The sequence below is a fragment of the Colletotrichum phormii genome (genome assembly GCF_030913505.1).
Source record: "Colletotrichum phormii strain CBS 102054 chromosome Unknown BDP81scaffold_5, whole genome shotgun sequence".
NCBI lineage: Eukaryota > Fungi > Ascomycota > Sordariomycetes > Glomerellales > Glomerellaceae > Colletotrichum > Colletotrichum phormii.
The window spans coordinates 1-67,778 of NW_026851447.1; the positions used below are offsets into that span (position 1 = coordinate 1).

At 51.1% G+C, this 67,778-nt stretch overlaps 16 protein-coding genes and 1 non-coding gene across 17 annotated transcripts; 8 read left to right on the plus strand and 9 right to left on the minus strand.

Moving 5' to 3' along the window:
* Positions 1–4,322: 4,322 nt before the first annotated feature.
* On the plus strand, positions 4,323–5,830 carry BDP81DRAFT_313093 (uncharacterized protein; the record flags this gene model as incomplete). The annotated part of the gene is made up of 3 exons (XM_060583864.1): positions 4,323–4,414; positions 4,496–4,550; positions 4,619–5,830. 3 exons carry the CDS (start codon positions 4,323–4,325, stop codon positions 5,828–5,830), a joined length of 1,359 nt encoding a protein of 452 aa, XP_060447903.1.
* Positions 5,831–6,352: 522 nt separating this feature from the next.
* Positions 6,353–7,150, minus strand: BDP81DRAFT_313837 (RlpA-like double-psi beta-barrel-protein domain-containing protein-containing protein; the record flags this gene model as incomplete). The annotated part of the gene is made up of 1 exon (XM_060583934.1): positions 6,353–7,150. The coding sequence occupies one exon, from the start codon at positions 7,148–7,150 to the stop codon at positions 6,353–6,355; it is 798 nt and encodes a 265-aa protein (XP_060447904.1).
* A 1,043-nt stretch (positions 7,151–8,193) lies between these two features.
* On the plus strand, positions 8,194–10,749 carry BDP81DRAFT_512133 (uncharacterized protein). Its single transcript, XM_060595788.1, has 6 exons — positions 8,194–8,777; positions 8,832–8,909; positions 8,978–9,058; positions 9,143–9,415; positions 9,490–9,636; positions 9,725–10,749. Exons 1-6 carry the CDS (start codon positions 8,636–8,638, stop codon positions 10,525–10,527), a joined length of 1,524 nt encoding a protein of 507 aa, XP_060447905.1. The 5' UTR covers positions 8,194–8,635; the 3' UTR covers positions 10,528–10,749.
* Positions 10,750–11,192: 443 nt separating this feature from the next.
* On the minus strand, positions 11,193–13,108 carry BDP81DRAFT_313038 (ZIP zinc transporter; the record flags this gene model as incomplete). The annotated part of the gene is made up of 3 exons (XM_060583860.1): positions 11,193–12,268; positions 12,453–12,653; positions 12,859–13,108. 3 exons carry the CDS (start codon positions 13,106–13,108, stop codon positions 11,193–11,195), a joined length of 1,527 nt encoding a protein of 508 aa, XP_060447906.1.
* Positions 13,109–18,338: 5,230 nt separating this feature from the next.
* Positions 18,339–19,484, minus strand: BDP81DRAFT_458814 (uncharacterized protein; the record flags this gene model as incomplete). The annotated part of the gene is made up of 3 exons (XM_060593462.1): positions 18,339–18,377; positions 18,436–18,528; positions 18,585–19,484. 3 exons carry the CDS (start codon positions 19,482–19,484, stop codon positions 18,339–18,341), a joined length of 1,032 nt encoding a protein of 343 aa, XP_060447907.1.
* Positions 19,485–20,517: 1,033 nt separating this feature from the next.
* On the minus strand, positions 20,518–21,289 carry BDP81DRAFT_302691 (necrosis inducing protein; the record flags this gene model as incomplete). Its single annotated transcript, XM_060583136.1, has 2 exons — positions 20,518–21,076; positions 21,141–21,289. Coding segments are annotated over 2 exons (708 nt in total), but the record flags the coding sequence as incomplete, so codon positions are not given.
* A 2,757-nt stretch (positions 21,290–24,046) lies between these two features.
* On the minus strand, positions 24,047–24,595 carry BDP81DRAFT_447022 (uncharacterized protein; the record flags this gene model as incomplete). The annotated part of the gene is made up of 1 exon (XM_060592135.1): positions 24,047–24,595. The coding sequence occupies one exon, from the start codon at positions 24,593–24,595 to the stop codon at positions 24,047–24,049; it is 549 nt and encodes a 182-aa protein (XP_060447909.1).
* Positions 24,596–25,316: 721 nt separating this feature from the next.
* On the plus strand, positions 25,317–26,194 carry BDP81DRAFT_287041 (necrosis inducing protein-domain-containing protein; the record flags this gene model as incomplete). Its single annotated transcript, XM_060583037.1, has 2 exons — positions 25,317–25,552; positions 25,630–26,194. Coding segments are annotated over 2 exons (801 nt in total), but the record flags the coding sequence as incomplete, so codon positions are not given.
* A 1,554-nt stretch (positions 26,195–27,748) lies between these two features.
* BDP81DRAFT_343252 (necrosis inducing protein-domain-containing protein) lies at positions 27,749–29,004 on the minus strand. The gene is made up of 2 exons (XM_060586057.1): positions 28,656–29,004; positions 27,749–28,563 (listed from the first exon to the last, which is right to left on the minus strand). Exons 1-2 carry the CDS (start codon positions 28,901–28,903, stop codon positions 27,903–27,905), a joined length of 909 nt encoding a protein of 302 aa, XP_060447911.1. The 5' UTR covers positions 28,904–29,004; the 3' UTR covers positions 27,749–27,902.
* Positions 29,005–29,159: 155 nt separating this feature from the next.
* On the plus strand, positions 29,160–29,829 carry BDP81DRAFT_420715 (uncharacterized protein). The gene has a single exon (XM_060589867.1). It carries the CDS (start codon positions 29,343–29,345, stop codon positions 29,574–29,576), a length of 234 nt encoding a protein of 77 aa, XP_060447912.1. The 5' UTR covers positions 29,160–29,342; the 3' UTR covers positions 29,577–29,829.
* A 15,986-nt stretch (positions 29,830–45,815) lies between these two features.
* BDP81DRAFT_420734 (glycosyl hydrolase catalytic core-domain-containing protein) lies at positions 45,816–47,266 on the minus strand. Its single transcript, XM_060589868.1, has one exon. The coding sequence runs from the start codon at positions 47,033–47,035 to the stop codon at positions 46,073–46,075; it is 963 nt and encodes a 320-aa protein (XP_060447913.1). The 5' UTR covers positions 47,036–47,266; the 3' UTR covers positions 45,816–46,072.
* A 1,801-nt stretch (positions 47,267–49,067) lies between these two features.
* On the plus strand, positions 49,068–49,448 carry BDP81DRAFT_391428 (uncharacterized protein; the record flags this gene model as incomplete). The annotated part of the gene is made up of 3 exons (XM_060587545.1): positions 49,068–49,172; positions 49,247–49,291; positions 49,380–49,448. 3 exons carry the CDS (start codon positions 49,068–49,070, stop codon positions 49,446–49,448), a joined length of 219 nt encoding a protein of 72 aa, XP_060447914.1.
* Positions 49,449–58,207: 8,759 nt separating this feature from the next.
* BDP81DRAFT_t112 lies at positions 58,208–58,291 on the minus strand. The gene has a single exon. It is a non-coding gene; the product is annotated as a tRNA-Thr (tRNA).
* Positions 58,292–58,656: 365 nt separating this feature from the next.
* On the plus strand, positions 58,657–59,673 carry BDP81DRAFT_420743 (flavoprotein-like protein). Its single transcript, XM_060589869.1, has one exon. It carries the CDS (start codon positions 59,070–59,072, stop codon positions 59,496–59,498), a length of 429 nt encoding a protein of 142 aa, XP_060447915.1. The 5' UTR covers positions 58,657–59,069; the 3' UTR covers positions 59,499–59,673.
* A 321-nt stretch (positions 59,674–59,994) lies between these two features.
* Positions 59,995–61,904, plus strand: BDP81DRAFT_368862 (aspartic peptidase domain-containing protein; the record flags this gene model as incomplete). The annotated part of the gene is made up of 2 exons (XM_060586572.1): positions 59,995–61,267; positions 61,316–61,904. Exons 1-2 carry the CDS (start codon positions 60,078–60,080, stop codon positions 61,902–61,904), a joined length of 1,779 nt encoding a protein of 592 aa, XP_060447916.1. The 5' UTR covers positions 59,995–60,077.
* Positions 61,905–63,619: 1,715 nt separating this feature from the next.
* BDP81DRAFT_391431 (family 18 glycosyl hydrolase) lies at positions 63,620–65,057 on the plus strand (the record flags this gene model as incomplete). Its single annotated transcript, XM_060587546.1, has 4 exons — positions 63,620–63,726; positions 63,777–63,875; positions 63,949–63,998; positions 64,060–65,057. 4 exons carry the CDS (start codon positions 63,620–63,622, stop codon positions 65,055–65,057), a joined length of 1,254 nt encoding a protein of 417 aa, XP_060447917.1.
* Positions 65,058–65,344: 287 nt separating this feature from the next.
* Positions 65,345–66,885, minus strand: BDP81DRAFT_314068 (TAM domain methyltransferase; the record flags this gene model as incomplete). Its single annotated transcript, XM_060583960.1, has 9 exons — positions 65,345–65,402; positions 65,453–65,872; positions 65,983–66,120; positions 66,170–66,207; positions 66,271–66,308; positions 66,373–66,502; positions 66,567–66,589; positions 66,662–66,747; positions 66,830–66,885. Coding segments are annotated over 9 exons (987 nt in total), but the record flags the coding sequence as incomplete, so codon positions are not given.
* Between the last annotated feature and the right edge of the window lie 893 nt (positions 66,886–67,778).

A 67,778-nucleotide genomic window follows, 5' to 3' on the forward strand; every position in this document is an offset into this window, starting at 1 on the left:
CATATATACAGGCTAGAACGGAACATTAGAGAAACTCTAGGAACGGAAGAACTATAGTATAAATCAACGTAATAATAAGAGATAAGAATATATTAGGTATAAGTGTTACGAGCTGGACAAGGCAACCAACTTGTTACGACCCAACATGAAGACCAGGGCGTGCCCCGCTGACGCCTAGCGGCTACGGCGCATCATATATGCAGGACGGGACGGAACATTGGGGAAACCCCAGGAACGGAAGAACTATGGTACAAGTCACGTGATGATAAGAGATATGATAAGGGATAAGGATATGTTGGATATGCGACATATCCAACCGAGTCAAGGATATGTTGGATATTCGGCATATCCAACATATCCAGACAAAGTGGACTGTACAGCACTGTTCAGTTAGGATCGGACTTGTATATAAGGATGGACTCGAGCTGGGCTCTAGGACAGACTTTCCATAGCTCTTCAGCAATTAACTTCGTATCAGGATTAACATCCGCTTTCAGCTACTACCTTGACAAGACTACGATTGATCACCGAAGCCTTACCTACCCTTACGATTGACAGACATAGCTTCCCTGAAGCTATCCCCGACTACGATTACTGTTACCAGTTCCGCAGCCTCAACTTCTGCAAACTACCCCTACGACTAGCTGGCCGTAACACAACTGTGGCACAAAGCAAAAGCTTCGATAATGATGACTCCGCATCATTTTCCCTTGTTCTGCATTATATAGCTACGCGCCCACAGTGACAAGTTGCGGCGGGCGTAACAATAAGCTATCTAAGCGATCCTTAGATAACTAGGATATAAGCAATGTAATATATCTAAATAAAGATACTATCAAGTAAGTTATAAAGAATATATTTAGAATTAGGACTTATATATAGGATAAACTCGAGCCGGGCTCTAAGATAGACTTCCTATAGCTTCTTTAGTAATTAACTTCGTATTAGATCTTACGATCGCTTTTAGCTATCTTCCCTAAGAACCTCTTTGACAAGACTACGATTGATCACCGAAGCCTCCCCTATCTTATAACCTATAGACATAGCTTCCTTGAAGCTATCCCTGACTACGAATACTGTTATCAGTTCCGCAGCCTCAACTTCTGCAAACATACCTCACTACGACTAGCTGGCCATAACATCGCTATGCAAGTACGTTAGCTTATATTAACCTAAATAAGATCGAGTAAGAAAAGGTACTATATAGGAATAAATAAGAAAATCACGTGATAACGCACGTGATGGGCTGATTACAGAGTGCTGATGCTATTCCTATTTCGTGACACATATTCCGTGAGAGTTTGCCAGAAAATGGCTGTCCCAATGCCCTCGGCAATATGCCGACCTCGAGATAATTCTTCACCCCAAGCCGCCCGAACTCCGCCTCCCTCGGCACTTACTAGGAAGGCTATACGCAGCAAGATCCCATCATGGAGACTTTGCAGCATACCACGAGAGATTCGCTCATCAAGATGCGTTGCTCAACTGCAGCTGTGGGAAACCCAAGACACCAGTCCATTTCTACTTCTGCAAGCGTGGACGCAAGGCTACACCGCGCTACCTCCGCCAACGTATGGCCAAAGCAAGTATTGATTTCTTGTTAGGTTCTGCTAAGGGAGCCTCTCTTCTATGCGAATGGATAGAGACCAATTTCTTTTCCGAAATTTGCCCGAGTCATTGAACAGGAACGTTAGGTGAAGACGGTAGCCTGTAATATAGTTTAGATTAGTATAGACCATTTTGGCATAGCGCCCGGCACGTCCTTTTGTTACCAGACGTTAAATACATCATCATCATCATCATCATATTCCGTGAGAGCGCCCGAACCCCGTATCAACTTGTTGGGGAAGCGGGTCAAGATTCAACCGCGAAGACCGTTACTATGGTATGTATAACTGAATCAACGTGCCGTGAGAATAGGTTCATTACGAGCTGGCGGCAAAATTATGTATCAAACTAGCCAAGTCTGTTCAGTGGACCAATATGTTTAGACATCTGGAAGATGTCAAACCAAAGGCCCGAAGTTGATAAAACACCCAGAACAGCAAACTCAAGTGAGGTGAATAAATCTCCATGGTGCAACAGCACCTGAATGCCTTGGCATCAAAATGCCCACGGGATCAACTCCAATGCCGTTGCTGATACGGCAGCACCTAGTATCCGGCGTCGGTCCAAACCATTCGGGTCGGAGAAGCATTAGAAGAACTCGATGCCATCCGTCCACGTCTGGCAGGTATACGACATAATATCAGACGTTGCTTGGCGGTATAACTTAAGCTCGTGCCCTTTCCTCTTTCACGATTGCGAGCTCTTCGTTGCGATAACGAACTGAACCTTCACCTGTGTACAGGAACTTTGATTCTTTTCAACTGGATGGGAAAGGATCATCGAAAGATGAACGGGTTCTAGAATCTTCCGTGTAGACGTGATTGGCTGGAATGGGCCGATCGAGAAGATAGCCGGCGGCCGACTGAGGTGACACGGGGAGTCGGGCTCTTCACCGACGACATATCGGACCAAGACGTAAAGGTCTCAAGAGGTGGGGTCCCATTGTCTAGATATCTGAGGCGTCAAACGTAAAAACCAGAGTGCTTACATTTGCCCACCTCTCCATCGACGGACTGCAAATCGGACCATGTCCCTGGGCCGAGATCCGAGAGGAGGGCACCGGAGTAAGTCATAGTCGCAGTAACCAAAAAAGCGACTCGACTCCGCGCCGTACGTCCCATGGTGGACGGATTCGCTGTCTCGGGGGCTAATTAGGAACCGGTAGTCATGGTATCGTCGTCCAAAGAAACATGATAATTTGTGTTCATGATGGCCCCAAGAGACGTTCGTCCCAGTGCCACAGCACTAGACACAATTCGTTGCTATCAGATCCTCTAGTCAAGCAAGATATACCATTTGAGGTAACTCGGGCATCTCTAACGATTGAAGTCGTCAATTCCATTGTTTTATCAGATTCCATCGTCAATCCCACCGGCTCGGCGTCGACTGCAGCGAGCGACGACCTACATGAGAATAATTCCAAGGGAGGGCGAATACTTCGCCGGCAGTGAACCGAACTAGTCTCTGTGCTACCCCAACATCTGGATCGATTCTTGACCCTTTGGGTGCCGTTAGCGCAGTAGAGTGCCGGTTTGACAATCAGGCCTGCGTTCCAAAGGTCTGGAGGCGGACAGGGGGTAACCACAATCTGGGTTTCTCGACAGTTGATGATTACTGATTACAGAATTCCTCCCTCAACGATACCACTCAGTGACTCGTTCCAGTCATGCCAGTGTACGCGGCGGCCGGCGTGACCTCCGATGCGGACCACATCGCGCCTCCAAGTCCAGATCGCCCATTCCATCGGGGAGGACGCTCCCCTCGAGTTCACCACAAAGAAGAGGGCAATCACTCGCTCGTCAAGCTGTAGTAGCAAGAAAGACTAGTCCAATTAGCGTAACTTGGAAGCCAGCTTTATCTAGTCTACAGGATGAAAACCAAAAATGGTTCACGCTTGTTAAGCCCGCCGTGCCTGTCTTTCCCTCCTGATTGGCGAGGAACCTGTCATCTACGCGAACATGGCCGCATCCGGCGATCCTCACGCCACCACTGCGTCCACCCTCTCCAAGCTAGATGCGGCTGGGCAATGGCTTCGTATATCGTGCGCTCTTTATCGTCATTTCTGCCAAAACTTTACAAGCACCGGCACCAGCACCAGCACCAGCATCAGCAAGCCCCCTCCGAGTCGGCGAACCCAATCGGCCTGGGGGCGCCAGGGAACTTAGACTAGAGTCTAGCTCTCGAGTGCTCGCGACAACTTCGCTCTTCAAAGTCGAGTGAATGGAATTGTCCGGCCCTGCTTATTTCTCGAAAGGCCAGCCACGCGGGGGGGCTTGTCAATTCTCAAACCGCGCCATTGTAGCCCTCGAACTGTCAGATATCAGCCCATCGGCTTTGTTGAAGCCACTTGGAGCCAGTCTCGAGCGGGCGGGCGCTGGAATACCTTCAATGTCCGCGTCACGGTGTCCTGTCGGACTTTGTCTAGAACTGAAGAGTCGTTGGGAAGCCCATATCGTTGTGGCATATCCCATTATCCATATCACCCTTCCCGTTGTGAAGTATATCCATCTTTTCGCCACCATCCATATTCTTGGCATGACAACTTTCTGATTCACTTTTACGGCATCGAAAATATTGTGGAGGACAATGCCATAGACATTGAAGGAGCATCGCCAAACAATTTTTACCGAGGGATCGTCGGTGCAAAACAATCTCTCCTGTGGCGAAGCCTGCCAGGGCAACAATCGAAGGCTGCAAGGCAGTCAAACATCGCGATGGTCAACGGCAGCGACAGCTTCGGCGCCAGCCTCGAGCGTCAGAGTTGGATACACTACTCAATAGGGATGGTCTTCATCTTTCTCAGAATGTTCGTTCAATAGGTCCCTCTCAATAATCGGAAAGGACTCAGGCTAACATCACCCTGTGGTAGGTATGGAAGAGCAAAGAGGTTAGGAGGCGTCTCCAACTATGAAGCGGATGACTATCTCCAGATTCTGGCCGCGGTATGTTTTAAAAGCAGATGATTATCAATGGCAACAACCACGGAACGCTGACAGCGATCTCGTGCCAGATCCTCTTCACCGTCCTTGTAGCTCTCCTCAACATCATCACCGACGGCGGCGGCTCGAATCTCTATCCCCCCGAATTAGAAGGCACCTTCACCGAAGCCGAGATCGAAGACCGCATCCACGACTCAAAGATCGTCCTCGTCTCGGAGCAGGCCATGCTGAACCTCATCTACGTCCTCAAGGCCTGCGTGCTGATCCTCTACACCCGCCTTACCCTCAACCTCGCCGCGCAGCGCCTGGTCCGCTGGCTGGCAATGTACGTCGCCATCGGCTGGACAGCAACACAAATCACAATGTTCTCCGCCTGCCGTCCCTTCAGCGGCTACTGGGCCATGCCGCCCCCCGACCCGCAGTGCACGACGTACGAGAACTACGCCATCCTACAGGGCTGGTTCAACATCTCCTCCGACACGCTGATGCTGATGATCCCCCTCCCGCTCGTCTTCCGTATGAAAGTGCCCTGGAAGCAAAAGCTTGTTCTCCTATTCGTCTTCAGCCTCGGTATCTGTGTCATCGTCGCGGCACTGTTGACAAAGGTATACAACCTCGCCGACCCGTACAGCCCTACATACATGTTGTGGTACATCCGCGAGGCCAGTGTCGCCGTCTACGTATCGAACCTACCGCTCTTGTGGCCTCTGCTGAGGGAGTGGTTCCCCTGGCTGCGGAACCTCAAGACGGCGGGCGTGCTTCCGACGCCGTCTAATCAGGCAACGGGGCACCGGACGAAGCAGGACGCGAACCTGTCGTCGGGCGTCACCGTCCACAGCACACATCGGGGGCCCGCGCCTGCGGGGGTGCCGAACTCGAGGAGACATACCTTTGAGGAGTTTGGGACCTGGCTCAGTGCCAGCGACCTCGAGCTGCAGAAGCCGGCGCGCGTGTTGAGATCGACCGCGAGCAGGCGGCACATTCTGGAGACTGAAGAGTACGACGCCGAGAGTTCGGCGCTTGGGGAGGAGAAGAGTGGAAAGAGAGTGTCGATAGTCGCGGAGTATAGTGTAGGGGACGGGGAGAGCAGCATGGGATCAAGTCCTGCACCACAACTATCGCCGTTGGACGTCGACCATGGGCTGCTTGACTGGGAGTATAAACGTCGAAGTCGCTTTAGGTCAGGGGCGACGGGCTCTACCGTCGGGCAGAGCCTGCTTGCCTGGGACGAGCGAGACAGGAGTCAGGGCAAGACGAGTCGAGTAAGTATAAACTCACGATAAGTGGTTCCTTAGGGGGATGGGGTATAGGTTCGGACTGGCTTACCGGCGTCTTGTGTTGGGTTAATCGTTTGGGGATACCCTGGGATTGTTTTGACGGCGTTACACTGTAGATATCGACATTTTAGCAGGGCCGGCACTCATTATGGCCGAGCATCTGTGCTCAGTGATACTCATGATTCGCGATGACATACCATGGTCCAGATCGTTGTGCAGTTTCCGAGCGTCGCAGTTGGATATCAATGGACGGAGGGATGTCCGCCGATTCGTTGCGCCGTGCCAGGAAATCATGACGCTTGTGAGAAGTATTGGTATTCGCGTGCCTCATTGGCAATGGTATCTATGACAGGCATAAATAAGAAAATAACAGGGGTATCGAAGCAATTCCAAACACCGCGCAACATCTTTCCGTCTTCGGCTCGTAGTCGTACTATTCGCATGTCTCGTCAAGTTCCCGGTCGGCGGGATGTTCCCTATGCAGTACTCCCATCCAGCTCGTGGGTCAACCGTCCGCCTAGGGGTTGCTCAGTCCAACCAGCTCCATGTGCCCGTAACTCTGCCCTCGTCCTTATTGGCCAATTTGTCGAACACCGCGGGACTCAAATCGAGATCGGTCGGCGCGCATCCAGTGCATCGGTCCACAACGGTGACATCCACCGAACCCTCGCCGTCGCGCCGGACCCGTATCTTCTTGCCGCATAGTGGGTTATTGTTCGGATTGCCGCCGCTCTGCACGTCGTCCCACAAGTAGTGCGAAACCGAAACAATCATGTCGCTATCGCTGCTCGTCTTTCCACATGCGCCCAGCCCGGGAGCGTAGTATGTGAGATCACCGGTGTGAACATCTTGATTGTTCGGAAGGGGCAGATCTTGCTTTCCTCCGCCGCGCTTGGAGAGACCGAGGCCGAGGGCCAGAGGTAGGATGAGCAGGAGAAGGACTGCGAGCGGCAGTACGACGAAGAGAAGGAATCGCTTTCGTGACAGGCCAAAGTAGGTCTTTTGCGGCGGTAGCAGAGAATCGAAGCGGGCCGCTAGGGAGGGATAGGCCTTGTGTGCTGCCGTTGCGCCTGCAGCGGCCGCGGCGCCGGTGGCAGGAGCGGTCAGATGGGCGTGATCATCTGAGCGTTGAGTATCCTCTTTTGCGAATCCGCCCTCGTTCGTTGCCGCGGGGGTAGTATGCGTGCGATCATCGTGCTGTTGACCAGTCGTCGCAGGAGCGAAGCGATCGAAGAAAGAGCGACGCTTGTTGGCCGTAGGAGTCTCCCAGTCGGGTGTCTGGTATGTTTGCGCTGGGCGCTGGATGCCTTGTTCCTCGTCGGTCATTGTGAGAGCAAGTGCTTGTCGCGAAATTTTTCAATGCCGCAGTGATTTTTGCGTGGTGCCGTTTGAGTCGTCAAAGCCGGTTCGAGTGCATTGTTCGCGATCAAAGACGTTGTAAATGCGGTGTTTTGGTAGTGGTTGCAGGAGGACCTGAAGCTGTCTCGCATGCGCCGGAGAGATGTGTAAGCGGTATGTACATGTAATAATGGCAGGCAGGAACAAGAAATAAAGAATGACGCTGGTGGTGGCAGTGAGTCTTTCCAGCCTGGCAGGTCCCCGGGAAACCCTGATGACGAGGGAAGCCGGCGAGCGGCAAATGGTTGGCGATGGCAACAAATCTCCGTCCCTGCCGCCAGTCAGCCAGGATGGGAAACTTGATTTCGCGATGATGTGGCTGGTGGGAACGAGGGGCACGTTGCAATGCAGGGGCCGTCAAGGTGCACCTTAACGCGCTTTAGGTCGAGGTGGCTGGAGCAATCTAGCTTTATTGGGTATAGCGGGAGATACATACCGGAATGGACCTGCAGAAGCGTGGCTGGTGGGGCAAACGCCCTTTCCCTGATTTTGGAAGCCGCCACCTTCGCTCTCACCACAGGTTCAACTGAAGCTCATCAACCATTGAGTGGTTCATGAGACTCATGAGACCATCAGCAACCGATGGCTTGACTTCATTATCTAAGTTGTTTGAGCGACATCAGGTCAATGAGTTCCACTATGGGCCTAAGCAACCCTCCAATGGCGACTCCCATGACCTCTGGCCCGGCTGCTTGCATGAGGCGCCTAGGTACACCACAATCATTTCCTTGTCCGCGAACAGTCCTTCTTCGCTGAGCCATGAGGATATTTCAAGTCTGAAGTATCATATCGCGCTCTTTGAACGGGGCATGTTGACAAACGGTCACTGAAAGCTTTTCAGCCAAGCGGTCTCGGTCTTGAGACACATCCGCTAAGCGTTCAAGGTCATCTCGAAAACTATTCAGATATCTCACAAACACACACTGAAGAGAAACATCTCAATCTCTTTCAATATTTTAGAGAGTGGCTGATACATCTATCTCATTGCAGCTCGATGCTTTCACTTTCGTCGGTCTCCCCTGGCAGATGGGCCCCTGGACTTTGAGAAGTGATGCCTTGTGCTTAGTTTCACATGAGCCATCGTCGTCTGGGAGACTATCTAGACCTGTACCATGGCAGTAGCCCTCATCTCCATTTGGGATGAATCAAGTTGTATGCAAAAAGCTATTTGCCCCAAGTGTTCAGCAGTTAGCGGTCCATTCGAAGGTAATGATGGCAGCCTGGCGTTCATCTCTCTCATCCTCTGTCTAAACCTTCGTATATCAAGTCATCAAAAGGTCCACACAAGACGTCCATCATCTTGCCAACCCGCTCTGGAAGACCAGCAAGCTTCTCAAGAAGAGATTGAACCTAATCTACAGCCCTCCACTCAACTCTCGTTACAATTACACAGTCGCAACTCAGTAAATCATCATGTTCTTCAGCTGCCGTGCCAAACAGCCCGCCCCTTCGCCGCCCCGGCCTCATTGCGTCTACTCCGGCTGCGTCCACAAGGTCTTGAAATGCGAGGCACCCGCCAAATCCAGGCGCATCCTTTCTATCTTCTGCAAAGATCGTAGGTTTAATCTCCACACTTTGATGAAGAACCCCGTCTAACGTCGTCTCCAAGACGCCTGCCGGTCACGTACTGGCGAGAAGATGTGCACAAACCCCAAACAGTGTGGTCTATCCAAATACTGCGAAGACCGTACGTCAACTTACTTTAAACTTTATTCGTAGCTACGTTTGTTACTGACCATGTTCATCTGACTTCAGACGGCCGTTGTCACTGCCAGGGCTGCTCCAACCAGCGCATCTTCGCCGACGCAAACCAAGACTGGCCATATTGCCAAAGCCGTGAGACTAACCTTTTCCCCCGCTTGGTAGGCACTTTGCCATAAGATGTGATACTGACTTTCTTCATGTCTCGGGGATGAATAGACACTTGCTCAACCTACGGGTGCCATAACAAGCGCGCCATCAACTCCCAAATGTGCAGCTTCCACACGCCCATCTGCCTTATCCCCGCCTGCGGTCATCCGCGCGTCGGTGACGGCCTCTATTGTCCGAGCCACAGCTGCTCCGACAAGGACTGCAACAGCGTCATTGATGGCGGCAACTGGTGCAGAGACCACCGGCTCTGCAAGACCGCGGGATGCGCTTCGCCGAGGGTAGTCTCGCCTGGTGGAACACATGAGGATGTCTGCTGGTTCCGTGAGTCTGACTTCGCTCATCTGAGCCGGTTCATCACATTCTAGGATGGGATACTGACATGGCGAACGCCTCAGATCTACCGACAGCTTGTAAGACGACAGGCTGCGGAGTCGTAGTCAACGGCGGCGTACACTTCTGCCCACAGCACGAGTGTACATACCCGCCATGTCGCGAGCCCAAAGACAACGCAACCGATGCATCACGCCTCTACTGTGCCAGCCGTAAGATACATACCTCAGATTCACATATCTCTCAAGACTTTCGGCCTTATCTTACCACAGAAATCCGCTGACGAAAACTTCTTTCCAGACACCTGCCACACCCAAAACTGCCCCCAGCCAGCAGCAGACCTCGCGAACCCCTCGAAACCACCACACCAACCAAGCTTCTGCGTAGCGCACAAGTGCACAAGCCCAGAGTGCGTCCACTCCTCGAAGCCCGCCAGCCGCCGCTGCGCTCTCCACGCGTGCCTGCACCCCTCATGCCCGTCCCCGCGCGCCGACGACCCGCTCCTCGTTTCCGCGAGCCAGTTCTGCACAGGACACGAGTGCCGAACCCCAGGCTGCCACGGCGCCGCGCGGGCGAACGGGAGCTTCTGCGACGCGATCCACGCCTGCGTCGTCCCCGGATGCCCCTCCCCTCGCGGTGTCGGAACCGGTGCGGAACCCGGAGTAGGCGGCCCGGGATCGGTATGCTGCGCCTCGCATACCGCCATGATCGCCCGCGACACTGCAGGCTGGAGTACGACCACCGAGCGCAAGACTGTGCCCACGCCGCCTTCCTCGCCGCTGCCGCAGAGGCAGAGGTTTCCGTATCTCAGTCAGACTGAAGAGGCGCTGGGAATGCGGTTCAGAGAGGAGAGAGAGAGGCATGACCAGGAAGCTAGGCTTGCGGAGGAGACGAGGGCTTGGCATGCTGTTACTACGGGTGCTGTTGCTCGTGGTGGGAATGGTGAGGTGGAGGTTGTCGGGGGCGTCCCGTTGCCCGTTGGGTTTGAGACGAGAGGGAAGAGGCACGGGGCTAGGAGAAGGGGGAGTTATGATAGTGGGGTTGCACCGAGTCCGACTGTGAGTGAGGGGACTTCCCCGAGCAACTTTACGTTTGTGAGCTGAAGGATGGATTATGAGGGTGTTGTGGAGGGAGGTTAGATGATAGAAGCGTGGGCATCGAAGTAAGATTGATGGAAGACAATCATAGAGGCTCGACATAGACGGTGCTGGACGGTCATCTGCTTCAATGGGCGCCAAGAAAACAACTCTTATCCACAACTCTTTTTCTAAATTCTCTTCGATCTAAGTGACTAAAATCTTGCCCTAATTCTGTTTTCAATGAGCGGACGGCTTCATGCTTGAAGCCAACGTAAACCAAATAACGACGCACTCTGACCGACGACCTTTTCAAGCCAGGTCTTCCAAAGAACGAAATACCACATATCAATATCCATTCCAACAGGCGACAGATGTTGGGAAACAAATGCAGAACCCCTGCCGCTGTAGACGAAACCGAAAACTATCGCGACGATATAGGGGATCGGCTCACGCGACCTCAACATATAGCATCGCCATCCAAAATCCTGAACAAGACACCTCACCGCATCTTTTCAGGCGCGCAAGGGCCGCAGAGAAGCAAGCGGAAGACCACCAAGCATCAAAAGTGGTACCACCATCGGTCCAGATCTTCAGAGACCCAGGAACTCATTGGTTATGCGAGTCCACGATCACATGCTTAGCAACCCAATCCATCAACCCCGGCCCCCGTATAGCCTCTGGGGGCCCACCTAAGCCCACGCCCCGACAAGACTCATGCCAAAGGCGCCAAAGAAGACGAGCACGCAAGCCCAGACGCGCTTGGAGCCTCTCAGGACACGCCAGCTCTCATCGGACAGGAAGTCCTCTGCCAGAAGCTCAATCAGCGCAGCAAAGACAAGCAACCCGGACGAAATCGCATTCATGGTACCGACGAGGATAAGTCCAAACTCCGAGTCAGGGCTGTAGAGGCGGTGGGTCGCGAGACCAATGGCCTGGCCGATGGGCGTGGTGCAGCCGTAGGCGAGGGCCATCATCCAGGGCTGGAGGCTACCTTGGGGCCAGTCAATGTTTGCGATGCGGGAGCCGAGGGCGAGGCCTTCAAAGGTCTGGTGGAAGGCGATTGCGATGAGGAGAATAACGAATTCGTGGCCGACGGAGACGGAGAGGGTCATGCCGATGAAGACGGAGTGGAAGAGGATACCGACTTCGAGCATCATGCACTGGAGGATGTCCTTTTGGTGCTGTTGTGCCGGGGTGAGAACAATGCCGCCGTTGGAGTTGACCTGTACGGCGCGGTTCTCCTCGTCGACGATGACGCGCTTCTCGCCGCGCTGCTGCTGCTGCTGCTGTAGCTGCTCGCTTTCATCATTGCCCTCCGGAGCGAGCACGGCGTCGTCGGGCCTGCAGCTCATCTGGCGAGCGGGGGAGAAGACCATCTCGATGATGGTGACGAGGAAGATGCCGGCCAGGGCGATGGCGCCCGGCATGGCGGGGTAATCCTCGACCCAGAAGGAGCTCAGACATGGGCTGCCGAGTAGGGTGAAGGCAGTCGGGAGGAGATGGACGAAGGCAGTGGCGAGGAGGACGCCGGTGCCGAAGTGGCGGACGGCGAAGAAGAAGGGCCGGGGGATACGGATGCCGGGAATGCTCTTTGCGATGAGGGGGAAGGCGCAGGCGAGGAAGGAAGTTGCGAGGATGATGAAGAGGGCGCCGACGTGGAGGGGCGTGTTGTAGGCTGTTTCGTCGCCGAGACCGCCGGTCGGGCAGGTTGAGCGTGCGGTGATGCGATCATGGTCATGGGTATGGGCATGGCGCTTGGTGACGGCTTGGGAAGTTGTCAGCTTACATTGTGTTGAGGTATTGGTCGTGAGTAAGACGGGTGAGAAGAGTATAAGTGAGGTGAGGCAGTGTTGAGAGAGGTGAGTTGAGATCTGTAGGTTGACACATGTGGGCAACGGGACGACGAGACCCGTCTGCATAGGGACTGTGATTAAGGAGGATATACTTACAATGAGTAGTTTCTTTAGTCGCGACGAGGAAAGACGCGACAGCCTCGGGGCTCTTGAGGGCAGAGATGATGGCTGAGCAGCCAAGGACGGACAGGATCCAGCTCACCCAGCCCCAGAGGGCGGAGCGGGCGGGCGCAGAGGCCCAGAGGAGAGGTGTATGGTCATCACCACCATGCACCTTTTTGTTTCGGGGATGGAAACCTGAGAGTCGTCAGTCATTGCAGATTTGGTGGTTGAGTGTCAATGATGATGCCGGCCGATGCCGCATGCACACCGAGACCGGTGAGTGGGGTGAGAAATGGGAGAGGGGACCTTGATGTCGTCGGTTCCAGTCTCCGCATCATCACAACCACAACACCACCAACATCATCATTGAACAAGGTTTCCATGTGAATTCAGGACTCACCGTGTTTCCATCTTCCCGAAACGCGCAGCCTCCGATCGGGCTGCAGACGTGGCAACGTCTGGTAATTCATGTCGTCACCCCGGCCGTCGGATCCATCGCCGGCGCCGCCCCGGGCCCTGCGTTGCTCGCGGGCGTTAGCAATGCCGTTCAGATCCTCGCAGGTGGTGAGATCGGCGGAGAGGAAGGGCGGGTTCTGGTTCCAGTCCGGATGCTCCAGCGTGATGTCGTCGTTGCGCGAAGGGCAGTTCATTGTGGTCGAGAACGACCTTGAGCTGTGGTTTTTTTCTACGGGGGACTAGAGTCCTTTCGTGGGCCGATTGGGAACTGTCTCGTTATCGTCTACTTGTTGTCGGTTTGGATTCGGTGTGATTCGATGTGGTGTCTTGTTTGATTGTAATCGTAAATGGAGTTATGAGAATAAGAAGATGGAGTTTGAATTACGAGTCAATCTTGAAGGCACTGGGGATGTAGGTACCTTAGTACTTTGAGGTACATCCGGATAGTCAAGGTATGGTATTCATACCTACCATGTGGTAATGTACCGGGGGCTCAAAATGGTGTCAAGTATTTCTACACCCAACAACGTATGGCTAGTGACATCTAGCCGCTGTCTCTTTGCGACCTTGAGGGAGACCGGGTGCAGCAGGGCACCAAGCCTCAGGGGGTGGAATAGGAACCTTGAAAGACCTGGCCCGACTGGCTGTCCCAACTGGCCGTCTTCGGGATCTAGAAATTTTTAGGGGAGCGGGGCGGGAACTTGCTTCGGCCAAATGCGGAAGCGAGTCACACAGCCAGTCTCAGCCTCAGCATCACCGATGTTCTCTCTATCTGGTACCTGCGATTCAGCTATGGATAATACGCTATGAGAAAGAAAGCTCAGTGTTTGAACATGTCTGCCGGGGCCGAGGAGGGGCTCCTGGACGGACGGAGGATTGTGCCGGTGGGAATCTGCAATCAATGCCCGTAAACCGTAAATCCAATCTTCATACCGCGAAACTCAGGCGCCGATTTTGACTGGAGACTCTCGGAAGACGGCAACAAGTCAGATACTTCGGACGTTGTCTAAGTAGACAACTGCTCATGCTCACCATTGCCTGCCCATCATGACTCTATTCCCCTCTCTCTCAGTCACCCGCCTATGGTTACCTTAGGTGGGCTTGGCTTACGATGATGACCTCCTTGCGTTTCACCGCTAGCAACCCCAAGCCCAATCATCAACACCCTCTGTATGATCTCCTCGCGCCGAGGATAAACAAGCCATCACCACTACCGGCAATGCATATATCCCCTTTCCCCCAATCTCAAACCGTCCACCCGTATCACTTCAACCCCCGCGATTAGAACGTCACTGCATACAGAGTACCCGGTTCTTCCCATAGTCACATCGCCCACCACTCAGTGATGGGCGTTCCCGCTTACCCCATGGGGCTGAGTGCTCCCGCTCTATTCCGAAGCTCAGGCCGCAGGACTAGAGATAGCCGACAACACCAGATAAGAGATAAGTCAGATTCAACTCCCTCTCCTCTGTGGCCATATGCATTGCTTCGTGTGTGTTCGACTTTGTGTCTTGACTTGACTGCAATCTATGCTTCTCTCGCCGTGAGGAGGCCAGGTGTCATGCCCTGAAGGGCGCCCAGGCCCCAGACCGCCCGGTGCGAGTTTAGGGACGCGTCACTTGACTTGGCCCTGGCTTTCTTGGCTACACCTTGGTCACTGGTCACCGTCTGTACGATAGTGTAATTTCATCCCTCTGGTCTTGGCCTTGGCTACAGATCACACAACTGTGTCCGGTGCCGGAATCACCTCGAGTGACTCAAACTCGATCCGAGTAGAAGGCAATCGGAGACGGATACGGAGCCAAAGGAGCAGGTCGACCCGGGCCCATTGCGCGTCGCCGCGGGTCTTCGGATCCGAGAGCCGTCTTGTCATGGGGCAATTTGCTTGCCGGTGACCGAATCTGCTCGGAGACCGGGGCCGGTTCGATTTTGATTGTTCTGACGTCTCGTCCTTTCGGGCTACCAAGCAGATAGCTATAGTTCTATATTGAAGCAACAGACAGGAGGTACCAAAGCCTGCATCATCAACTTTGGTACGAGATGGCGCCCTCTCGATCGTACACTTGGACGAATGGTCAGATGCAATGCCCTGGAGGATCTCAAATTCAAGAAGGATCGCAGCAAAAACCAGATCTGGGCCGCTGGGTCCTCAGATCAGGTACGTACTGTAAGTACGCCATTCCTCGTCAGGCTTAGCTTGGTTCAAAAGAAGCGATTACCTAAGACTTCCGAGCTCCACCAGAGGTCAACCAATCAGTGACACTCCGTTAGTCATGTCATTCCGATCACATGAGTGTGAGCCGAAGTGGCCTGGGTGTCGTCGTGACCTTCGCAGCGAATACAGCTAAGAAGCAAGTTTAACGAAAGCTATCATAGCTCAGATTTTCTCGGTTACCTTACTTTTAAGGACAGGCACGAAGGCGTTCTCCAAGAGGGTCTTCATACCACAGGGTTGCTCAAACACCCTTTTGATGGCGGGTAGGAATCGCTATTGTAACTAAGCGGAGGAAGAGTGAGGCCCAAGATGGGAAGTGCAGAATCTGCCGGTCATCTCTTGAGCTATTCACCCGCAGATTGAGCTACACAGCGGATTCCGTTCAGTCACTGCTCACTTGCGCCGCGTATTGTAAAGGAAGTCAGGTGGGACGCTAATCGACAGTAACACCCTAATATATCACGAAACGGGAATAATATCAGCACTTATCAGGCAACTTACTTGTTACGGCCAGCTAATCGTAGTGAGGTATGTTTGCAGAAGTTGAGGCTGCGGAACTGATAACAGTATTCGTAGTCGGGGATAGCTTCAATGAAGCTATATCTGGGAGGTAGGTGTTACGACCCGACATGCACGACCAAGTCCAGGGCCTGCCCCGCAGGACCACGGCGACTAGGGCACACCATAAGTGCACAAACTATGGGAACACATGCGTCGCCCTACGGAACGGAAGAACTATGGAGCAGGTCACGTGATGATAAGATAAGGAAAGCCGTATGCCAAGAATACGGAGTCCGTCCCTTTGAGGTACGGACCCCGTATGATAACGTCCACATCTGCCTCGACAACCTCGCAGTCGCGGCTAGACTATACTCCCAGAGCACAGGAAGCAGCCAGGCTAGATTTAGGGCCTTTAATAGGCTCTCTTCCTCCTGGACCCGGAGACAAAGAGAGAGCTGGACAACCCCCGGCAGGGTTTATGTTTGGTGGTGCCCTGGGCACACGGGAGTACCAGGAAATGAAGAAGCGGATGCTCTAGCCAAGGAAGCCTGCAAACTAATCCCAAAATCACAACCACAGCCCTCATTAGCGCACCTAGAAAGGCAAGCTAAAGCAGCTGCTTTCCAAGCCTTTGCCAGAAAATGGCTGTCCCAATGCCCTCGGCAATATGCCGACCTCGAGATAATTCTTCACCCCAAGCCGCCCGAACTCCGCCTCCCTCGGCACTTACTAGGAAGGCTATACGCAGCAAGATCCCATCATGGAGACTTTGCAGCATACCACGAGAGATTCGCTCATCAAGATGCGTTGCTCAACTGCAGCTGTGGGAAACCCAAGACACCAGTCCATTTCTACTTCTGCAAGCGTGGACGCAAGGCTACACCGCGCTACCTCCGCCAACGTATGGCCAAAGCAAGCATTGATTTCTTGTTAGGTTCTGCTAAGGGAGCCTCTCTTCTATGCGAATGGATAGAGGAGACCAATTTCTTTTCCGAAATTTGCCCGAGTCATTGAACAGGAACGTTAGGTGAAGACGGTAGCCTGTAACATAGTTTAGATTAGCATAGACCATGTCGGCATAACGCCCGGCACGTCCTTTTGTTACCAGACGTTAAATACATCATCATCATCATCATTTCAGAGCGAGCCTCGTACCTATTCTCTACTTTCAATGGATAACCGTTCTCTATCAAACATCTCGATGCCCACATTGTGACCACACGACATGTAGGCACCGTTGCTCTCGGGTATTACTACGCTTCGTTGTTGTTGTTGTTGTTGTTGTTGTTGTTGTATTTTAACGCCGTAGCGGCAAGGGCGCAGCCGCCCTTGCGGCAGACCTCCCGAAGGGTATATGGCGTGGAGGGCCGTAGGCCTATAGCTATCACTAGATACAGTCCAGCTCGTCCTCCAAATCGTGCCCAAAGGCAACTATGTGTTTAACCTGTCTCTGGGTGCCGCTGGCTTGCCCGAGACAGTGCTATGGTCGTCCCTAGAACGCAATTCCGCCAGTATCTCCTATCCTTCGACCCAGAGCCCGCAGGCTTCTGGTTTACAAAACGTTCCAGTAACCGTCCGGAGTATATCGTAATAGGTAATACCGCCACAAGGGAAACCACAAGGGGCAAAACCTCGTAAGACTAGGTTGTAGGGCTTGCTGTTAGGTTCTGTAACGAGTATAGCTGTATATAGCCGTGGCTATACATCGCTACCTAATGGTCGTTTCGTCTCTTCGAGGGAGTCTTCGATCGTTTAAGGGGCAAAGGTGCTGAGAGAGCGAAGTCGAAAAGTCGGTCGGTGATGTTCAATTTGGGCCCGGAAGCGCCACTTGCGCCGGGAAAGAAAGTCGCCCGTCTCCTTCGGGAGGCTAGATGGAACCTCTGCTCCCTGCCCTACCAGGAAGACTTCGTCTAGCCTGCGGAAGGCGAATTCGAGTCGACGGCGGCTCGTTAGGTTGAATAATCGTCGGCTCGATTCGAGGGGAAAATGTGCGTTGTTAACTAAGGGTTTGATTAGCGTATAGCTAATCCACCCCAGCGCGCAGCGGCAAACCGCGGGGACTGGGGCCCCTCCTTAGCATGGCACTAATAGCCCGTGCCAAGCTGGAGAGATGTTTCGTGGAGGTTGTTACTACGCTTCGAAAGCGATATTTTGCTTCCAGGATTACAACAGCTCAAATTCGACGGCAGGATTTAAAGGAACGAAGAAGAGGATGGACAGCAAGGTGAGTTACGGACCACAAGGACCTGCTTGCACTTTGCTAAACACCACACAGCGTGAAATCACGTTCTATCTATGTATGCTCATGGGCTTAGCTCGCTCGAACGAGGCTGTTAACGCATACTACTTGCCCGCACATATGCTGTCCTTGTGTAAATCGGTCGTCACGATGTGCTTGATATCTAGCCGCGGGATTCTAACTCATTCTTAGGCGGTCATCTAATAAGACATCCCCTCGAACGAGACCACACAATCAAATATCTTGCACAAGTAAGGACTATTATGCAATGGAAGACAGGTGCGTTGGTCAAGACTTTGAAGGAACAATGGTCACAGCTGGATAGCTTTCAATCAAGATGATTCAATTTCACTGGCTACGCGTCATAATCATTGTCGAGTCTCTCTTGTTAGGTACCTCTAACAACCTTGCATCCCGAGGCTGCAAGTTGTGACATCCTCGATTTCGCGCGCCGTGGCCCCCTATTGGTCTAGACACCATCATTGAAGTTGTAGTGCTTATCCCGGCGCTGATGGATTTGTCAGAGGTGTTATTCAAGCAAGGCGTGGCAGGAAACAATGACTTACAGTATCCCATGGACGGCGCTTGTCAACAAAGCGCAAGTCCGTTCCAAGTCTGATGCGCCCTTCGGGGTCGTAGTTCTTGGTCGAAGCATGGATCTAGCGTCAACGTTAGCAACTTGCAAACATGTGGTAAACAAGCGGAGCAAACGTACCATGTGTGCTGAATGGAACACAACATCACCAGCCTCATATGCGCTCACCAGCCACTTCTTTCCATACCCCCGCCCGAAATCCGCTGGCCCATCACATAGGAACCCCGTGCTCATCATGTTCGAGTTGAACGCATTCTTCGTCTCCTCGTCGCTCATTCCCGCGGCTTTCGCCTTCGTCGTAAACTCATTTTCGATCTCCTCGCCCAGCTTCTCGCCGTCTTGCATGTAAATCAATCCGCCGCCCTCGAGCCGGACGTCGCCGATTGGCACCCACGCCGTTACGGACGTCGGCTCGACGTAGCGCATGAAGGATTGGTCGTAGTGTACGCCAATGGCCTTGTTTCCCGGTGTGTTGTTGCGGAGGAGCGTACGCTTCACCGTCAGAGTGTTCTCGTCGCCCCAGCCGGTAAACTCGGCGACGAAGTTGCGGAGAGCAGGGTGGTTGCAGAAGCCCCGGACCGAGCCGTCCTCAGAGCCGGCGTGCCAGTCTTCGGTGCGCGCTTTTAGGGCCGCCGATGTGAAGATTTCGGAGCGGTCCGTCTCGCCTGGCGCCGCGTTCTTGGCGCTACCGGCGCCGATGCCGGGGTAATCCGTGGCGGACTTTGCGTCATCGAAGATGCCTTCTCGCGGGGATGTGCCGGGCTTGATCATACCCGAGGGCGCGAGAGAGTTGAAATATGATTCTCGTGCGGAGAGGACATCTTCACGGGGGATGAGGCCCTTGATGAGGAGGTAGCCATGTTGGCGATAGCGTTGGCGGAGGACGTCGAAGTCTTCTGTGAGGTGGGATTGGATGAGGGGCTCGACTTCGTTGGCGGAGAGGAGGTCATTGTTGACGTGTAGTTGAACACCGTTGAGGGTGGGAGGGGCATCAGGGGTTGGTGATTCTGCGTGAGGCATTGTGATATTTCTAGTAAGAGGATTGAGGTAGGTGTCTACTCCTTGTATTGTCTATGCTACGGGCTGCTTGAGGTGGTGATAATTCTTGATGAGAGCACAGCGCTTTGCGAGATTTACACGAGATAGAATCGAGTTTGCGAGAATGCGCCCATCGCTCAAGAATTCTGATTCCCTTTATACCCTCCGTCATCCACAACCCATAGCCACCCATTGGAGAAGTGGTTGCCGAACAGTGGCGTCCTCGCACATCCACCAGCACCTCGTGAAGGGGAATAAAACCCGCGGAAAACCCATAGGGCAACTAGCCGGCGGAAAGTTACCGGATCAGGCCTAACCCGCGGGAACGCTGACCATCCCTCATCCCCATCTTTCCCATTTTCCCCGCATTTCGTGCATTTTCGAAGCAAATCCGGCCCCGCGCTTGACGTTGTCACTACTCCACCTTGCCTGTTACGGGCGGCCGGAACGCGGGCTCTGCTAGATTAGCGACAAAGATGGCAGTGGATACCTCTGTTTCGTGGTTTCATAGGAGATTCCGTGTCGCTGAGGGTGTGGGGGATGGATGGTTGTCTCCAATGGTAAGGTCTGAGTGGGATTTCCGGGATTTGAAGCATGGGGGCCCTCTGTTGTAATAGACAAGATTTCGCCGGTGGGATGAGGACTCAGTGACGTGCCCGAGATTGATGGTCTCGGAATGCTGGCCTTTCTTCCACCCATTCCGAGTAGTTTATTAATCATGCTCACGTACGGTATTCGATCCGGTTGGCCACTTTACCCTGTTCATTTTCAATAAAGTCTTGGGTGTTGTCACTGGTCAAGACTCACTAAAACTATCATTAGATCCGCCACTGTTATGCTCAATATTGCCAACGTTGTAGAGGTTCCAAAGCGAGTCTTCAGACATGCACGTCATATTCACCGCCAAACGACTAGAAATCAATGGTGTATTGCACCAGAGTTCATGATCTATCTAGCTACCGTCAATTGCATATCCTGGCGAACACGAAGCTCACCACCTCTAGTTGGTGCCGCCGCATCCCTGCTGATCAGTCAAGGCGGCGTAAAAGCTTTCCTTGTACGCAGCATCGAGGTTGGTCTGGAAGTTGGCGTCGACAAACGGCACCTGGGTCTTCTCATACTCAACAACGGACAGCGAGCGCTCAGCCGCGTCGGGAAGGGCATCCCAAGCGACAAGAGTGCGCTCAAAGACCTCATCGCCATCAGCGCCCGTGAACGGTGACATGGCGTTGTCGTGAATCTGCATTTTGGGGTGCGTCGACTGCAAATAGGAGATGTCGCCTGTCATTGCCGTGTCCCATACCGTGTGGTCCTTGGTGAAAGATACGCCGACAGGGAAGACGGCTGATGCGTCCGAATCGCCCTCACAGCCCCAGCGGTTGACCCAGACTACGATGCTGGCCCAGTAGTGGGTGTGGCCATTGTTATCTCCCTTGGCCCAGCGGACCTTGGGGAAGTAGTAGGAGTACATGACGGCGGTACGGCCTTGACTGCTTCCACGTCGGACGTAGACCTGTCCTGTGCCGCCATTACCGCATCCGCTTCGTCCGCCACCAGTAGGTCTCAAACCAGCTCTGCAAGTAGTAGTTAGCTCATGCTACTTTGCAATGGTGTTATGAAAGGGGCCTATTTGCTTACCCGAGGCTTCCAAAAGCATCGACTGCCGGGTAGGGATCACAGCCTCCGGAAACGAAGAGCTCGGGATTGAAACGGAGCTGAAGTTGGCCTTCCAACCCCAGAGACGTTGCCTCGTTCAAGGCGGCGACCTTGTCGTGATCAATCCAGTTGAGAGCCGTGCTGGTCGGGGCAGCGGAAGAAGTAGACGTGGCAATGGTAGTGCTCCACACAGAGGAGGTGGTCACAAGAGAGGAGGCCGGCTCCGATGAGGTCCAGGAGAATGGCGCGCTCGTCGAGGAAGGGAACTCCGATGGGGGAGCCGAAGAGGACCATGGAGCAGCAGAGGAAGTCCATGGGTCGTAGGTCTCGGAGGCAGTCTCCGGGTCATAAGACTGCGAGGGGGTCGGGACCTGCGTGGGCGTCGCAGGCTTCTCGGTGGGCTTCTCAGTGGGCCTTTGCTGAGTGGGCTTGACCTCCGGAACAGACTCGGGCAGGTCAGGATTGTCTTTGATGGGGTCCAGTTCAAATTCGGGCATCGATCCAGCGGCTCCGGAACCGGCGGCCGCTGACAACACGGCAGTCTGCCCAGCCGCAATGGGGAGAATCGCACCTGAGGGCGCCATGACGAAGCCGCCCAAGATTCCTCCAATTATCACCGCGCCGACGACCGCGGCAACTGTCTCTCCGTTACTCACATGGATCGGAGCCGGAGTGGACGACGGCTTCATGGCACTGCTATGCCAGGTTGAGGAAGGAAGTTGATTGGGCTTCCGGGTAGAGGAAGGAGGCTGACTCCATGTCGTCTTCCGGAAGGAGGATGGCACATAACTGCTCCAATGAGAGGATGTAGTGATGCGAACAGACTTGGACAACGTCGTGGGGATGTGAGAGGACGTCTGGTTTTGGGGAGGCACGACGCTTGGGGCCGGCTTCGGGCCTGGTGCCGGCTTCACGCTTGGGAGGGGCTTGATGCCAGGGTTGACGGCCCTCTCGGCCAAGACGTCGCCGTCATCCTGTGACTCAGGGTTGTAAGGATTGTCGGGAGAAGCGACCTGGCCATTGATGGCCGTGGAGAGGAGAAGCAAAGTCAATGCGTGTCGAATCATTGTGGATTGTTAAGGAGTGACTGGAGGACTATTAAGGAGTGCAGTGCCGCTCTGGAGCACAATCAAGGACAAGGCACGATTTGCGTGGATGATTCTTTATATTCAGGACGGGCTTCTGCGTCGATGACCGAGCTTCCGTTTGCTTGGGAGCCTCACCTGTAATAAAATTGGCTTTCAGCGTTGTTGTCGCTGAAAATTAGCATCTCGTAAGGATGGAGGTATACCCAACTCAAATACAGTGTGTGAATGAAAAGTGGTGGAAATTCTCGGTGAAATAGAAACGACTCAGTCTACTTTACTACACGCCATGAACATTGTGCTAGTACCTTCTCTTGGCAAAGTCTCCATATTCCCCAGAGGTCAATGGTGTCATGTTTCCTTGAGATATTGATTCGGGAAGGACCAAATGTAATTAGACCAGCGGTGTTACCGACTTTTCGCGAATATCTTCGAAAGTATGCATCAGTTGAGATTTGAGAACCTGGGTCCAAGTTTGTGTAGCAACGTTCATGTTTGACAATCCGCTGATCACTCATCAGATGCTATTCCAGCTAGATTATGACCGGAGTTCCGGTTTGATTAGGACACTATCTGCAGCCTGCGAGACTTCATGAAACTGGAAACAACCTATTGGCAGTGGGCACCTGCCATAACCTTTTGCTACCGCTGTAATCTGCGGTGAACGAAGGTATAATCCACAGAAGCACAGGCCGCTGGATATCGGTCAGTCCGGCCACCTTGGAGAACATGGATGGAATGCAAGGTTCCAGGAGGGGCGGGAATGGCCGAAGAAACCAATTTATTCAGCCTCACAAACGGTTCTCTCAAAGCTAGTTCGAGTCAACTTAGTTCAAGCCTATATTAATTGTCACTCAGAGAGACTTTGGCTAGCTAAGTTACAGCCCCACTCCTTCCGGTTCCCAGCGATCCTTCATTTACTAGTTGCCCCAGTCAACGCTCTAACATCACAACTTCAGGCGGCAAGTGTGCCAGCACCGTACTTCAACCTATGTTACTTGTCCAAGATTACTCAACTGACTGCATAGGATTTATCTAATGGTCTCCCTACAGTCACGATGGCCCACCTGTAGGGCTCAATAATCGTTGCCTAGAGGCTCTGCCCACACCCGATAGTATGGGCAGAATTTGTTGTTCTATTTAACGCCATGGCGGCAAGGGCGCAGCCGCCCTTGCGGCAGACCTCCCGGAGGGTATGTGGCGGTATGGGCAGAATTGTAACCGCAAGTTAGCACAAACATAACAACGCGGCCAATCAAAGAAATATTAGATCTTAGTTCGGCAGAAATTCCCGGTATATTTGTTTTCATCTCCAGGCAGCCATCGAAAGGTCTTTCGTAGACCGAATCCGAGTTTGTCTGCCACAGGACCCATAGCATATAAGATCCGACGTGGTGGGTAGAACATAGTTGTAACGACCGTTCAACTCCAGTCAAATTCACGTGGAAAGTCCTTCGAGGCAAGGGTACTTCGTAACACTGAAAGTAAAGAATCACGGTTACGGTCCGAACCTTCGTATCATCACCTCCCGGTAATAAGTATTTTAACTACTGATCCCATCGGTGAATGTGAGGTGAGAACATTGTCCTGTGTATTCTTTCGCTCAAAAGCTAAATAGCTACACTCAAGTGCTGAAGAATCCTGAAGAGAAGGATCAGATTTTCAAAACCTCGCTCCCAGCTCTTCACTAGCCTCCTCCAAATTGTACTTCCCCAATCAAGAACAATTACTACACCTCATTAGAAGAAGCCCCCACATACGTGGTATCAAAAAATACCAGAGAATTGAACTCACTTTCCACAATTATTCAACTGAAAGGTACATGTTCGTCTGGCCGTCCTCCCTCTTGATGATGATCTGGTCGATGCCCTTCCGAGGAAGCATGCGGTACACGGCTCGGTAAAAAGGAGTTTGGTTGAAGATGGCCCAATCTGCTTCTTGGTCAGGCTTGACTCTGATCTCGTCTTTGAAATGGAGGCCGTGTTTGTTGCGGTATTCGGTCATTGCTGCCTTCGTGGCAAGGTTTTCGACGTCGTCAATAACGACCCACCACAAATCGTCGGGATCGATGCCCTTTTTGTCGCAGAGAGCTGCGAGGACTTGGGACATGTACAATTTGTCTTCGTGGTCATCTTCCTTGCCATTGTAGGCCAAGTAGACTGTCATGGTCTTCTTTTCCACGTTGATTCTGACCTTATCCACGGGAGCGTTGCCTCCCGAGTAGTGAGGAGTGGTTACAAAGTACAATCCATTCTGGTACTCCTCAACCGTGTACCCGTGCTCCTCCAAGATACCGGCGTAGACTCCCAGGAGGGAGAGGCTGAGAAGGAAGTAATAGTAAAAAGAACGCATTGTAAATAGTCCAATGTCCAATGCTGGAAAAGCCGAAGAAGATGATGATACGGTCCACAGCCTTCGAGCCTGAAGGTCTGGAGGCTTGAGAGATTTAAGTGAACTAGAGGCCGTGAGGATTTGCCTGAATATGAAGTCAGTACGTAAACAAATAATCTGATATCCGCAGATCTTGTCCTAGCTAAGATGTCTATCATCCATATTCCCGTGAAGCTGTCAAAGTATCTGAGTGAGTTTCGGGGTGACCGTCCAAATTTCCGTTTTTGCTTTTCCGGTTTTCTCACAATCACGAGATATTTCCATCATGCTTCACATGTGACCAGAGATAGAATACATTTTTGGAGGTGGTTGGGTCTGCCGTACGTATAGCATGCACAGTGCTACAGATCATGGTGATCACGTAGGTATCTTTGCTCTTCCAAAGGGTAGTAGCATTAAGGTTACGGCAATTCACTGAGTGTGGGTATAACTAACGGCTTGATTCTGTATGCTTTGTTGCTATGACTTTCCGTTCATTTGGCCGCTGGAATATCATGTTTGGATTACGAAATAACGAGTCCGCAGCGTTTTGACATCTACTGGTACCTAAGTACTAATGAATGACATCGCCAGGCGGCCAGAGATATATAAAATCCCACGGGTATGTATACACTGGCATTTATCCATCATCACCTTCTTCGACAATACAAGTTGAACTCGACCAGCAACAATGAAGTTCGCCAGTTTTGCAACTTTCCTGCTTGCCAGTGTGCCGATCGTCTTTTCGGCCACTTTGCAAGCGCGAGGAAAAGATGTGGCCGTTGGTGACAAGTGGAAGAACCATGACGATATACACGCCCTTCCAGCTGAAGCTGCCTCTGGAGTCGAGGGAGAACTCCAACTTCGTTTTCAGCCCTTTATCAAGGTTCTTGGAGGCTGCGTCCCTTTCCCAGCCGTAGATGCTGAAGGCTATCTCGGGTAAGCATACCCATACTCTGTATCTAGTGTTGACTAGCTATACTGTAAGACTTTGAGGCTAACTGAATTTCATGAAGCGCTGGTCTCAAGCCCACCGGCAAGGGAAATGGTGACTGTGGGGCGAGTGAGGGCCAGCTCTATGTCAGAACTGGCAAAGTCAAAGAACGCACTGGAATCATGTACTCCTTCTATGTCCCCAAAGTCAACAAGGAAAATCGTCACTACTGGGCATCCATCGTTGTATGGATCTACGGTACCGACGTTAACACAGCGCAACCCGTCGGAATCAGCTACCAAACTGACAACGGAGCGTACAGCGTTGGCTCATATCCCGCCACAAAGTGGTCTTCAGGCGCTAGCCTGGTGGGCAGACCCACGCATCCGCTCGTCGCCTACTGGGGTAAGAAAGTCGTCGGACCCCTTACCGAGAACATGGAAAACACGCTCAACCTCCCGATCATTGACTGGGAGATGGTGCCGGAACCTGCGGAGAAACAGCTGGACGGTGTCATTTACGAGCACACCTCTGTCCCCTTCATCGACAAGAACTTTGGCAACAACCTTAACGAGGCGTTCGACGAGGGCTTTTACGCTGATCTTCCGGGCGGCGACGGCGACGAGGATGCAGGTGACCCCACCGACCCGGAGCCGGCTGGCCCGATGCCCTCAAAGGTTCCGCCCGCTCCAACCGTTTCGAACAAGCCTCTGCCACCGGGAATCTAATAAAACCCAATCCTTTGTCGGGGACTCGGGCAGCTTCGGAGAACACTTAACAACTATGTTGATGGAAAGTGGCCGATCATGTATCGACTAGGCCGCGTTTGTCTACTATAGGCGCCTTCGAAGGCAAAAGAATGGGGTCAAGGGCACTTCTGGGGCAAAGTGTACACGGGTGTTTAATACGTTCTTCCTTCTTTGGTAGCAGATTTCTCGTTCAATTTGATTGCAATACCGTCGAATGTATTATTGTTCGAAACGTTTCCAAGACTGGACTGAGACAGAAAATCTCAATTGATAATTAAGTCGATTTGAAAGATATTTCTCTTATCCGTAAAGAATAGGGCTCATATAGCTGAATAGGAATTCGTCAGGTCTAAGAAACTCAGACTTTATAAGTCACGATGATAACCTATAGTTGAACTTTCGTATTAAAGGAAACGAAGAAGCAGACAGCTTAGCTAAGGAGGGAACAACTCTACCAGTCCTTAGGGGCCAACTAGCTACTCTATCAGGTATCAAGTGGCTTGCTAAAGAGCAGCCAAGACGCCAATATAGACGATGGTGGAAACAAGAGGCAACTCCCCGCTATACCCAACTAGGGCTCAAGGCTACCCTTGCTTGCCCTCCTGAACTTGGCCTCCCTAGGGCTGCCCTTCATCACCTCCTCGCGGCACGGTCAGGCCACGGGGACTTTGAACAATATCACCAACGCTTTAACCACACAGAAGCACTACTCACCTGCTCCTGTGGATGGGTTAAGGAGGCAGACCATCTAGTCTACTGCCGAAAGACCCTACTGAGGAGGCAACAGTGGCCCACCCTCTACCCCTACAGCCGCCAGGAGCCCGTAGGACCTATAGGGTCCCTCGATCGCTACTTCAAGGGGCTAATCACTGACTCTGAAGGCTTCCAGGTCTTCCTCTGCGTGACAGACTTCTTCCAGAAGATCTGCCCGCGGTACTAGGAGATAGGTCATAACCTATCCTCCAAACGACAAACTACCTCTATTAAGAAACCAGATGGTTATAACGGAACTAGGGCACCAGTGGGAACTAGGGATGGATAGAACACATAGTAGCTCACGAGCAAGATTTGGAGGACGTCAGGAGACGGCGTGTACTATATAGTATATAGCTAGAGCCTGCGACCCTTCACGCCACATACCCTTCGGGAGGTCTGCCGCAAGGGCGGCTGCGCCCTTGCCGCCATGGCGTTAAATAGAACAACAACAAAAAAATATAGTTGAACTTCTAAATCTTTGAGGTAGCCAAGAGCTTCGACGCTACTCGGTCCGCTTTGAAAGATCCAAAGACTGCCTAATACATGTGCCCAGATATCTCTAGGCTTCGATCGGGCAAAGGTTGCGGGTTGCAAGGGCAAGTGAGCGATTGGACCTTTTCAGAGTGCCTCCGCGAACCCCCAACAGAGGTAAAAAGAGAAACGTAGTCAGGGTTCTAGGCAATTGGAAAATTAAGACTTGTGTATTGCTCGTGCAACTATGTGCCGATCTCTCTCTAACCATCGTGGATGAATCTAGCAACAATGTGAAGAGACTTTCCTCTAATTACCTTAATGTAGTACCAAAGAAGCGTCCTCTAGCTCGAATAACCTCTTACAAACTGTCTATCGCTTATTTGTCCAAGCCAGTAGGTTCGGGAGTCGCGGCCGTCGCAGTGACGGGCGGGTTGTCGGCAGGAGGCACATCGTTCGAAGGGCAGTCAGGCTCCTTTGAGACACCAGCATAGAAGCCATCACGGTAAGCGGCGTCAATTTGAGCCTGGAAGTGCTCATCAGTGAAGGGAACCTGAGTCTTTTCGTACTTGACGTCCTTCAGTGCCTGTTTTGCCGCCGCGGGGAGGGAATCCCAGCTGATGAGAGTACGCTCGAAGAGCTGATCGCTATCGGCGCCGGTGAAGGGTGCAATGGCCTCATCATGGATTTGGATCTTAGGATGCGTGGCCATGTCGATGCCCACATCCGAAGACCTGAACGAGACTTCTCCGGCAGAGGCTGAGCCCCAGTTCAGGTGGTCGGTGGTGTAGGAGATGCCAACGGGCCAGATGGACGTGATGTCGCTGTCATCGCAGCCGAAGCGGTTGACCCAGACAACGACACTAGCCCAGTAGTGGCGGTGACCGTTGTTGTTACCCTTGGCCCAACGAACCTTGGGCATGTAGTAACTGTAGATAATTGCCTTGCGGCCCTGGCTCTCTCCGCGACGGACGTAGACTTGAGCCGAGCCACCGTCATCACAGCCACTTCGGCCACCACCGGTGGGCTTCAGACCAGCGCTGTTTGAAATCTCATCAGCACATCAACTTTCTTGAAGGAGTATGCAACTCCAGACTTAGCGCATAGCTGACGAGCAAGAAAGCTCACTTACCCAAGGTTGCCCTGTGCATCTACCGCCGGGTAAGGGTCGCAACCTCCAGAAACGTAAAGGAAAGGGTTGAAACGAAGTTCCAAGCTTCCTCCAACCACGGAAGGCTTTTGGGTGAAGGGAACGACGGCGTCGTGGTCGATCCAGGTGTGCCCGCCAGAGTCATCGCCATCGCGTGGCAACAGTGATGAAGCAACGCTCTGGGAGAGGGCGAGACAGCCCAAAAGAGGGCTCAGAGATTTCAACAACATGGTTGCAGCAAAGGAGTGTTGTTTGGCAAGAGTCAAAAGAGTGTGGGTAGACAATGAAAGGTGGGTGACAGAGGTGCTGGAGCAAAGAGAAACGGCCGCTCAATGTAGACTTTATTTGCAGTTCTACGTTGGAGACGCACTACATCATTTCATAAACCAGTGGGTGTATTAGTGGGCGGCCGCGGAACGAGAGCAAAACTGTAAATAGATTGTGGCCGGGGAAAACGAGGCGACACCTTATGATTTCCAAAGCAATGCGAAGTACTGATCTAAGTATCATTTTGTCACTCCCTCGGAGCCCTATCTGACTCAAGATTGGATTTGTTCATATGCGGAGATGCAGGGCGGAATAAAGTCCTCCAGCGCGAGCTTAGTCTCAGTTCTCAAGCATTGTTTTATTCCAAGTATTAGGCATTAACGCGTGTTCCATTCTCAGCTTATGCGTAACCGTGTTGAAAGGGTCCCCAATCGCAGTTTTGTTGCGTTTGCTCTATCACTTTTAATTCGGCTTCTGATGTCCACTTGGTTCGAGTCAAATATAGTAGCGGCTGTGGATAGCTGCATAAGGCGACTGACGTTAAGAACCATTCAGCTATTGAGCTATTGCAGTGCAACAGTTTCACGCCTAGGACCAGATCAACGTGAAGTTCTAAGGCCTGTGTACCATGACTAGGAATAATCGACTGAGTTCGAGAGCATATATTAAGCTTCAGTGGTGTCTTAGCCGTGGAACGCGCCAAAACGATTCCGTGATTCGGATATTGCCGTATGATGGTGGAACTCTCGGCACACGGGGTGGCCCGCCTGTAATTTGGACAGTGTCCGTGCCGCAAGTTAGAATTCACGAGGAAATTCCCGTGGTTCGTCCAAGCTCTGGTAGCGTCAACTTTGTTACTTGAAATCGATCGCAGTAAACCATAGCCGCAAAGAAAAAAAAAATCCACTTGCACTCTAAGGCGCGGGACTGTAGTTAGCAAGTTTCAAGCAGTGTCGTCCACAAGAGACGTTGTTGCATCAAGTCCGGATGAGCCGAGCGAGCATGCTATCCCATCGAGTGCCAGATAGCTCCATTTTTGCTAAGGCTCAAAATACCCACTATCCCATCGAGTGCTGCAAGGCGACAGTACATTGGCTCCACATAACGGGCCCCCTTTTACCCCGCACCGCATCTGGTACATCCACTGCTTGAGTTGCCCCTATGATTTCCACTCCGGTACATCTACCAAATCCATCATTACCAATACTCAATTAATGGATTCTGACGATTCTGACGGATCTGGCCGTTCCACGGGCTCGGCGAAGTCGTGTATCTTTGCCCTGCTGCCCGAGGACCTCGCCGCCGCCTGCACTGCCGACTGTACGCCGGAGCAATGTGATAATGCCACTGTTCGGCCCCGCGAGCCTCCGGAGGTTGAGCCCGGTATCCCTGGGAAGTACACGAGGATGGGCTGCCTCGAGTGCGATGTAGCTCTCTGTAACTCAGAAGATTGCTGGTACCGATTTCATACGCAGAATCTCTAGTAATTGGAAGTATCTATTATCAATTACGTTGGTTGGTTGGAAAAAGGGGCCCGAAGTGGCCCGATTGGCTGCTCCCCCGCATCTCAATGTACTGTCGCCTTGCAGCACTCGATGGGATATACCCATTCTTACCCCGCATTCAAAGGGGTAACGTACATGATAAGCGAGTGGGCCAGACAAGCGAGTGGGCCACCCAACCGCCATCGTGCCACCTACATCATCACAACACGCATTTCTCCATCGAAAACAATAACAGTACATAACAAAAATACCCAATTAAACTTAGCAGTTCAGGCTACCCAGAAAGACCGAAATCTCAGTATTCGGGCCGCGGCAAAGATCTATAACATCAATCGCGTTACCTTAGGCCGCAGATTAGAGGGAACGTTATCACGACGTAATAGCACACCCAACTCACGGAATTTGATACTGCTAGAAGAGAAGAAGCTGATTAAGTACATCCTCGACCTGGACGCCAGATGTTTTCCTCCCCGTCTTCGCGGTGTTGAAGAAATGGCGAATCGATTACTTGCTAATCATGACGCGCCCCATGTTAGGAAGCGATAGGCTTCGAACTTCATAAAGCGACAACTAGAGTTGCGAACGCGTCGTTTTCGTAAGTACAACTACAAAAGGGCCCAATGCGAAGATCCGGGCGCAATTAACGCGTGGTTCTTGCTTGTGGCGAACACAATCGCGAAGTACGGCATCGTAGACTCAAACATCTACAACTTTAACGAGACTAGCTTTATAATAGGCCAGATCTCAACCGGCATGGTCGTGACCAGTGCCGAAAGGCGTTCAAACACGAAAATGATGCAGCCTGGCAATCGTGAATGGGTTACGGTCATTCAGGCCATCAGCCCGTCGGGCTACAGCGTTCCGCCGTACATCATCATTGCGGGCCAATATCACCTCTCCACCTGGTACACGGAATCCGGTCTCCCACACGACTAGGTCATCGTAACGCCTGAAAATGGATGGACAACAAATGAAAGAGGTCTAGACTAGGCTCGGCATTTCGAACGGCAGACCGCGTGCAAAGGGTCAATACCGCCTCCTCGTCATCGACGGACACGAAAGTCACTACTCCGCGGATTTCGAGATTTTTTGTAAGAAGAATAACATCGTTACCCTGTATATGCCGGCTTATTCGTCTTATCTACTCTAGCCCTTGGATATTGGATGTTTTGGGCCTTTAAAAACGGCGTACGGTCGAGAAATCGAGGATAAGATGCGTCGGGGTAATACGTATATTACTAAGGAGGACTTTTTCCCGGCGTTTTACAGGACTTTTACGTAAGCGATTACGGAGAAAAACATCTAGGGAGGATTCAGAGGGGCAGGAATTGTGCCTTTGAGTGTAGAGAGTGTGCTCTCAAAGCTTGATATGAAGTTACGTATTCCGACGCCTCCAGGATCCCTCCCGATAACACCACCGGTATAGACTTCTTAGATACTAAATAACCTAACGGAAGTATCTTCTCAGTTAGAACTTATTAAGAATCGAATCTCCCGTTATCAAAACAGCTTACCAACTTTAATTATCGAAGCTATAGAGCATCTATCTAAGGGGGCTCGTGGATTTATGTACTAGATCGCCTTATTAAGATCCGAGAACCAGATCCTTCGAGAGGAGAATAACCTACTTAGTCGTCGCCGGAGAGCTAAGAAAAACCGTCTCCGATAAGGAAGAAGCCTTACTATAGCTAAAGGAGAGGACCTTTAGTCGTAGAGAGAGGCTATAGCCTAGGTAGAGGAGGAGACGCGCCGGAGTAGTGGTCACCGACCGAGGACTAAGACGGGCTAACGACGATGTGGCGTCTGCGGGAACACTGGTTATAATGCGCGAACATATCGATTTAATAAGGAAATGTCTGAGGAAGAGGACTCTGAATAGTTTGGATTGAATCCATGAGGTGGGTGTTGATATTTGCTCCTTCAAGTCATGTGGTCGTGGTTGGGTGTTACGGCCAGCTAGTCGTAGGGGTAGTTTGCAGAAGTTGAGGCTGCGGAACTGGTAACAGTAATCGTAGTCGTGGAATAGTTTCAAGGAAACTATGTCTGTCAATCGTAAGGGTAGGTAAGGCTTCGGTGATCAATCGTAGTCTTGTCAAGGTAGTAGCGGAAAGCGGATGTTAATCCTGATACGAAGTTAATTGCTGAATAAGCTATGGGAAGTCTGTCCTAGAGCCCAGCTCGAGTCCATCCTATATACAAGTCCTGATCCTGAACATATCCTTTGTTGCCTGATCACCATGTTCGTTGGTGATCACTAAGTGGATACTGGTGAGCGCTCACTTTGGTGATGATGATGATGATGATGTATTTAACGTCTGGTAACAAAAGGACGTGCCGGGCGCTATGCCGACATGGTCTATGCTAATCTAAACTATGTTACAGGCTACCGTCTTCACCTAACGTTCCTGTTCAATAACTCGGGCAAATTTCGGAAAAGAAATTAGTCTCCTCTATCCATTCGCATAGAAGAGAGGCTCCCTTAGCAGAACCTAACAAGAAATCAATACTTACTTTGGCCATACGTTGGCGGAGGTAGCGCGGTATAGCCTTGCGTCCACGCTTACAGAAGTAGAAATAGACTGGTGTCTTAGGTTTCCCACAGCTACAGTTGAGCAACGCATCTTAATAAGCGAATCTCTCGTGGTATACTGCAAAGTCTCCATAATGGGATCTTACTGCATATAGCCTTCCTAGTAAGTGCCGAGGGAGGCGGAGTTCGGGCGGCTTGGGGTGAAGAATTATCTCGAGGTCGGCATATTGCCGAGGGCATTGGGACAGCCATTTTCTGGCAAAGGCTTGGAAGGTAGCTACTTTAGCTTGCCTTTCTAGGTGCGCTAATGAGGGCTGTGGTTGTGATTTTGGGATTAGTTTGCAGGCTTCCTTGGCTAGAGCATCCGCTTCTTCATTTCCTGGTACTCCCGTGTGCCCAGGGCACCACCAAACATAAACCCTGCCGGGGGTTGTCCAGCTCTCTCTTTGTCTCCGGGTCCAGGAGGAAGAGAGCCTATTAAAGGCCCTAAATCTAGCCTGGCTGCTTCCTGTGCTCTGGGAGTATAGTCTAGCCGCGACTGCGAGGTTGTCGAGGCAGATGTGGACGTTATCTGCTATACGAGCCGTAGGAGCCGGGGTGGCTTCTATCAGGCCGTGATACGCAGCATGTGCCTCCGCGTTATATACCTCAGTTTGGGAGCCGAGTGGTTCGGATCCGCGGAAGATCTGCCGTGTAGCTTGGTACCCTACCCAGCCTGCTCCGGCGGAGGTGCTGCTGCCGTCCGATATCTGGGACCCGTTAGTGTAGACAATAATGTCCCGCTTGGAGAAAGATGCTATCCTGCTTGTAAAGGAGAGGGCCTGTTCTTCTTTGGACTTATTAGGTTCGTAGCCGACCCTGGCGAGGGCTGTCTGCCAGTCCGCTAGTTGCTCCCAAGGGGGGAGTTCTAACGGATCGATGTATTCGGTATTTTTGCTTACGAGGCTTGCCATTCGTCATAGCCGTGAGTCTGGTCCTGATTTATCCCTGAGTCTCGTTCGGAGAGGGTGTCGCTCGTCCAGACGATGGATTCTGGTGGACGCTGTGTGGAGCTTCGCGTCCAGTATCACCTCTGCTGGGGGTAGAGCCGCCTCGCGCTGTAGGATCGGTACAGGCGTAGTTCTGTATACGGGGACCATCGCTCTAATAGCTTTGGTTTGCGTCGCGTCCAGTTAGTGTAGCAGACTACCAACCCCGTTTGAGATAGTACGTCCATTCTTTCTTTATCCGGCTCTTACCGGGCCACCATACTTCAGATGCATAGTACTAAGTAGGTAATACACAAGAGGTGATCGCTCGACGAAGTAAGTACGCAGGCGCGCCCCAGATAGTATTCCTTAGTCCCCGTAGTCCATTAACTACTTAGTATGCTTTTGTAGAGAGGTTTCTTACGTAACTCTTGAATATAAGTTTACGGTCGAAGTGAACGCCGAGCCAGCGTAGAGAACAGCCTTTTTTGATAGCCTGGACTATATAATGCTTCCTATCCGGCAAACCTACTATAATTAATAGGTTTCCGTCTTTTCATCTCTTAATAAAGTAGATCAGTTCGGACTTATCGAGGTCAAAAATGATTCCTTCCGTCGCGCCCCATCCAAAGGTTTCTTTCTATTCCTTAATTAGGATGTCACAGTTGTTCTCTAGTAATATTAAGCTTGCTAAGATAGCGACGTTATCGGCGTAGCCGAAACGAGATCGCTTCCTTCCTAGGCGAGCTATACCTAGCTTAAAAAGAGGCTTAATATAGAGCATGAATAGAATAAGAAATACGGGTGAGCCTTGTAGTAGTCCGTATTCGAGACCGAAGACGTCTCCTACCTCCCCATCAAGCCTTATTCTTACTCTCCTTCCGGTAACAAAACTTGAGACCCAGCGTACGAGGTTCTCCGGCCATCCTTATTCGCAGAGGCGTCGGACCAGTCGTCCTGGGAGCACGGCGTCGAAAGCCTCTTTTATATCGAGCGTAAGCATAGAGGTAACCAGGCCTCTTTGCCAGGCGCACTCGATGTCGTGGATGGCCGCTGCGATGAGGTCGCTACAAGAGCGAAGAGGGAGTGCTCCAAACTGTTGATCGTGCAGAACACGATGTTTAACTACGATCCAGGCAAGTCGTCTGGCGATGAGTCTCTCCAAGCCTTTTCCGAGGACGGCCAAGAGCGCAATTGGCCTATAGGAGCGCGGGAGTGTCTTGTCTCTTTTTCCCGGTTTTGCTAGGATCACGAGAGTTGCTTCTTTAAAACAAGTAGGATGCCAACCCTCGCGTATACACCCGCAATAAAGTGAGAGGACAATATCCTCAATAACTGGCCATGCTATTTTTAAAGCAGTCGTAGTGATTCCGTCGGTCCCAGGAGTCGTGTTTCCCGCGGTGAGAACCGAAGACCGTACCTCGTCCTTCGTAACCTACGGGAAAGGAAGCGTAGCTTACCTTTATAAGACTGGGCTTTCTATTAGTATATCCTCGGAGATTGCAGCGTTTCTAAGGAGGACGCGGGTAAATAAGTCGCGCTTCTCTTTTAGTTATGAGACAAGCGTGTCTTAGTTATCTACATCTCGGAGTAGCGGGGTCTAAAAGGATCCTATAGCTTTGTGCCAACCGACCATTTCAAATATATCTTTGCTTAAGGAGGCTGAGGAGATCTTATCTTTCCAAAAGGCATCCTTAGAGCGTTTAAACTCGTAAAGGAAGTCCTGTTTTAAAGCTTCGACCTCCTCTTCTTCCCATTAGCAGTTCACTCCGGCTGCGCGGAGTCTTACTAACATCGCTCGCTTACTCATATAGGCTCGGTGTTTACATATACAGCTTTCGCTCCAGTATGATCTCCCTGTACCTTTCCCGAGCGTGCGCTTTGTGGAAGCCGTGAGTGCTTTAATAAGACAGTCCGTAAGCTGTTGTGCTAGGAGATCTAAAGACTGTGGGTATTGGATGTTGCTTGTAGTGCGGCGTATAGGTTGTAAGTTGCGTTTAATAATGCCGAGGAAAAGCTCCTCGTCCATCGTGTCGAGCCGAAACCTTCCCGGGGTCTGGCTGGGTGAATCGATCAGGGCCAAGGGGACCCGGGTAAGCAGAGATTCGTGGTCTGATGTCGTGTATAGTGACGTTTCTATACTGGTGGAAGCCCTATGGAGGTTGCTGGACGCCCAGCATAAATCTAGGGTGTTGCCGCCTTTGTGCGTGGGTTCACCTATAGGTGACATTAGGACAAGGCTGGCGGCTTCTGCCCACTTTAGGTTGGATAGGGCAAGTCGCATCGAAGGCGGCGTGAGGCCCGTTACACGACGGGCATTTAAAGGGGCAGTCGCAGCCATCGTGACCCTCAGTACCGCCGCAGGGTGCCCGGTGTTGATCAGTTGTGTGGGAAGGAGAGCTGCACTTGAGGCATCTCTTCCTTCTGGTGCACGTTCGTTCGTTATGAAAACCGCCGCAGCGGAGACATTGAGGAGACCTCTTCTCCTTCGGGAACTACAGGTTTACAAAAACGCTAGGCCCCATCAAACGGAGGCGTCTTGGTAGTTACCTTACGGCTTCCGCCTTGAACCAGGCTATCACCATGCCTAGCCTTTCGACTTCGTCCTTCCTGGAGAAGTATGCTTTTTCAGGCTTGAGTTTCGTCGAGACCTAGATCTCTTCAAGGAGTTCCTCGGTCGTAATTTCCAGCTTAGTATTGGTTACTAGATAATACCTAGTATAAGGGACGTTTACGATATAGGCTCGGATCCAGGTATCGCGTTACTTAATCGCTTACGCTTGGAGAAGGGTAGCGATCTATTCTCTATTCTCTAGCAGGACTTTTGCACCATCTATTAACGAAGGTAGGAGTACTAATCCTATCTTAACATAGTCGATCCCCTTAAGGGCTTCTCGGGCTTAGGGACTTAACCTTTCCCAAACGAAGATATATATATCATAAGCTTTCTCGTTCCGAAGCAGGCTTTCAGGCAATAGACGCGCAAAGACGCATAGATCCTTTAAGGCCGCCCGGTTTGTAGCTTGTTTTACGGCTTATTTGGCTGGCGTTGGTTCATCCTATCTTCTAGACAGTAGCTAGCTCGCCGCCGCCGCGTATGAACGGACTGGGGGCGGCTGGTTCTGGGTTATGTGCGAGGGATGCCCCTGGGAACTCAGGTCAGTCTCGCTAGGCCCTGTACCAATAACGTACATAGACCTTGCTAGACCACGTTAATACCGGTTTGAACGATATTTCTCCTCCTAAAGCTCTCTCTCCAAGAATTCGATCTTCGTCAAACAGTCTTTTAATAACAATTCCCTCTCGGCGTCCCGACGTAGGAGGTTGTTACGAGCTGGACAAGGCAACCAACTGTGGCACAAAGCAAAAGCTTCGATAATGATGACTCCGGTCATCATTGTCCCTTGTTCTGCATATATAGCTACGCGCCCACAGTGACAAGTTGCGGCGGGCGTAACAGAGGTCCTGGACAAGATTCGAAAGCTTATTGATCTCGTCTTTGAGCTCAGAATTGTCCTGGTGGTTGACCTGCTCAACCACTCTGACCTTTGCAGTCGGCTTCCGGACTCGTCCCGACCGCCGAGATATACCGGCGTCCCCGTGAACCGTGATCGATAGCCCTACATCTAGGGAGACCGCCATGGTCGTAGAATTCAGCTCGTATGGGCTGATGTTGAGAGATGATAGTGCGGTGAGCCGTAGCCCTCTATAACCTTAACAATTACTAACAGTGGGTACCTTTCGAGGTATGTAATATGCAGGACAAGCTCACTTTGGGTGATCACTATGATCACCTTATCGTGTGCTCACTTTCCTTATCGTCACGTGACTTGTTCCATAGTTCTTCCGTTCCATGAGGAGTCACCTGAGTTCCGGGATTCTCTGCGTATATTAGGTAGATAGCCGCCGCAGGCCTGTGGGGCGGGCCCCCTGGCCTTGTTATGCATGTTGGGTTGTAACACCGTGAGGAGTTACCTGAGTTCTCGGGTTCTCTGTATATATCTGGTAGGTAGCCGCCGCAGGCCTGCGGGGTGGGCCCCTGGCCTTGTTATGCATGTTGGGTCGTAACACCCAGCTTATTTAACAATTTAAACTATTAGCAAAAGGACGGCAGAGGTCACGGTCTAAACGGGCTATAGATAAAAAGAATTCCTCTATTCTATAGGAAAACCACAGGATGGGATCAAGGGGGGCTAATTCACTTTGTTCTTACTATAATAATAAGAAAGTATTAAGGGCCCGCCAGACCCTAGCTGAGATATCTAGGAATAGGCTTATATAAAAGAAAACGACGCAGAAGGGTGTTACGGCCAGCTAGTCGTAGGGGTAGTTTGCAGAAGTTGAGGCTGCGGAACTGGTAACAGTAATCGTAGTCGTGGAATAGTTTCAAGGAAACTATGTCTGTCAATCGTAAGGGTAGGTAAGGCTTCGGTGATCAATCGTAGTCTTGTCAAGGTAGTAGCTGAAAGCGGATGTTAATCCTGATACGAAGTTAATTGCTGAAGAGCTATGGAAAGTCTGTCCTAGAGTCCGGCTCGAGTCCATCCTATATACAAGTCCTGGTCCTGAACATATCCCTTGTCAATGATCAGTTCCTCTGATCGGGTGAGCGCTCATCGTTCGGCATGAGCGCTCATTGTTCGGCATGAGCGCTCATTACTTGGCATGAGCGCTCATGGCCCCACCATGGTCGCTCATGGCCCCACCATGGCCGCTCATGTCTTATCTTATCATCACGTGACTTGTACCATAGTTCTTCCGTTCCGTGAGAGGGTGCCTAGTGTCCCTTATCTCCTGCATATGTGGTGTATTATAACCGCCGCGAGCCTGCGGGGCAGGCCCTGTTCTTGGTCATGCATGTTGGGTTGTAATAAAGGGCTGCTTAGACTATAATATAGCTTTATATACCAAGGGAGATTAACTACTAGTACCTATAGTAGTTATAACTTACCTAAAATATATAAGAAAAAGAGGTACTGTTACCCTATTGGTTGACTCGACAGATTCACAAGTCCCTATTGGCTCTACCCCGCCCTTGGCAAAAATGGAGCTATCTGGCACTCCATGGGATATATACCTCCTCAACCAGCGTTGGCATACATGAACAACGCATGTGAGAATTGCATGTTACTGATTGCTCCTCCGGGGCTCTCTTCACATGGATAGCATTGTTGATTAATGAACGCTATCAACAGCCGTCTACCTTACGAGTGCAACTTCTTTCGCATTGCGAAGCTACATCTCATCGGCAATCTATTATCAAGTTCCTCCACTGCTATGTTTCAAGAGATAGCTCTTCCAAGCTTGGGGTAAGTGTGAAAAATAAATGAGAAGTCAAAATGTTCAAGTGGATTTGTTGTGCAAGTAGGTAGACTTGTAGAGTGGTGGCATACCTAGGTAGTTCTAGTATCTTCCCAGGGAACGGCAGTTAATTGAAAGTCTTCTATAAACCCATTTGTAAGGTCTAGATATGATGGTTTCTAAAAGTACTTTGATACAATTGAGTTGCCGTTCATCAGACAGCCTGAGTCAATGAAATGTGGACGCTATGGACAAGCGCCTGTGCCTTGGGAAATCAAGGTTCGCTTTTGTTGTTGTTGTTGTTGTATTTTAACGCCGTAGCGTCAAGGGCGCAGCCGCCCTTGCGGCAGACCTCCCGAAGGGTATATGGCGTGGAGGGCCGTAGGCCTATAGCTATCACTAGATACAGTCCAGCTCGTCCTCCAAATCGTGCCCAAAGGCAACTATGTGTTTAACCTGTCTCTGGGTGCCGCTGGCTTGCCCGAGACAGTGCTATGGTTCGCTTTGACATCACGCCTAGTTAAATCCTAAGTAGACTCTTGGCCTTGTAAATAATTGATAGTATTTTACTGAACTCATGAACCCCTATCATGCTCACATATCAGGAAATAATCTCCAGGTTCCTAAGATCCTCTGAGCGCGCATCGATCTGCACCGGCTTATGTTCGGCGTGTGTTTCCGTCTTCAAGCTCGGTGGCCCTTCATCTGCATGGAAAATAAACATAAGCACTAACAATGTGTCTGGTGCCTAAACATACACTCCATGTTCTCCAATGATATCCTCTCCTTTCCAGATGATCATGTCTTGGCAGATGATGAGATCTTAGGAGTGCAGCGTACCACTTGCCTTTCGGACTCGTATCACTGTAAGTGGACTAGTACTTGAGCCTTCTAGGCTGGTAGCGTACTCAATAAGACCCTGAAGCTCATGATTGATCAAGTTTCTGATTGATGCATGTAGGAGGGGACGCAGCTAATCCATGACGCTTCAACCACAGCACTTATCGGGCCTCTGTTCAACACAGGATACACAACCCTCCAGAGTACATTATGCACGTGGGGTTTTAAGTCTGAGATAGTAAATGGTTCATTCCATAGGACTAATGGACCTCATCAGCTCGAATAGGCTCCCTCGGAAATCTTTAAGTCTTGATTCTCAGGTATATCTCACGGGTATCTCTCCTCGATCACCTTATTCCCTCCTGTTGGATCTCTGAGCAGTCGGCAGAAAAGATGGATCCGGAAGGCGGTATGGGCACTTACAAACGGCCCTTTCACTTATATACCACTTCTGGGAGATCGTGGGCTCTCTGCCCACAATCTCCTCCTTCCACCTCGAGACGCAGCAATAATAGACCATTATTGACACTTCGTTCCAACCGTACGGTTGCCCTGCTGACGTGTATACCAACACTGATCAGTGGTTGAAGTCCACTACCTCAGATCAGCAAGGCACACGGGCTTCAGAAGAGTCAGTTCCGATTCGGTGATCAGCTCTTTACCTATTAAGTTAGGTGACTGGGACTCACTGGTAGAATCCGGTCCGTTCTGTACTACCCACATTCGACCTTCTCGATCGCGGAAGCCTCGAGAGCTCATATCGTCAATTACGATCCCTTCCGCCAGTCGACCGCCACGGAAGCAGCAAGATCACCAACTTCAATCCATCATACCCTCATCTCTAGTCGTCCGACCTCACGGCTCTCACTTCACTTGCCAAGCTCCAATTACGGCTACGAGGAGCGGCAATTTTTACGACCTCGTTTTTGCCTCCTTCCGTCTCAAGAGAACAACCAGAGACCCTTGGGTTTTGTCAGACGAGAGCATCGACCGTTTGCTGTGAAATCACCGCCAAGCCAGATTCCACGACCTTCCGGCTTCCTCGCCAACCTTTCGACCTTCCAGCCCGTCAAACAGAAGCAGCAGAATTTTTCAACAAACGGAATCCGTGGCCAACCAAGTAAACGACGCTTCGATTACGCGGCTTAACGTCGACGCTGACCGCCGAGTTAAGTGTGGCCGTCGAGCTGCCTCGCGGTTCCTTCTGTCTCTTCTGAAGTCAACCTCATACACTATACTCCTCTGATTACATACTTTCCATCTTCCAGCACTTTGCTTACCATGGCCGGAGCGTCAGACTCTGCGACGCCGTCGTCGCCTTCCTCGCCTAGAGGTCACCCAGCCTCGCTCGTCAAGTCCCCGTTTCCAATTCCACCCAAGCACTACCACGAGGTCGACCTTGAGCAATGGGACAACTACGAGTTCGACGCGGGCCAACTGACACCTGAGAAAGCCAAGAGCATTGCGCTCTGCATCCTCGCCTGCTACGAGCGTCAGCCCAACCTCATTGGCGAGCTTCTGTGGAGGGAGTACAAGGCGGACTTTGAGATGTGGACCACTGATGACATCAAGCTCATCGGTAGCCCGATCTTGAAGAAGTTGAGGGACTACCTTGTTGACAATGGTGTTAACGTTGGCAGCGCTACAGGAGACTACCACCACCGGCTCTGCCGGCTAGTCGAGTTGGATAATATGCCGACGTGGACCGACGAGGAAATCCACGCGGCCCGCAACAAGTCTGCCCGTCTTCGCGAGATTACGAAAGACCTCAAGTTCCTTGCCACTCTGCTCCCCGACAGCACTTCGACGGCAGACCTCCTTCGCGAAGTCAGAGGCACTGCCCCTCCTCCTCGAACACCCGCTCGACCTCAAGCTCGACCTCCTGCCCAACCCGCGATTCCACCGGTCACATCGAACCCGCTGGGCCACGACCTTTCTCCTTCGGGCCAACAGCTCCTCGGTAATACCATACTCGACGAACACCTCGTACGTCAGCAATGTCATCCCTACCTTCCTTCCGAGAACATCATGCCCGACACTCGCTCCCTTGTTGCCCTAGCCAAGCTCTACTCCGATGAGCGCAAGTACGGCGGCGACAAGTACGAGATCTTCACGAAGAAGGTGGCCATATTCAGAGACCTCTGCCGTAAGGCAGGGATCGACCAGTCTGGCTACGCGGGTGCCTTCTCCGAGATGCTCAAAGGCAGGGCAGCATCTTTCTACTTCGACAACCTCAGTCAATCAAGCGCGACCATGACCTTCGACGACATGTGCCACAAGGTCAGGGATTACTTCGAACCTCCTTCCACTCGACTCACATACCTCACCGAGCTTCGCGATCTTAACTACCGTTCTATAGCCCGCGAGAACCCGGGCAAGTCGGGCCAACAAGTGCTTCAAGAGCTCGTCCAGCGGATCTCAATCCTACACGACGCTCTTGCCCCATTCGGTTCTGGCTTCAACATGCGAGATCAACTACTTAACTGTTGTGAAGGCATTCCAGAGTGCCGCCTCGTCTTGCTCGCACCTGAAGAGACCTTCCAGGGTGTGGTCCGTCAATTGAACGCCTCAATCTATACCATCGAGCGCGAACGCGAACGCGAAAAGCCTCAGCAGTACCTACACGGTCCTTCCGTCGACAGCAACAACAACACCCCCGAGTCGTTCTGGACCGACCGAACATACCGTGGTCAAGGGAAGGAAGCGCGATTTGGATCTCGAGGTCGCCCTGGACGTGGTCCTCAGCGTAATAAGAAGTGCTACGTCTGTCAAAAGCCCGGCTGTTGGTCGACCAAGCATTCCGAGGAAGACCGCCGCAAGGCGTACGAGAAGTTTAAGTCAATGAGAAGCAATCGCGACAGTCAAGATACCAACAACCGCACCTACTTTCAATTCCTCGATTTCTACGAGGGCATTGAGCCTTCCGTCGAGTCTTCCACTCACAACACCGCAGCCAACGACGAGAGCGACACTGAGGCGCTGATTCGATACTTCGACGAGCTCGACTTCGACCACGAGGACGACGACAATGATACCTTCCACGTCTCAACCACCTACTTCGGCGAAGCCACTGCGAGCAGCAAGGCCCTCACTGAGATTCTCGCGTCCCAGGCAGTTGAACACGGATTGACCCGAACGACGGCAATAGACGAGTTCGCCGAGCCCACCGAGCCCGCCGCCTCCTTCTCGTTGGAAGGAAGGTACAACTCAAGAGGGTTCCAGGGCATCATGCCCGACACCGGCGCCGCTGAGTTTTCCACTGCCGGCTACCAACAATTCCTTGCGCTGCAGAAGTTCCGTGATATCACACTTGATACCACCACTGCTGGCACCGTTACCATCCGCTTCGGTGACAACGTCGGCATCAAATCAATTGGCTCAACCACTGTCTCCACCCCCTTCGGCGACATCACATTTCACGTCTTGCCAAGTAACACCCCTTTCTTGCTTTGTCTGGCGGACATGGATAAGATGGACGTCCACTTTAACAATGTCACCAACCTCATGGTGAAGGGAGACATCACTGCTCCAGTCGTTCGCAAGTGGGGTCATCCATGGCTGTTGCTTCTCGATGACGAGAGGGCAATGGTCCATTACCTCACGGAGAACGAATTGCGCCGTCTACACCGTCGCTTTGGACATCCATCGGTCCCGCGTCTGCTGAAGGTGCTTCGGCAGTCAGGTAACGAGGTGGAGAAAGTGGCCCTCGAGCACATCACGAAGGCATGTCAACAATGCCAGTTGAACAGCCAAGCTCCAACCAGGTTCAAGTTCACCCTGCGCGACGAGTGCGACTTCAACTACGAGGTCATCATGGATGTGATGTATCTCGAGAACCGTGAAGGCGTCAAGTGTCCGGTTCTGCACGTCGTCGACGTAGCCACCGGCTTCCAGGCGGCGAAGTTCCTCAATAACATGACCGCTAAGCACACGTGGGAAGTCTTCAGGCTCTGTTGGACTGATGTCTACCTGGGGCCCCCGGACTGGATTGTCACCGACGCTGGCCGGAACTTCCACTCTGCGGAGTTCAAGGCGGCAGCTCGAGCACTTTCGATCGAGGTCAAGGAGGTGCCTGTCGAGGCTCATAATAGCGTGGGCATGGTCGAGAGGCGCCACAAGGACCTCAGGAGGGCATACGATATCCTCATGGCGGAATGCCCCTTCTTGAACGCCGAGTCTGCACTTCAGACCGCGGTCAAGGCAATCAACGATACCGCCGGTCCTAATGGCCTCGTCCCTACACTACTCGTCTTCGGAGCTTTCCCTCGCACCACAGACAACTCTCCCCCATCACCAGAGATCACCCAGCGTGCTGAAGCAGTCAAGAAGGCAATGAAGGAGATCCGCCGTCTCAACGCCGAAAGGAAAGTCGCAGTCGCACTCGTCGCGCAGGGTGAACTTGAACCTGGTTGGAGCTTGGCTGCTCAACTGGCATTGTTGACATGCCTTCGTGATGTGCTCGAGGGCCACTTTCTCCACCTCGTTACGCAGCAATAATAGACCATTATTGACACTTCGTTCCAACCGTACGGTTGCCCTGCTGACGTGTATACCAACACCTCCTCTTGCAGAACCACACACCGTGAGCGCCAATTATATGTTACTCTGAGCGGAATGCAACTAAGAGTCTACTTTGTGATATCTTTGTTAGAGATCCTAGCAGCCGTTCAAACCTGTTACCGGCCTAATGGAGTCCCGAACGATGTTGTTAGGCCCTGCCCTGTTGCCGCGGGCACCGAAGCAGCTGCATGCTGTTTCGAAGACCACTATTGCCTGACAAATGGTTTATGCTTCGAACCTTTGACGTTAACCATCTATCGACGGGCATGCACCGACGAGACTTTCCAGTCAAGCGGATATCCTAAATACTGTGACAAGAGCGACATACCTGGAAGTGATGAGTCTGGTTTTATTGGCGTAACAATTAGACTTTGTCCTTGATAAGAAGGATCTCTGACATCTGCAAATCTCTTAGACAAGTCGCTCCACATCGGCGTCTGGACTTGTGGCAACGCACGATTTTCTTGTAGCAACCTGCAGAATTGCGCAACCGGCAACTTCACCGTCAGTCTTCCCGGCAAGATTATGTTAAATGAGGCGGCGAGTACGGATCTCGGAGACATGGCCGCAGCTACATCTACGACTGGCAACAGTAGCGGTACATGCTCCATGGGCAATGATACAGACAGCAAAGGCAGATCTCCGCTGGCGCCCCAGCAGGTATCGGAGTGGGTGTTGGTGTACCTCTTGCGATTGTCGCCGGAGTACTGGCCGTGATGCTGTTACGCGAGAAGAAGAAGACGGCGAAGACGGCGAAGACATCGCAGGCCTCGGAGATGGTTGAGAACGATGGCTCAAAAGTCAGTGGCCTGAGCATACAGCCCGTCTGGGGTCATGCCCGTACGGGTCCTCCCGAACTATCCAACCAGCAACATGTTCGGCACGAGCTGCCACAGTGATTGAGTGTGGTGATCGTCGAGTAGCACTTGAGAACCACGGGAGCTGATCAGAGTGCAGAGCGATGTTTAAATATCTCAATATGCTTTCGAATGCTTCATGTATGGTTATGTGTCGGATTGGAAGTCCAATTCGACCGCGGATAAGGGCAAGAGCATGGGCCACCTCGAGGTGGTACAATCAGACCGCGACTACCCAACCAACCTACGGTTGGAATCTCCCTTTTACACATTACGCAGAATCAATCAATACAGAGATATTGATACTTCGTCACCCCCAGGACCCTACGGTTCGAACCAACTTCCCTGTGATAGGGATACCAACAGTATGTCTTAATTGTTTGTTTCTAGTCTGTTGTATGAGTGTAAAAATTCAATGGAAGAGGTATCAATCTCGCTATGTAGTGTACTGTGTTCGTGTGACCGGCACACTCAACTGTACGTAGATGCAAAGGAAATCGTAAACATGTACTCGTAAACAACATCACTCAGGCAGAATGTGCTGTTCGGCGTTTGTTGGCCCCGGAATTCTCTACCACAACGTTGCGATAGCAGCAAGAATGGTCGTCCAAAGCAGCGCCTTGGCGGGAGATAGCGAGCTGGCAAAGTTGCCTTCACCCTTCTGGCCCTTTTCAAATCCCTGTTCATCGCCGCCGAGGTACAGAGCACCAAGGTCTGTCAGACCGCCATCGCCGTCAAACAGTGACACGGAGTTGCCGGTCCATGCGTTGGCCTCATCTTTGCGGAAGGCACCGAACCAGGCATAGCCCTCGACGTAGTCCAGACCATCCAGATACGTCAGACTCTCGTTCATCATGGCGAGAGTGGCATCCGTGTCTTGTTTGGGGAGGGCCATCTCCGTGATCCAGTACTTGAGATCCGGAGATGTGGAGTTGTAGAAATCCCGAAGCCCGTCGAGGTGGTTCTTAAGGCCGGTCGCGTCGCCGTACCAGTGCACGGCGACAAAGTCGGTCGGGCAACCGTTGTCTTCAATGTCGTAGCATGACTCGTTGAACTTTTGCAGCCACTCGATGCCCTGCGAGGAGCCGGTGACTACTGGATGGCTGATGTTCCACTTGCGGGAGCCGGAGTTGCGGAAGGGCACAATGTGCTCAATGTAGGCCTTGGCAGCATCTTCAGGGTCGATACTGCTGCCGCCAGATGATGTCGTTCCGTCGGGCTCATTGAAAGTCAGAAGATGGGTGGATGATTCAGGTAGTGCGCTGAGACGTGAACTGAGGCCTGAATCTGAAGCATCATCGACGCCGTGGATGAGCGGGACAAAGGCGATGGAGCTGTTCAGGGCCTGTGCAGGCCATGTTGACCATGTGTAATACCAGCTGATCAGTGACTTTGCGGAGGTGAGCAGCTGGCTGTCGGCTGTGTGGTCGTCGCCCTGGAAAGCCAACCCACGTTTTGAGGGCAGGTCGGACTGTGCGAAGGCTGTGGAGTGGAGGGCCAGCGAAGCTAGCAATATGCGACTCGTTCGTCTCATGGTGCCGCAGGTACAGAAATGGTCCCTTATCTAACGTGAAAGAGAGTAGCGATTCGTGGAGGATGATCCTTGTGTGGTTTGATGCACAGAAATCGGGTTCGGATGCAGCCGATGGAGGTGCCAACTTTGCAGATATATTTGACAATCTTTCAAAATTCGACTATGCAAGTAAATAGCAAATGCTGCAAGGCGCAAAAGAACTTGTTTAGTCGAGAGCCTAGACAAGCAGGATTTCTTCTTGCTGACGGCTCTCACCGTCTCACGCCCATCTCAGTCATTGACCTCATTCAAGACCATCGCGCTCTTGGCGAGGGGCGACAATCCGGTGACGTCATACTACCTGGTCTCGTAGTCCTTGGTTGGTGCCAGTTGGACTGGCCAAGGCAAGCCCCCTTGTAAGCCACGCCGCAACGGTCTTTAACGCCGACAAAGTCACAAGAGAGAATTGAGAAGTTGGTCGGGCAAGGGTCCTGGTCAAGGCCCGTCATTGGTCTTGGGTCTAGACATGTGTTTAGCAAGGAGTGGTGCCATGGACACAAGGACTCACGTCCAGTTGCGGCTGTCGGCGATGGGCCCTGGCATGCCCCTGTCCAAACATGTCATCGGTTCGTCCAGTGAACTGAAAGACTGCCGTGAGTGCCTGAACTTGACTAATTGATGACCTTTACAAGGTGCGACCCAAAGAGGAAGCATTCACGACTTTTACTGTTGGAAAAGCAGAGTCCTGCGATTATCCACGTTCGCAGTGCTACTGCAAGCTACCTACCTATTACAACACTATCGCGAAAGCTAGACTTGATGACTTTAGTTGAGACGTGACTGCCCCGGGGCAAAATGGACACAACTGTTGGGTTTTGAGCTGAGTGCGAGTCTTCAATCCAGCGGAGCGTGGAAGATTTCTAGGGCAATGTTCGTGCTCAGTCTCTCATGTCATGATTAAGCGGTGCATGTGGTGATGGTCTAGGTATGTAGAAATGGACAACACTTCTAAAGACTAGAAGTTGACTTCGGCCAATTGAAGTTTATCATACGAATTCCTAGACGCTATCTGTATGGCAGCATAGTCCAATCCGATTCCGAGCTACTCGGAGCCTCGGGGAATAAGGTCGGCCTAGGCGACTGATTCGCATCGCTTACGAATACGAGCGCACTTGGCGACTGAACCCGCCTCAATGCCTTCAGAACTCGGTTCCTTTCCTCGGTACACCACATCCTGTTTCGGCCCTCGGAGCTTAAGCTGGCCCGAGATCATCGACTTCCCTAGACTTATTGTCAGAGCCCTCCCGGATAGGGGCTAGTCAGAGGTAGTAAGGAGTCCAAGCAACAAAGGAGCAGCTCAGATATATATACAGCGCAGGGAGTACACGTCGAGGGAGGAGTAGATTTCAGCAATTCATCATTCTACCCCTAACTGCAGTTGGCCTCTGAGAGCTTCCACCCTGCGTCAACATCCCAACTTGACAGTTATATAGAGATCAGCATTGCGTTGCAAACTTAATCCTTTGAGCCTATCACGAACGGTTGTATACGCGAGAGCGAGTCAGCATCAACTACAAAATAGGCGGGCCTCGTCTCATATCTATCAACTGTGAACTCAATTCCGCTGTAGAGCGGTCTCATATCAAATAAGCAACGGAGCCATCCGCGCCGCTAGGCGGTGTTAGGCGGTACTGGGTGAACTCCGTACGGGATATGTAATGCACATCAAGTTATTAACTGCTGCCGGTTGGCTCGACGGCTATCTCCATCACTCTATCCACGACAAGGTGGTAACAACTATGCCGCAGTATTCCTTAACTTAAGAAATTCCCCTGGAAACTTTCTTATATGATGTGGACCTCTCTCGCTCTCGTACTCAACGTGTTGAGTTGACTGTTGGCTGTTGATGTGATATAAATACAAGTCTTGGTACGACTTAAGCATTGAATTCATGGCCAGATCGTTCACTTCATAAATCATAACTCTTTCATACCTGAGTAGTTTAACCAGCCTGATCTTCCGTATCAACCGTCACTACAAGCCCAAATTCACCATGCATTTCCAAGCGACGACTCTTTTTCTGGCCGCCGCTGTCATCTTCCAGGGTGTTTCAGCACAATTTTGCACTGGCCCTCCCGCAGACTGCAACTTCGAAAATGTAAGATCTTCAGGGGACACTTCTTGACACCGAGTAATGGCAAGAGCAGATGCTGATAGTTCGACTCAATACAGTGCAGAATCAACTATGCTGATCCTTGGGCGACCTGCAAGTCAAAGGTTCGTGCCTGCTTGAGAGCAGCTGGTCCCTCGAGATTCAGTCAAATCCTAAACGGCAATGAGCTTTCTGAGCTGACTTGTATATCAGTGCACTCCCAACTCGAGCCGCGATGCCGCGGTTTCTTGCTGCTCTGGATCGCTGTACTGCCCGGCATGATTAAAAGCACCATAATTCGGTAGAAGCAAATTGTGACAACATCAAGGGAGTGGAGCTTACGACTAGTTGCATCGAGCGCATTGGTGAGATCGCTTGTCTGTCTTTTGCCGTAGGTTGAGAACATAACTTCGGCATTTCAAATGTACATAGTGAGTTCTATCTTTACCTTGGTCGAAGGGGTAAACGTGAATTATCATAACGATTTCATACCTCTTGGTCAGTATGGGCCTGAAAATTGGCAACGTCATGTATCCTTCAACTGTGACTACCCGTGCCCGCCCCCACTTTAATTGGAACTCGAGAACTCGTCACCCACTAAAGTGGGTGCTGAACACCCAAATGATCAAAAATCCCTCAAACTTACCATCTACATCACCACTTCAATCACTAGCCACCACAATGGGCAAATTCAACCAACTTCAGGAATCTCGTATCCAAGAGGCTTTCCAATCGATTCGTCAAGATCCAACATTGAAACTCACAGCGGTTGCTGAGCTATATCAAATCCCACGCCAAACCTTGTATCGACGACTTCGAGGCACATCGTCTCTTGTGAATCGCCCTACACAAGGCACAAAGCTTTCCTGGGACCAAGAGAAGGCTCTGTGTCACTATATCGATTGAATGGACCATATGAACCTTGCTTTGAGACGAGAGCTCCTCATGGATGCTGCCAATCACCTACTAGCGAAGTCTCATACCTCCCTTGACCCCAAGAACCCAGATCCTCCATCAGTTGGCCTTATGTGGGCCAGTCGGTTCATTAAGAGGCATGGATACTTCTATACCAAGGAGAAGACCCTAGATATGGAGCGGAAGAAGTCTGAGGACGTGGAGGCCATCAACGCTTGGTTTCTGAAGTTCCATGAAGCTAACGGGCCCTCGCCAGGGTTTTCTCATATCCACACCCTCCGACCAAGAAAAAGTGGATATGCGGCGAGTACACGTCGTTAACCTAGTACTGGGGCAGGAATGGTCTTGTACAAATCAGAACATGTATGAGGGGCCTGTTTCGGCAGGCCGCCCTCTCCAGACATATCCGGCCTTAAGCCGCAAAATTCAAGAATGGAACTGGGGCACCAGCGGGAACCAGGGACAGATAGAACGCATAGTAGCCATAAGGCACGATTTGGAGGACGATTTGAACTGTATCTAGCAATAGTTATAGGGCGACGGCTCTCCACGCCATATACCCTTCGGGAGGTCGGCCGCAAGGGCGGCTGCGCCCTTGCCGCCACGGCGTTAAATATAACAAACAAAAAAAAATCCAGACGTATGGGATCCAAACAGCTGATATCTGGAATATGGATGAGACTGGCTTCCAAATAGGGTTGGCAAGGATAAGATGGTGATCACTAAGCGAAAGCGGGCTCATTACTTCGCTATTCCAACCAACAGAGAGTCAGCAACTGCAGTCGAAGCTATCTCTGCAGCTGGAGATTATATCCCTGCTTTCCTCATACTCAGCGGCGCTATTCATATGAGTAGATGGTATGAAATCAAAGATCTAGAGGCTGATACAGTAATCGGAGTCTCATCAACTGGCTATACGAATGACCAACTATCTCTGGATTGGATCAAACACTTTAATAAGCACTCAAGGACTCGCACCCAGGGGCAGAAGAGGCTTCTCCTGATCGATGGGTATGGCTCTCATCATACTGTTGAGTTCTTACAGTACTGCGAGGATCACAATATTAGGGAATTGATACACCGGCGTCGACCTTACACCGGCGTCGCTGTTCGACCTTTTGATTGGCTCAAAAAAAAACAATACCTCCCCATAAAGGCGGTGAGGGTGACTGCACTAACATGGCTATTCCTGCCCTCTTCTCTAACCTAAGCTCTGATTTGAGATTTCTAAAAGTACGTATTACAGCCTACTTATACCCCAGGTTTGTGAATCTCAAATAGGGACTATATAACCCCTCGAAAGGCCTATTACCTAACTACCTTTTACAACGTGGTTACAAAGGTTCATCGTCACTACAGACCATTTCCCACTGACTCCGTTTCCTCCGAACACTAGGCTACATCGGCCGTCCACTTACATGATTCCCTATTATCCTCCCCTTACCAAGAACACTAGACTAGCTCCTTATTTGTCGCTAGGATAAACTTAATATCTAACTTTAACTTGGCTAACTTGTCTCTTATGTAAGCTCAGCTAGCATCGACTTATTCTTACTCCCAGGTGGGCGGCCTCGCTTCTTACTACTTACGCCTTGGCTACTATAGGTAGTGCGGGCTTGTCTAGCTAACTGGCCCTCTACAGGTAAGGCTAGTTATGATAGGACAGGCTGCACTGTGTTCTTTGGCCTGCCGCGGAGGGATACAGCAATCTTAGGGTCAAGGATCCGGCGGTATAGATCTAAGGAAGACGTCTCTCGAAGACGCCACCGAGGGTATACCTCCCATTTACTAAAAGTAGCTAAATCTAACTTTTAGGAGTAGATCTTATAGCAGCATAGGATACCCAGCTCAATTAAAACAGTACAGTCTAGACCATAATCTCCAAGGGAGGCTAGGAATGGCCTCGTGCCAGACGGCATTGCCTTCTTTGCCAGCCGGTATTACTTCCCAATTAATACAAGACACTTCGAGGAAAACATCGTTCGAAGTTCGCCTAGGTACTCAAAGCGAGTACCTATATACTCCCGGCCTATAAGCACTTCATCCTCAGCACAAGCTTGCCTAAAGCGTATCTCCTGGTCACCAATCATATCCTACATAACATCAACAAGTCGATATAGGTAACTAAGACCATTTAAAAGATAACTCTTAATATTATTATTACTTAACTCAGTGCCAGAGGTAACGCGAACACCAAAGTTCTGGTATTTTCGGATAGAGCAGCGGGCCCACTGTACTCTTAAAGGTAGGTATATTGTGTGGAGGTACTAGAGGATTGGGCGTTGGTCGTTAAACTCTTTACAGAGCTTGGTCCAGGCTTTCTCAAAAGCGTACTCAGTCTCAGCAAAAACAACAAACTTCCACATCATAAGGACCCCACGATACATATGAGGGGGGGGCTCATCAACAGATATGTTGATATAGGCCTCATCCTCATTACTTAGCGTGGCCATTGCTTGTATTGGTAGCTGATATCCCTCGTCATCAGACCCACTGCTGTTACTGCTACAGCTGCGGTCCTTAACCCACTTCTGCTTAGCCCTGAGCATAACGTTAGAATTGATGTGGTGGATGCAGAGTTGTTGCTGAACGTCTGGGAACTGCTCATTCAGTGCAGCCTTCATCTACTTGTCGTAGTCTATAATAATAACAGTGGGGTAACGGACTGAGTGTTGGTCCATGAGTTGGCGGATTCCTGCTGAGAGAAACTGGAAACCCTCTAGTCTCTCGTTGTCGATAAGGCCAAACGCAGCGTTGTAAACAGATCCAAGGCAGGTCTGCCCAGTAGCTTAGAAGAGAGGGAGCTTAAAGCGATTGGTGTTGTAGGTATTGTCAAAGCTAATCACCTCAGGGAATCGCTTCCACATTTGGAGACAGTAGGGAAAGGTCCAGACAAGGCCAATAAGGCGGTTTGGCTCGGCGTCTGCCCATTTCACCACGTATGGGATGTCTCGCTCATCAAACAGCTTAATTAATGCTATAGTTAGCGAATATCCCGCTAGTTTCTCTCGGTTTATACGAGCCCTAACGTCATAGATATCTCGCTGGGTGAATAAGGAGTCTAGGAACTACTCCTAGACAACAGTACGCACATCGCAAGCCCGAATCCCAACTCGTCGGCTTGTAGTTTCAATGGCATCCTGAAGTAGCTGGGTAAGCCTACGATATAAAGGGTGTGCAGTAGCTTCAAGGCTAGGGCCATGATTATACTAACTGTGCTAGGGGTCTAGGTGATAACGTAAAAGCCACTTGCCCTCCTCTTAAGCCTCGGCAATAACTTGCCATTTACAACCGCATTTACGAGACTTGCGCTGTCGAATGCCAGCACCTTATGTAGGCCCAGGCTTGCCAAACCGATCACACTGGAAGGTATATCGAATAATTCGGCCCCGAGCTTTATGCCTATTCCGCTTTACAATGCCAAATCCATTAGCTCTTACAAAGATATTAACTCGGTCGAAGAGGGCATCATAGGTTTACTCTGGATCGCCAGGAATCGGTGGGTTTGGGATTTCGGTTATAGGAGGAGAGGAGGATTGGTTATTTAGAGTGTGGTAGGAGGCTGCAGTTCGGAAAGACGCTTCGCTTTGAGGGGAGGATTGCCGTAGGGGTGAATAGGGTGGTGGGTTGACTTGGGGACCCTATGTTTCTTACCATTGACGGACATACTCTTATTGTCGGAGGAGTGCCGTTATTAGCTGTTGATTAGTCCCAATAACCTGTAGAACAAGCTAAAGAGCACTATTGAACTGCTCTGTTGTAAGATGGGAAGGTTACTGGGACTATTCGTTGGGAGGAGAGGGGCTATGCTCTGGAGAAAGTCGTGGGAGAGTAGTCCGCTAGGTTTTTATTGTTCCTTTAGGGAAATGACGAGTAAGATATAGCGTAGGCTCTATACTAGGGTAATCGTATATAAGAGGTCGCGTGTCTTATAGTATATAGGCTGGGAGCTCGGTAATAAGGTCGCGCTGCCCTTGAGGATTACCAACTCCATAGAATTGGCTAACGCTAGGGCGGCTGCTTTCTAAGGAGGGAGATGATAGTGGTTGGCCAGATGATGGTGGGAGGCCGTACTCAAACAATGGTCGCTCTCGTATAGGGGGAGGTTTATTAGTAGGGGTATTGCTTTGAGATTGGCCTTGTGGAACATCTCTAACTCCAGTTATAGAAGCCATTATAAGTAAATAGCATAAGTCAGACTTAGAGGCTTGATGATGTAACCTTAGAGGAAAGGGAGCAAAGGAACAAAAAGGGTTGAGATACTTTATGGGTATCTGGCAGAATTTGATTGCACTAACAATGTTTTTTTGAGCCAATCAAAAGGTCGAACAGCGACGCCGGTGTAAGGTCGACGCCGGTGTATCAATTTGCGACGCCGGTATATCAATTCCCTAATATTATCCCCTTTGGCCTTCCTCCCCATTCAACTCATCTCCTCCAGCCCCTCGATGTTGTGGTGTTTCAACCTCTTAAGCATTACCACAGCTTAGCTGTTGATACAGTTGTTCGCGAGGGCTGTACTAGTATCACTAAGCTAGAGTTTCTCAGCTTCATCCAGTCTATCCGCAAACAGGCATTCAAGCGATGTACGATACTTTCAGCTTTTAGGAAGACTGGCCTTATTCCATACAACCCACAGGTAGTATTGGAGAAGGTTGCTGATCGAAGGGGGTCACTACCAACTACACCACCCAACAGATCGTCTCATTCGTCACCATTCAGCACTCCTATGAATATTAAAAAGCTCCAACGAGTTGCCAAGAGGCTCACAGAAGCCTCGGATATTATCAGCAATCAGATCCAAGAGCTGACTGGTGAGAGGTCACCCTTTGCCTATAACCCCAATCGCTTTATTAGAGGGGCTCCTACCCAGGGTTCTGAACTTATTCAGACTAAAAGGGACCTCTCAAGGACTCAATTAGCTGAAAAAGTACGTAAAGCACGTCGCCAGGCGAAGAATACCCAGCTACAAACAGGAGGAATTATCACTGTTCAAGATGGGCGAAGAATGGTCCAGCAGAGGCAAGACAACGAGTATGCAAAGGCACTAGGAGTCATCAAGACGGCGGAGCAGAAGATCCACCAAACCATCAAAAAGGGGGCTTTTGAGGCCGCGAAAAAGGCTAGGAGGATGAGAATTGACCGGCGATTGCAACTAATATATGTAATTAACTGTATAGGTGGTGGGCGTTACTTAAGGCGTGGGTAAAAGTATGAATAGTTACAATTGAATGATTTTTGATCATTTGGGTGTTCAGCACCCACTTTAGTGGGTGACGAGTTCTCGAGTTCCAATTAAAGTGGGAGCAGGCACGGGTACATGTATTGCAAACTTCCCTCTCGCCTAATTTTTCTTGGCATCTACTGTTAGTTCGATAGGTGGGCTACCACTAATATCCTTAACAGCTGAAAACCCTTTACCTCTCTCCTCCGGTGCCCTCCCGCGATAGCCTTATCCCATCGAGTGCTGAATGGCAACAGTACATCCAGTGAGGGGTAATAGCCACTCAGAGACCAGCCAAGCCTTTTTCCAACCAATCAAAAGGCCTAGTTTTCTAGTACCTCTTCCGTCTATATATTCTGGTTATGAAATAGGTACCAGCAATCTTCTGAGTTACAAATCGCAACCCCACACTGCTCACACCCTGACCTCGTCTTCTTCCTATGGGATCGTGAGTTTCCTGAGACTTCGCTAAGCGCCTTCTTTGGCCGATTACACGCAACGCAGGCGGAGGCGCTCTTCCGCGAGACCCTTATATGCTGTTGCCACGGAACAGAGTTATTTCTCGTATTGTCGGCTTCCGCTCGGGTACGTTGAAGGGGTTGAATACGCTGCCCCTTTCGAGGGATGGGGGCTCATATGGGCGTACGACCGCATTATCGCATCTCTCGGGTGTACAGTCAGCAGTACAGGCAGCGGCTAGGTCTTCGGGAAGTACGGCGACGTTGATACACGACCGTACCGACCCCTCGGAATCGCTAGAAGTCATCGCGACGTTTCATCACATAGGAAAATGTCGGTCTTGGTGGTGAAAATAGGGAGGAACCCATAGGGGTAAATGACGTACCGTCATGTATCGCTGTTGTGAGGGGGAAAAGTTGGGTAATAATTGGGGGGGGGGATGTACTGTTGCCATTCAGCACTCGATGGGATAGCCTCCGGCGGGCTCTGGACTATTGCTAGCCTCCTCGGCCGGCCGTAATAGAGGCTCTGGACCCCCTCCGGAATCGTCTCTAACCTCAAGGGCTAAACGCCGCCGCGGTACCGAGGCCTAGCCACCCCGGCCTAGCCTCGTAGGAAGCTAGCCTAACGCCTTTATAATAACCCTGTTGGAACAGCAAAGGCTGATAAGGAGTAATAGGCAGGTACCATGGGCTGGCTGGCACCTGCCCTGGGCGAAGTGGGACAACTGGCTTAGTCACCACGGCCGGATAAAGGTGGGGCAACCACCCAGGCCGTCACTACCTACTTCGACCGACTCCTGCCTACAATGTAAGATAGAAGAACAAAAAAAAGAAGAACAAGCAATAGGATCACCAACAGACGAGTGATAATTGCTACCAATATTTGTCGTATACGACCCCGTGAACCAACAAACCCCCTTAACGGCTAAAGGGCCCTCGATTATGACGAAGATAGCTATTAGAGCTATTCTTATCCCATCGGGTGCGGATGGATGTTACGAGCAGGACAAGGCAACCAACTGTGGCACAAAGCAAAAGCTTCGATAATGATGACTCCGGCATCATTGTTCCTTGTTCTGCATTATATAGCTACGCGCCCACAGTGACAAGTTGCGGCGGGCGTAACAATGGACGCCATTTTCGCCAAGCCCCAAAATACCCACTACTTATCCACTATTACCGCGCATTTAAAGGGGTACTTTGATGGTACGTCATTTATCCCTATGCTCTGTTACCTATTATCACCACTATTACTACCAATTTGATTGATGCTGTGATGTCTTCTAATGATTCTGATTCTGATGCTTCTATTACTTCTGTACGCAGCTGTATAGTAGTTGAGGTCCTTCCAGAAGACCTTACTGCTGCCTGCAATACAGACTGTACGCCCGAGCGCTGTGACGCAGCAACAGTCCGGCCCTGCGAACCTCCGGCTACCGAGCATGGTCTTCCGGGCTCCTTCCGGCCCTTTAACGTGCCGGCCACTCGAAGGACAACACGAAAGGGCTGCTTAGACTGTAATGTACCGTTATGTATTGATAGAGATTGCTGGTACCTCTGGCACACCCAAAATCTATAGAGATTGGAGGTACTAGAGATCTATTGGTTAACTTAAAGGGTTTCCAGGCTCTTATTGGCTCTACCCCGCCCTTGGCGAAAATGGCGTCCATCCGCACCCGATGGGATAGCTCTTAATAAAAGGGCTAAGTATTATAAAGGACGAAAGAATGTCTTTATAGCTATTATTTAGTTTATAAATAACGTAACTGTTACGCCCGCCGCAACTTGTCACTGTGGGCGCGTAGCTATATAATGCAGAACAAGGGACAATGATGACCGGAGTCATCATTATTGAAGCTTTTGCTTTGTGCCACAGTTGGTTGCCTTGACCTGCTCGTAACAAAGAAAAGGACGTAGAAGGGCTACTTAGACTATAATATAGCTTTATATGCCAAGGGAGATTACTAGTACCTATAGTATACTTAAAATATATAAGGAACAGAGGTACTGTTACCCTATTGGTTGACTCGACAGATTCACAAGTCCCTATTGGCTCTACCCCGCCCTTGGCAAAAATGGAGTTATCTGGCACTCGATGGGATACCCCTCGGGAGGTCGGCCGCAAGGGCGGCTGCGCCCTTGCCGCCACGGCGTTAAATACAACAACAACAACTACATGTATTGCCTGAAACTGGAACTTGCCGTGCTGGTTTCTGTGTATTGAGCTTTCGACTTCGGGAGGTCATTAGGAACAGGGAATTGCTGGTTCACCAAAGATCGACATGCACAGGGTCAAGAATCATACTCTGTTGGGTCCAATCAGAAACTCACGCCCTCATCTTCTTCTTCTCTGCTGAGCAGCAGACGCGCATCGATTCCTGATGCAAAACAGCTAACTTACCCACCCTCTCTCTGGATTGCAAAAAGATCAAAAGCAATGGTGCCTCGAGGGCGAATCGAACGCCCGATCTTCTCATGACGAACAACAGTACGAGTGAGACGCTTTACCACTGAGCCACCGAGGCAGGGAAACAAGATCATGGTTGGTGGTTCACAGATGCTGGCGGATCACCGCAGGACGACTAAGGCACACCGCCATTTTGAGTCTCACGATGCACCGACCGAGTTGTCGATGATGGTGTGGTGGTTGTCGAAACTCAATACGAGGGAAACTCTCTCATTTGTTGAGACAAAGATGTGTGAATGACTAACCTCCGCGCGGGTCGTCTCGACTTGCCGTTCCACGCGCGCGATACGTTTCGCCTTTCCCTCAGTTGGGACGGAAGAACTCGAGTGCCTGCGCGCGGGTGTAAGCACCAAAGAAATCTCACAGAATTGGTACGAGGAGGCAGTTTTCATAGGCTGGCATCAAGATAAAAGTATGAAGTTGCTCCTTGATTGTGCATCTGTCTAGCTTCAAAACACCTACCGGAATCGATGCGCGCGGGTCTGATACTGAGAACAAGCCACATCACCGAGCGATGCAGAATCCCTCTGACGTGGTCAAGCCAAGCGCCAAAAAAACGCCAGTGGTGACTATGAATCAACAGCATAAGAGCCGAAGTTGAGATATTCGGTTAGAAGAACGGAATCACAACCATCGGCTTCACAAGCTAGTTGACCTTTTGGCTATTCAGTGCACATGAAGTTTTGACATAATTTATAAAAGCCTGGTTCACTGTCGTTCCCGAGTACTTCCTGTCCTTAGCAAACATCCAAGCTGAAAATCAGAGGCATTGTAGAATTTTGCCAAGTTCAATCAACCCTCAGGCTTTCTGATTCTACATCTTTCAACTTGCCGATATGAGTGCCTTCAAGAAAGTTGCCGTCATTGCAACGAGTACCCGAACCCCACGCATCGGGACCAAGGTCGCAGAACTGGTGAAAGACACGATCACCGCAGACGCCACCAGCAGCGATATCGACTTGTCTCTCGTTGAAGTCGCCACATTCAACTTGCCTGTATTTGACGAGCAGATCATTCCCGCCCAGGTGCCAGCCGCGGGTAATTTTGCCCACGAGCACAGCAAAGTGTGGAGCAGCGAAATTGCCAAGTACGACGCCTACATCATCGTGGTTCCCGAGTACAACCGCGGCCTGTCTGGTGGCGCCAAGAACGCTATCGACTACTTGTACAACGAGTGGATTGTCAAGCCAATCTCCATCGTCAGCTACGGTATCATGGGTGGCAACTCGGCGTCGAGCAGGCTTAGAAGACCCTGGAGGGCATGAAGCTCCGGGTTGCGCCGATGCGACCGGCGCTTGCTTTTGCGGGTGGGGCCGGGCCGGATCTGGTGGCTGCGATGGGCCACGGCGAGATCGGTGAAGAGTCGCGGAAGAAGTGGGAGGCGGAATCGGAGACCATCCTGAAGGCCTTTGGGGAGTTGAAGGAGCTTCTTAATGCGCCAGCTCCGGCCAAGACTGAGCTTTAAGATAGACCTGGGCTTGCAGAGAGCACCACTGGTGCTCGTTGACGGTGGCGTAGAGAAACAAGCTTGATTTTTAGCTAACGTTAGTTAGAGTTAGTTCGCAAATTCCAGATCACCTAACCCAATTCACACGGTGGAACTCCACCTCGTAATATCGCTAAACCCCTGTCGACAGCATCGTGTTCCTTCGTGTTGGTCGAGCTATTGCTCTGCTGCCTATTTGAAAGTTACTGTGCCGCCTGGCTTTGCATTAGCCTGAAATTCTCGTCGCATCGACCATCGATTTGATCCTTCATTGCCCTTCGCCTTTTGTTCTGCATTTTCTCTCTTTTTCCACCTTGCGTCATTCTTCACCGACATTCGTTTTTTGTCCCTCATCGTTATGAGGACGTCCGCTCTCTTCGCGCTCGGTGGCGGCGCAATCGCTGTCTTAGCGCAAATTCATCTACCCTTCTCCCATCAACCTCAGCTGAAGGCCAGTGCCAATGTCGAAACTAGGGACTCGGCCGGCCGCCAATCTGTTTCTGTCACGGATGTTCACGTGACTGATTGGAATTATTTGGTCAACGCCACTGTCGGCACACCGCCACAAGATGTCTCCTTGAGAGTTTCTGTACAGGCTGAGCACACCTGGGTTCCCAACGCCAAGTATTGCGACTACTACAACTACAGCGACTATTATGATTCTACTTCTACGAGGAGCGCCTACTACATCGATTCGTACTCGTGCAAATACGGTGCTTTCCAGAGCAACGAGTCATCCACCTACGTCAATCCCGGCACCGAAGATTTCAGTACCAGGTACTCAGTTGGCCGAGCCCAGGGAGAATGGATTAGCGACACGTTATGCGTGGCTGGCAGCCAGATATCCAAAATGATCATGGGCTACGTTCAATCGGCAGATGTATTGATCGGTGTTCTGGGCCTGGGCTTCAACACCACCAGTGGTGCACAATCCACCGCCAGCCCGAGCAGCACCTCGAATTATCCTACTGTTCCTGAACGCTTGTTACAAGATGGCCTGATAAGCTCCCCTGCGTACAGTCTCTGGCTGGACGACGCGTCGGCCAAGTCTGGAAATCTTCTGCTGGGCGCAATCGATACCTCAAAGTTCGAAGGCCCTCTGATCCGCTTCTCAGTGCGCACAATATCGGAGTGGTCAACGAACAGGCGATTTGATACCTGGATTACGTCCTTCAATGGCAGCAAGTCGGATGTAGATGATCTACAGCCTCTTGGAGAATCTTCGAGCCAATCAACCGACCCATATGATACCTCGAATCTGGTCCTCCTCTCGCCAGATGCTGCTTTATCAGTGCTACCAGACGACATAGCCATAGCTCTCTGGGCTCTCGCTGGCGCTTCTTGGAATGATGATCTCGGCTACGCCATCATCCCCTGCGCGGCGGCGAATACCACCACGGGACGCCTGGCCGTCCAATTTTACGGATCGGACGGACCCGTCCTGAATGTAGCTATTGCGGACCTCGTGGTTTCTCAAGATGCTTGGTCTCATTCTGAGTGGTCTTGGGAGACCGAGTCGGCTTCCGAATACTGCCTGTTCGGGGTTTAGTCAGAAAACTCTACCTCAACATACACGTCTTCTTCCTACCTCTATAGCTTGGGCAGCGCATTCCTCAAGCATTCCTACATGGTCTTCGACCTTATCAATGAAGAGATTGCTATTGCAAAGACGAAATTCGGTAGCACCCAGACGGAGGACCTAGTTCCGTTCTCGGCCTATGGAGCCGAGATTCCCGCGTCGACAAGTGTTGTGCCGGAGTGGTGCTCATCTTCATCGTCTAACTGTAGAACAGGGGACTCGGGCTCGGGCTCCGGGGGCGGATCGTACGACGGTGGTACCACCTACATGGGCGATGGTTATTACCCTGGGCGTCTTCCTCTAGAGTCAAATCTAGCCATCGGTCTCAGTGTCGGCGTTTTCTGCACTCTGGTTTTGGGCATGTCTATCTGGGCCATCAGACGAGGCCGCCGCATCAGCAAGGCGCAGAAAGAGCTGGCTGAAAAGCAAGCCGACGTAGAACAAGGCGGCGATACACGGGTCGTGGATGGCGACGGCAATGGCAGAAACGTGGATCGAGAGGCCTCGCTTCCTCAACATCCGCCAGCTGCAGCGACTCGAGATCCTTCCGTGACCGATGCAGCTGCAGAGCAACGTGCTACTGAAACTGTGGGAACTGCCAAGTAAGAGCGAAGTGTATGACATACAAACTAAATGCAACCTGTAATTACCCCGGGCCATGTGCCACGGAGTGTGATCATTGAAACAATTCATTGCGCTTCTGCCTAAAAACTCTGATCCTTCGACGATACATACTGCCGAAATCTGGGGTTCATGTCAACTGCAACTAAAGTAACGTGCGGACCGATCCGACTTCCGTTTATGACGACCATGTCTACTTAGTTACTAGACATGGCGAGCTGAATAGCGATTCGGACAACTTGCACAACGTGGTAGGAGTCGCTTGATACCCAAATCTCAACTTACCCTGACGCTGAATGGTGGTTCGTTGCTTCTCGCAGATCCTCATCTAGGGAATCCGCTGCGTCGGTTTCCATTTGCAACGTTGCAGATCATATATAACTTCGAGTGAGCCTCATGGACATTGCAGATGGCATAGGAAACCTCGGGATCAACCGCCAATACCACCTTGCAATATGCAAGAAATCAGATGGCAGCTGCTCAGATGGTGTTAGCAACTAGAAGAAGTTCCTGAGGTAGCCGCTCTTGACGAAAGGGCGGAGCGGGTGATGTGCCGCTGCCGTCTTATCACATTTTCACCTTCCAGAAGGGAATAGTGAATTCCGTAGGATCTTTTCAGGGTGGTGTATCGAACGGGGTAACTCTATACCGAGTTTGGATATTCCGGTTGTGGTTTGGTCTCTCTTTTGACACTTTGTCTTGTCTAATTTGTCTCGGCAGTGCAAGTTGGCCAGAGGTATCAAAGACAACACCCACTTACTGGAATTTAAGGTCAACAGAAACACGTCACAAGTCTCTCCTATAATTCCGCTACCGCGATAAGAAAGAGACAGCTTTTGGGGATTCGCCAGAAACGAAGCATGTGCTCACATTGAGCCTGTCCCAAAGGGGCGATAAGCCCACGCAGCGGAGGGTCACATTCGGCCCCGACTCGGTCATTCGCCCTACATTGGCCAAATTGTAGGCACATGGCCATTCAAGGGTAGCTCCTGAAGAATGTCAGAGCTCAGCCAATCTCAACGACTCTTCTCGTTGTGCTAACAGAGGAAAGTCGGCTACCACCTGCATTAGCCCCGGCCCCTCACCTTGCTCCTAACCACTCACCGGGCACCATCACCAAATCCTCACCTTTGGTGTTGGCGCTCCCTTGACACACAGAATTCCATAGCGAATCTCCGAGCTGTTGCTTGCAACCAGTACTCTGGGTGGGTACGTTGAACTATGGTGTGCTAATGGTACATTGAGCGGCCAGCTTTGCAGGTCATCGCCAACTTCATTGCTACCACTCGAACGTGACAAACAGACGACGCGCTCAAATTATTTCACATGCACAAGCCAGCATACCAAAATTTTGTCCCAGAAGCGGATCTAAGGGGTCTTCATGCCCGAAAAAAATTGACAACCTCATTTGAAGACGAGTAACGTTTCGGTTGGAATGGGCCGGGTTTGCAAGTGACATCCAGACGACTGGATGCCAGGACTTGAACAATGACATTGTTGCTCGACGGCTGACTACTGTAGATAGCGTCTTGTCTAACATCGCCGGACACAACTAGTATAATATGATCAGTTGATCGCTTCATGTCCAGTGACGTGTACCTGACTTGCAGAGACATTCTCGTATTCACCCCTTTAGCAAGCTATTTAACGGATCAACTCATATCGCTTTCAAGATGAAGTTTCATCAATCATTAATCACCATGGGTGCCATACTCTCAACAGCTGTGCGCCCCTCGACGGCGGCGCCGACGAACATCACGGAGCGAGGTCTCCAGGGCTACACAAATGCAGTCTACTTCACTAACTGGTAAGTTTTGGTTGATTATAGGTAAAAGGGTTCTGCTAATCTCATTGAAGGGCTATTTACGGTCGCAATTACCAGCCCCAGAATCTTCCGGCATCGCAGATCACCAATGTTCTCTACGCCTTCATGAATCTTCGCGCGACGGGTGAAGTGTAAGTCAATTCGCAACTCGCCCTAGACGACTAGCGCAGGAACAGGCAAGCTAATATTCCAACCCACTCAAAGCTACGCCGCCGATACCTATGCCGATTTGGAGAAGCACTATCCCACCGATTGTAAGACCCATTGTTCATGGCTAGCCTAATACCGACTTATACTGACTCATTGTGACTATAGCATGGAACGATGTCGGCACTAACGCCTATGGCTGTGTCAAGCAGCTCTACCTGTTGAAGAAGGCCAACCGCCGCATGAAAGTCATGCTCAGCATCGGAGGCTGGACATGGTCAACCAACTTCCCCGCTGCCGCCAGCACGCCTGAGGGCCGAACCCTCTTTGCTCAGTCCTCGATCAAGCTCATGAAAGACTGGGGTTTTGACGGCATCGACATCGACTGGGAGTACCCAGCCGACGCCACTGAAGCAGCCAACATGGTTCTCCTGCTCCAGGCAGTCAGAAGCGAGCTGGACTCCTACGCCGCCCAGTACACTCCCGGCTATCACTACCTATTGACCATCGCCTCACCCGCCGGCCCCAGTCACTACAACGTCTTGAACCTTAAAGCAATTTCGGATGTCATTGACGCCTTCAACTTGATGGCTTACGACTATGCCGGCTCTTGGGATGCCAATAGCGGCCATCAAGCGAACTTGTACCCGAACCCCAGCAACCCTTCTTCGACTCCCTTCTCGACCGATGCCGCAGTCAACGATTACCTCGCAGCGGGCGTTCCAGCAGCAAAGATCGTTCTCGGCATGCCAATCTACGGACGCTCGTTCGAACAGACCAACGGCATCGGCCAGCCGTTCTCCGGCATCGGTAGCGGATCCTGGGAAAATGGGGTATGGGACTATAGGGCTCTTCCTCGAGCGGGCGCGACTGAGCTTTACGACGCCACGGCTGTTGCTTTCTACAGCTACGACTCAGCCGCCAAGGAGCTGATCTCTTACGATACCCCCGCTGTTGTGCGGACCAAGGTCTCCTACTTGACTGGCAAGGGTCTCGGTGGCTCCATGTTCTGGGAGGCGAGCGGTGACAGGATTGACAGTGGGAGTCTTCTGGCCACCAGCTTTAATGCGCTCGGTGGCACTGGCACCCAGGACCAGAGTCTTAACCAGTTGAGCTACCCTAACAGTCAGTACGACAACATCCGCGCGGGTGTACCGGGCGGTTGAAGCTGGAGCTTGAGATGTTGTAGCTCATGTCATTTCGGTCTTTTTTGTCACACGGTGTTTGGTGTAATGGGTTTTGGGCTACTTGGATTGTCCAGATGCCGGTTCAGCTTATGCACTTTTTCTTTTATCTGGGCTCGGATGTGGGCTTTTAGTTCTTTACTTCTCTTCTACTTAATATCTCAGACGATGATTCAATAACTTTTTTTCTCTCGATGACATCTGCTACAGTTCAGCTCACTCCATTCACCTCTGCTGTGTGTCTTATGCCAACAACATCGTGTCTCAACTCAGTTCTCCGTAGCCTTTCCTTCCTCATCCTCAATTTTCTGTCCATAGACAACGTGACTGAGAAGCTATTAGTACAGTCATGTAACCTCAAGGTTCTTTCAGCTTACTAGTTTAGATATGCGTGGAATGCACCGCTCTTCAACTCTTGGCGAACCTGGGCCAACAGCACCACCACCTCCTCCCTAGTCCATCCAAGAACACCAATGAACAGCTTCAAGGTGAATGCATCGAGACCCTCCAGAGTTTGAGCGAGGTTGCACCATCCTAAATCCTTATTGTGGGCGTCCTTAGCCCAAGGACCCAGAGGTATCTTGAAGTGCTGGTGGACAACATTCTTGAACGGCGCTTGGCGAACCCAGCCCTCCAGTTTGGGGCCTGGGGAGTCTTCGCGGCCCAGCTTCTTGCAAGCTTCGATGAACAGTCGATCCCAATTCATGATTGCATGCTCCTCCGTAAGTGTTCCGTCATCGCATGCGTAGAGCACACTCATGTCTTGGAACTCGGCCCAGCCCTTTGGCGCAAGATTTCTAGCGAGCAAACCGGTTATTCTAATCTGACCGAGGGAATAGGTGCGCATCATTGTGCAGCAGTGGTTGCCGCCTCTAAGGAAAGAGCTATTGAATGCCAGAAAACTCACTCGTATACTCTGTTGACGAGCTTTGGCCAGTCTGCGATAGATGCCGCCATGTATCGCGTGAAAATGAAGTCGTATTTGTTGCTGACAACCCATGCGCTTTCGACGTCATCAATCTCGAACTTGACATTTGGCGGCACCCTGGTTCCAAATTAGCCAAAGCCGTCTTTCCAATGACCAATGCTCTTACCATGCTGGTTGGATTGGGCTCAAGTCGTTTCCAAAAATCTACCATACTCTCAATGTCAGCCTCTTTCTCGCCACAGCGCTTGATATTTCATGCGCGTGTACCTCGGCATTCGGAAAGAGGTCGGCAATCTCGATGGCCCCTATTCGGTCACACTGATGGTTAATTCGGCGACGTAAAATTTCATCGGTCCCAAGAAAGCTTACAGATCCCAGTACCGGTTCCGACGTCGAGGATGCGGTGCGTCACCTCAGCCTTGATGGGGGCGAGGAAGAACTTGTTGCCGATGGTCTTGACAATCATCGTATGTGTCAAATCTAAGCGATCCATCTCTCTCTGACACAAATACAATGTCAGAAGCGACTAAGCGGAAGATTGGATTCATGTGCGGCGTTCTTACCTCATCATTTGGAAAGTTATATGCTGTTTACAACGCAGTATTGTTGTGTGAGCTGTGCTGGGTGTGCTACATGCGATCTTTGACTGGCCACTTACATCCTGCTCGGAAAGCATGATAGGTTCGCCCGTACTCTTCCGGATAGTCTACAACGCTTGATGTCAAAGATGCTGTATACGAAGAGCTAGAGATATGAGCCACGTTAGCCAATTGACCCAATCGGCCTGCCATCTTGAAGGGTGACAGGGTATCTAGCTGTTCTTTACATTCGGTCGTCGATAGTAGATGCATCATTGGCACTCTTGTCATCGTCAGCCACGATTTCTTTGCCCTCCTGGATACATGCTCAAGCAACTGACACTAGAGTTGTCATCTACTTCCAGCGGTGCTGCTGCGATCGAGACTCCACGCTGTGCTGATGAAACAGCAGGACCTGAACTTGGCTCGGCAAGGTTATTTGCTGTAGGTGATGCTAATCCAGACATTCTGGAAGTGTTTTCAAGTGCTAAAAACAACAAGAATACTAAATTGCCTATCGTTGCGTACTGGAAGGACGAGCTCAAGCCGAGAATCGAGGGTCTGAGTGATTTTGTGTCTTTCAAATCACCAAGGTCAAGAATGAACCCCGCAGCTTGGCGGCACAGCCCGTTGTTGGTCGTCCTGTTGGCCATTTCAACATGAGGCAATGTAAGAGGCCGGTCCTCGTCCGGACTGGGGGTCATGTGGGTTATCAGGTGCTCCATATGATAGCAAACAGGACATGTAATCTGACCTTCGGTCGATTTATGATCTTCAGTTGGTTGATAGTATGCAGTGAGAAAGAAAAGTGATTGGACAAAAAAAGACCTTACCCGTTGCAAGACCTGGCCGCTTTCTGTATTCGGAGCCGTATCACAAATGACAAAATGCTGCTTTGGAGTCTTATTGGATACATGAATCAGACATGGTCCACAACCTTGAGGACATGGGATTGACCCCGGCAGACTTCTCCGCGGTGAGATCTTTGTTGGCCCAGGCTAGTACAATAAGGGCAATGAACTCCTGCTTCTGAGATCGACGTAAAATTTTGGCATCACGAAAGGGACAAGAAAGTTGATCATTGAGATTGAGCCTCGCTTGGGCCTGTGGCTTGCATCCGCATGATCTGCTGCATCAAGTCAGATAATTATACTCAGCCAACTGGCTCATTGCAAAGGTAATGGCGATGTTTTAAGT

Excerpts from the sequence above, each read along its gene's own strand:
- BDP81DRAFT_343252 (XM_060586057.1), bottom strand. The coding sequence starts at position 28,903 with ATGTTGTTGAAATCTCTGAGCCCTCTTTTGGGCTGTCTCGCCCTCTCC. Across the intron at positions 28,564-28,655 it reads GATGCACAGGGCAACCTTGG|CGCTGGTCTGAAGCCCACCG; the intron begins GTAAGTGAGCTT and ends GATTTCAAACAG.
- BDP81DRAFT_512133 (XM_060595788.1), top strand. The coding sequence starts at position 8,636 with ATGTTCTTCAGCTGCCGTGCCAAACAGCCCGCCCCTTCGCCGCCCCGG. Across the intron at positions 9,059-9,142 it reads CTGGCCATATTGCCAAAGCC|ACACTTGCTCAACCTACGGG; the intron begins GTGAGACTAACC and ends GGGGATGAATAG. Across the intron at positions 9,637-9,724 it reads ACGCCTCTACTGTGCCAGCC|ACACCTGCCACACCCAAAAC; the intron begins GTAAGATACATA and ends ACTTCTTTCCAG.
- BDP81DRAFT_420734 (XM_060589868.1), bottom strand. The coding sequence starts at position 47,035 with ATGAGACGAACGAGTCGCATATTGCTAGCTTCGCTGGCCCTCCACTCC.
- BDP81DRAFT_420715 (XM_060589867.1), top strand. The coding sequence starts at position 29,343 with ATGCGTAACCGTGTTGAAAGGGTCCCCAATCGCAGTTTTGTTGCGTTT.
- BDP81DRAFT_420743 (XM_060589869.1), top strand. The coding sequence starts at position 59,070 with ATGAGTGCCTTCAAGAAAGTTGCCGTCATTGCAACGAGTACCCGAACC.